This window comes from Salvelinus sp. IW2-2015, linkage group LG32, assembly GCF_002910315.2.
Source record: "Salvelinus sp. IW2-2015 linkage group LG32, ASM291031v2, whole genome shotgun sequence".
Lineage (NCBI taxonomy): Eukaryota > Metazoa > Chordata > Actinopteri > Salmoniformes > Salmonidae > Salvelinus > Salvelinus sp. IW2-2015.
Window position 1 is genome coordinate 24318486 of NC_036871.1, and position 72089 is coordinate 24390574.

Genomic DNA, 72089 nt, shown 5'->3' on the forward strand with positions numbered 1-72089 from the left:
CGAGGATAATGCGACCATCGCCATGCACGAGGGTAAGTTGTGTGATTGATGGTCTCGCTTCGTCCCTGCACTGGGTTGTGTTCAGTAGATGAAAAAGGTTTTGAAATGGCATGGTATTTTCTGAACTTGTCCAATAAGAACACACATTTTCAGTGGGTCGAGTGAGATTTGAAACAGAATTAAATGGGGAGGTACTTCGTGAACTTGTCCAATAAGTACACATATTTTCCTTTCCTGTTGCATAACATTTTACTACGGTTTGCCCTACTGAACACGACCCTGGTTTACAAACGCTATTTAATTTGTGCACAGCTGCAGAGATTAGAGAGGAGGAAGGAAGAGAAGCTTCTGGAGGTGGACAGAGTGGGAGACATCAGCCTGTCTCAGCTGGTCAGCATCTGATCATCCCTGGCCCTCCACTGAACCTCTCAACCTCAAGGTGGAGTAGAGTAGAAGCCTGGCTTTCGGCTGACTGCCCAAATGGTCTTCTTGATGATTAACACTGTATATCATGTTATATTTCATCTTACATTGTCATCAGCTTGGTTACTGACTTTGCAATTGAAGAGGTCAACCTTGTCCTTCAGGAGAGGATGCAAGATTCTGCCACAAAAACTTGTTTGGTTTTATACAAATTTAGTTTGCACATTTATCAATTGCTTACATGCAGAGTTAACTTACATGTGTCATGCATGTTAAGTGGATGTATAGACACCATGTGCTTAATTCATTCATTCACTTTTGATGTCTTACCTTTCTCAGCTCTGCAAGATGCAGCCTCCAGGCATCCACTGTAGAGACCTGCCTACAGGGGGCAGAAGCAGTGTGTCAGAAAGATGCTGAAGTTTGGAGCCAGCCCCAGCATCAAGAATGAGCAGTATGTAGCAACTGATATGTCCACCGAAGAAATTAAATACATTATTTTTTATAACTATGGTATACCTTTTTAATAAATATTAAATAGGCTTGTGACTTACATGTTTGGATGGATATTACTTTATGAAGAGCCTGGATGCAGTTTCAAATCACTTGCATTTCATAATGTATAGAACAGGCATATAGATTTTGCCTAACATTTACAAAGCAAAATCTACTTAGTCGGTGTCTATGGTTGAGTCCCAAATGACACCCTATTCCCTACATAGTGCACTGACTTTTACCAGAGCCCTATTCTCCCTGGTCAAAATAGTGCACTAGAATAAGGTTCCATTTGGGACGCATATGTGTTGTATTCACTGCCTCCCTCCCTGTCAGCTAGCAGGATGTCATTGATAAATGACTGATAAATGGCTATGTTCTGTTGCAGACCAAACCGTTTTTGACCTGGCCTGCAGTGAGGAGATTAAGCAGATTCTGGTGGGCAGTCATGACAAGGTGAGATGCGAGAGGAACATTGGAGCAAAAAGCTGCTGATTCTGTGATTCTACTGAAACAAAAAGAAAAAATTCTTCCCCTAGAGGATATGACTTGTGTTATGCCGAACGTTGAAGGCCTCCTATGTGTGTCTTTTGTATTTATTCTAAGCAAATATGAATATACACTGCTCAAAAAAATAAAGGGAACACTTAAACAACACAATCACACTTCTGTGAAATCAAACTGTCCACTTAGGAAGCAACACTGATTGACAATAAATTTCACATGCTGTTGTGCAAATGGAATAGACAAAAGGTGGAAATTATAGGCAATTAGCAAGACACCCCCAATAAAGGAGTGGTTCTACAGGTGGTGACCACAGACCACTTCTCAGTTCCTATGCTTCCTGGCTTGATGTTTTGCGTCACTTTGAATGCTGGCGGTCTTTCACCTCTATTGGTTAGCGAACGGAGTCTACAACCCAAAAGTGGCTCAGTAGTGCAGCTATCAGGATGGCACATTCATGCGAGCTGTTGGCCAAGGTTTCGCTGTGTACTCGTCAGCGTGCAGTCAGAGGGCATGGAGGGCCTACCAGGAGACAGGCCGTACATCAGAGACGTGTAGGAGGCAACAACCCAGCAGCAGACCGCTACCTCCGCCTTTGTGGCAAGGAGGAGCACTGCCAGAGCCCGCAAAAATGACTCCAGGCCAGCCACAAATGTGCATGTGTCTCTCAAACGGTTCAGAAAAACAGACTCCATGAGGTGATGAGGGCCCGACGTCACAGGTGGGTTGGTACAGACCCAACACCGTGCAGGACGTTGGCATTTTGCCAGCGAACACAAGATTGCAAATTCGCCACTGGCGCCCTGTGCTCTTCACAGATGAAGCAAGGTTCACAGCACGTGTGGCAGAGTTCTGGAGACGCCGTGGGAGAACGTTCTGTGCCTGCCAACTCCTCCAGGCATGACCGGTTGGCGGTGGTCAGTCATGTGTGGGGTGCATTGTTTTGGGGCCGCACAGCCCTCATGTGCTCGCAGAGGTAGCCTGACTGCCATTAGGTACCGATGAGATCCTCGACCCTTGTGAGACCATATGCTGTGCGGTTGGCCTGGGTTCCTCCTAATGCAAAACAATGCCAGACCTCATGGCTGGGGGTGTCAGCAGTTCCGCAAGAGGAAGCATTGTGCTATGGACTGGCCCGCCCGTTCCCAGACCTGAATCCAATTGAGCACTTGGGACATCATGTCTCGCTCCATCACACGCCACTTTGGCACCGACAGACTGTCCAGGGTTGGCGGATGCTTTAGTCAGTTTGGGAGGAGATCCCTCAGGAGACCATCCGCACCTCATTGCAGGAGCATGCCAGCGTTGTAGGGAGGTCATACAGCACTGTGGAGCAGCTACACACACTCTGAGGCCTGTTTTGACTTAGTTCAAGACATTAGCATCAAAGTTGGATCAGCCTGTAGTGTGGTTTTCCACTTTAATTTTGAATGTGACTCCAAATCCAGACCTCCATGGGTTGATAAATTTGATTTCCATTGATCATTTTTGTGTGATTTTGTTGTCAGCACATTCAACTATGTAAAGAAAAAAGTATTTAATAAGAATATTTCATTCATTCAGATCTAGGATGTGTTATTTTAGTGTTCCCTTTATTTTTTTGAGCAGTGTATTTTGAAATATACTGTACAATCTTGAACAGAATGGAATTATTTATACCTACTATAGAATTACTATATTTGGGAACTGATGTTTAGTGTTTCTGAAACTTCTGAAAACTGACATTGAAATGTAGTGATGCTGTGTTTGACCCTCACAGAGTGCCAGTTTTCTGGGATGGCATTCCTATTGGGTGGTCATTCAAAACGGAGTTCTATTCTGGTATCCAAGACAGTGAGTCTTTAAGCTACTTCCACCCTTACTCTCCTCTCCCTTCCTCCCTATTGGATACACAGCAACCTGCTCCTCTTTTCCCCTGAAGAGCCTGAGGCAGTGCAGGGATATCTTTGTGTGTTTGTTTCCAGAGATGATGCAGTGGCTGGTGTCCGGAAGCGAGGCTCCAAGGCTCTGATGAAAGCTCACTGCAGAGTAGATAGGCACCAGGGCACTGTTCTCCATGCTCTACCACACATTAAGATGTGGACAGCACAACAGACAATTAGTTAACCTTTCACGGTTATGTACAGGCCTACCCTCCTCCATTCTTGCAATGCATATCTGTCACATTATGTTGACATTAGAAAAACCTACTGTCATATCTTTAATGTCTATTGTTTTAATGTCTGTCACTCATTTAGGTCTTATGTCATTCATGTTCCTCTCCAGGTTAAAGCATGGGACTAGTGCTTCTTCAGCCTCCAGTGCTTTGATCTTTGGTCTCCATCACTTTAAGGTGTCATCCAAGATGGATCCAGAGGCTATAAGAAAAGGGGACTAGTTCTCCTAGTATAGATTATGTGGTTTGGGACAACGTACTTCATAGTTTACAACACATAGGCCTAGTTCTGTGAAGTGTTTTTATTTGTGCTTGTATGTACATGGGTACAGAGATGGTTGGATGCCCTGGAGGAGCATGTGGCCAACAGCAGCTGTCACTCTACCCAGGAGCAGACGGATGAGGGGGATGAAGATGGATCTTGGCGACCTCTGTCGTGGTAATTTCCTGTATTACTAAATGATGAGAGTTTACAAACCACACAAGTCAGAGTTATATTTTAAATTCCATCTTTAATTATATGAGCTTCACCATAGCCCTTTTGACTCTCAGATCAATTCAGTGTCTATAAATGAATTCTCTGAGTGCTTACAAAACAATTCTTAGTATCTTTTATAGCCAAGATACACCCCTCTCAACTCACATGACGAACCACAGATCTTAGGAACTTCACAAAGGGCCTTTTACTTGAAAGAAGAGTATCCCATAGCCAGATAGCATTAGCTGTACATTATCGTTCAGTTTGGTCTCTTAGACGAGGTTCTACTTCTCGTTCTTGGTACTTCATAGTACCAAAACATTACCTCATCCAATGGCATATATCAATTTTCAATTCTAGATACTCCCATCTCAAATACAACCCCTCTTCTCCCCACTCCTGGAGAAGCTCACTAAGGGGAGTGAASCTCTAGGTCATATACTATGGAAGATAAGTTCAACATCAGAGGGGTGGTATAATGGTTCCAGACACTGTCATACTCCTCCCCCCAATGGGAGAAGGAGGGTATGACTGGAGTACAGACATAGTGGAGCCCTTCACATGGTTTCACAGATATATACACCTATGAAAGACAATGTTCAAACCTGACTTCTCCCTTTCTGATATTCTGCCTATTACCAGACATGTAAAAGACAAGCCTGACCTCTTCCCTCTCTGGGCCCCAAGTGACTTTTCCCTAGAGAGAGAAAGGAAAATGCAACTGCCAACAGTATAGTCCAAAAGAAGACATTCTAATGACAAGTATAAAGTAAATAAAACATCTTATTTATCTATGTTACCTAACTAATTCTGATTCAGCTACGACACCTCACAGACTCCCTCCAGGTCAGATGAAGTCAACACCAGCGGTTCCCAAATATTTCCGTTCCGGAGCCCACCAAATCACTATCAAAAGCTCTTGATCTAAAATAAATAAACACTAAAACATTTTGCAGACCACCTGCACTGCGGACCACAGTTTGAAACCACTAGTCTACACGCACACACCCAGACCGGAACTCAAACCAACACAGATTCCGACTTTTTCAGGGCTAGCCAATCACAGAGTTCCATTGTTACCTTATTTTTAATATTCTACTCCAGAAAAGTGACAGTTGGTTTCAGTTAGCCCTGCTTGTGTGAACACAAGCTAAGCTAGCCCAGGCCCATTCAGTTGTATTGATGCTTACACAATTGTTTACAAGTGGGCTGTGTTCTTATTGGCTCATGCATTCATGGTGAATGGGAAGCCTCAAGCCCCTCCCCTGCTGTGACTGGCCAGTAGCTGTGTGTGACAAGGGAGGGGTAGTGAATTGGCAGGGGCTGATGGCTGTGTATGTATAGAAGGGAGGGTTTGTGTGTGTTTGTGTGTGCACCTGTCCTAGCGGCCGTGCCCTTGGGACATCAGTAGAACAGAGTGGTAATCACTAGCGAGCCTGTAGCAAGGACACAGCCCGAGCAAGATCCGCTTTTATGCTGAGCTCTGCACTCTGCTTGCAGATCAGTGCAGGCACACACACACGCTCTTGCTTAAGGGAAACGCTTGGCATTTGGAGTCGGAACTTGTTGCACGTGCTTATTAACACTCAGGTAAAGACACATGCTTTCACACACACACACACACGCGCGCGCGAGCGTTCACAGAGGCAGGCACACTTCTACCACCCAGCAGAGCATCCCGAGGACAGGAGAAGGAAAAGTGACAGCAGCACCCTCTATCCACTCAGGTACAGACAAACATCCTCTCTTTGTTTTTCATTGTCTTCTGAACTACTATGGGTCTACTTGCATTAGGCTGCTCTTTATAATCTGTGCTTGTTTCATTCTGAGGCTAAGTACTTGAAGGTTGTTCAGGTGAGTGTTTCTTAAATGTATTTACTTTACCTTTTATTTAAACAGGGAGTCACCATTGAGACCAGGGTAGGGTCTCTTTTGCAATGTACATAGATAATTAAAAACAGGCATTTTACATTCAGAACAAGTCATCTTGACTGCTCTGATGGTGAAGTGTGCCATTGAGTGTGCATGAAGAGGGTTTTGCATAGTGTTCAGTGAATTTACAACTTTTATCTGGTAATATGCATTTTATGACATTGGGTTTTATTGCAGTGTACTCTGTCATGTTGTTAGAGCATTATAAGAGGTACCTGACGAAGAGCTGAAAATGTTTGTTTTGGGAAAAAATTGAAAGAGTAGAGAATTAGTAGAGGATTTAGCAATACATTTTACATACAGTAAGGACAAGCTGTGCTCACAGTGCTGCTGTATTTAGTGAACTTGGACTTCAACATCTGGTGCTATGACATTTCCGGAGGGAAGGTTGTATGACAATAGAGTCCCTCTGCAATACAGAAAGAGCAAGGCTGAAGTCCTGGTTTGAATGTAGTAAGTCACTGATGATATGGCTGCAATAATCAGCCAGTATTTCAGCAACTTCATGGTAAGAAACCTACACTACATGCCACCTTTCCAACAAGTCCATTTTCCCCATTTGTGCCCTGCTAGAGCATCCCCGGTCAACTGTAAGTGCTGTTATTGTGAAGTGGAAACGTCTAGGAGCAAAAATGGCTCAACCGCGAACTGGTAGGCCATACAAGCTCACAGAATTGGACCGCCAAGTGCTGAAGCGCATAGTGCGTCTGTCCTCGGTTGCAACACTCACTACCGAGTTCCAAACTGCCTCTGGAAGCAACGTCAGCACAATACCTATTCGTCGAGAGCTTCATGAAATGGGTTTCCATAGCAGAGCAGCCACACACACGCCTAAGATCACCATGCGCAATGCCAAGTGTCGGCTGGAGTGGTGTAAAGCTCGCAGCCATTGGACTCTGGAGCAGTGGAAACGTGCTCTCTAGTGTGATGAATCACGCGTCAGCATCTGGCAGTCCGACGGACGAATCTGGGTTTGGCGGATGCCATGAGAACGCTACCTGCCCCAATGCATATTGCCAACTGTAAAGGTTGGTGGAGGAGGAATAATGTCTCGGGCTGTTTTTTTTATGGTTCGGGCTAAGTCTCTTAGTTCCAGTGAAGGGAAATCTTAGCACTGCAGCATACAATAACATTCTAGATGATTCTGTGCTTCCAAGTTTGCCGAAGGCCCTTTCCGGTTTCAGCATGTCAATGCCCCCATGCACAAAGCGAGGTCCATACAGAAATGGTTTGTCAAGATCGGTGTGGAAGACTTTGACTGGCCTGCACAGAGCCCTGACCTCAACCCCCTCGAACACCTTTGGGATGAATTGGAAATCTGGCTGCGTACAGGTCTAATTGGCCAACATCAGTCCCCGACCTCACTAATGCTCTTGTGGCTGAATGGAAGCAAGTACCCGCAGCAATGTTCCAACATCTAGTGGAAAGCCTTTCCAGAAGAGTGGAGGCGGTGGTATAGTAGCAAAGGGGCGACCAAATCCATATTAATACCCATGATTTTGGAATGAGCTGTTCGACAAGCATTTCGCCATGTAGTGTATGCTTGGAAAAGTTTGTATTTCCTTCTCACCTTTTCGGATTAAAAAAATACAGTTTTGAGCTGGCATTCAAATGACTCCACAGTGGTTGGATACATTGCCTTCTGCTTGCTGGTCCTGGGCTAGTGCTGTCTGATAGCGCTCAGAATATCTAGCAGCATTCTAGAAGATTCTATCCATAGTAAGCGATGCAAAGTGAGTGTCATAAACAAGGCTCACTGGCCAGACAGTCGAAACAGGATTGGTTGCTTGGACAACGGATCACCGGGATGTCTGAACAAGCACAACGATGTGTGTCGGCTCCATCTCTGAGTTGGATGTGTGAGATCAGACTAATGGGATTAAGACACCTAGCAGAGTGTCCAGGAGGGAGAGATGGACAGTATTAACACTAATCCATCCATCTCCATCCCTCTGTTCCTATCACGGCACAGCTCTCACTACTACTGTTTCTACTGCTGCAGCTTCTGCCTAAATAGCCATTCTTTGCCTGTTGATGATGATAATAATTTGATTGGTGCTTATATTTGTCATATTTCACACATCTACAAGTGTGTATTATATACACGTGTGAATTGGAAATGTGTTTTTTGCATATCCCAAAGTGCCCTAAGTGTTTCCTGACTGTATCTGACCAAGGAAAACTCAGGGCCACAGTCATGTAATACTGGTGGAGCCGGGAGTTTTTCCGGACTGCGTAACTGATGAGGAAAAACTCCTGACGTCATGTTGAACTGGTATGGCCAGAAGATTTTCCTGACAAAGGAAACATTATGATCAAGATCCAAAGTTAACATTGAGCTGCATGTTGTTGGGTTTGTTGTGATTTGTTGTTGTGTTATGGGCAGCTTTTAGTTATCACATATGTGTGATATGAAGATGATGTGAGTCATTTGGGGGTATAGCTGCAGTTACAGTCGTCCCCCCAGTGGGTGAATATTCCCTGACCCAGATCATTCATTATATCCAGATTTGGACTATTAGCAAAGAAGTCAAAATGATTTCTCTCAGGCAGGGGGAGAGAGCATGTGATTGGCCTTTGAATTGTGGATGTCTCATTTGTCTTTGTTTTTCCTGCTTTGTTTTCCTATGTAGGCGGTGCAGAAACTCCTTAAAGTGGAGTCTGATGCCCGCATACACATACACAAACTTCTATGCAACTGTCTCAGAAACATCTTTGACACTTACCCACACCTAAGTCACAACAAAAACACTGGCTCCATGTTATATATTTTTTAAATCTGTAGAAACAAAAACAACTGCTGTCACTTGGTTTTTGTCACCAGTATCAGTGGTTTTGTTTGAGACTTTTAAAGTCATTCACGTACAGTATGTCCACAAAACAGAATGACAGCCGCCTCCAACCCCTCAGGGAACAGCATCACAGACAGATGCCAGGCAGCCATAACCCCTCGTCTCCTCAATGAGTCACCCTGTCTTTCATCTCTCACCAGGGGAGATGGTGACCTGAGCCCAGGTCTGTGCCCTGCTCTCCGCACTGACCTCTCTCAGCGGGCCAGCTCACTGCACGGGACCTGAAGATGAACCTAAACACTTCCTGTCTCTTTTACAGTCTGAATTTTGTCGCTGGGATCACAGCATGTAGAACCAGGCTGTATTCGGAGGTCAAATGTTCAGATATGTTAAAAATACAGTTGAAGTCAGAAGTTTACATACACTTAGGTTGGAGTCATTAAATATGTTTTTTAACCACTATACAAATGTCTTGTTAACAAACTATAGTTTTGGCAAGTCGGTTAGGACATCTACTTTGTGCATGACACAAGTAATTTTTCCAACAATTGTTTACAGACAGATTATTTCACTTAATTCACTGTATCACAATTCCAGTGGGTCAGAAGTTTACATACACTAAGTTGACTGTGCCTTTAAACAGCTTGGAAAATTCAAGAAAATTATGTCATGGCTTTAGAAGCTTCTGATAGGCTAATTGACATAATTTGAGTCAATTGGAGGTGTACCTGTTGATGTATTTCAAGGCCTACCTTCAAATTCAGTGCCTCTTTGCTTGACATTATGGGAAAATCAAAAGAAATCAGCCAAGACCTCAGTTTTTTTTTTTTTACCTCCACAAGTCTGGTTCATCTTGGGAGCAATTTCCAAATGTCTTAAGGTACCACGTTAATCTGTACAAACAATAGTACGCAAGTATAAACACCGTGGGACCACGCAGCCGTCATACCGCTCAGGAAGGAGACGTGTTCTGTCACCTAGAGATGAATGTACTTTGGTGCGAAAAGTGCAAATCAATCCCAGAACAACAGCAAAGGACCTTTGAAGATGCTGGAGGAAACGGGTACAAAAATATCTTTATCCACAGTAAAACAAGTCCTATATCGACATAACCTGATAGGCCGCTCAGCAAGGAAGAAGCCACTGCTCCAAAAACGCCATAGAAAAGCCAGACTACGGTTTGCAACTGCACATGGGGACAAAGATTGTATTTTTTGGAGAAATGTCCTCTGGTCTGATGAAACGACAATAGAACTGTTTGGCCATAATGACTATCGTTGTGTTTGGAGGAAAAAGGGGGAGGCTTGCAAGCCAAAGAACACCATCCCAACCTTGAAGCACGGGGTGGCAGCATCATGTTGTGGGGGTTGCTTTGCTGCAGGATGGACTGGTGCACTTCACAAAATAGATGGCATCATGAGGCAGGAAAGTTATGTGGATATATTGAAGCAACATCTCAAGACATCAGTCAGGAAGTTAAAGCTTGGTCGCAAATGGTTCTTCCAAATGGACAATGACCCAAGCATACTTCCAAAGTTGTGGCAAAATGGCTTAAGGACAACAAAGTCAAGGTAGTGGAGTGGCCATCACAAAGCCCTGACCTCAATCCCATAGAACATTTGTGGGCAGAACTGAAAAAGTGTGTGCGAGCATGGAGGCCTACAAACCTGAATCAGTTACATCAGCTCTGTCAGGAGGAATGGGCCAAAATTCACCCAACTTATTGTGGGAAGCTTGTGGAAGGCTACCTGAAACGTTTGACCCACGTTCAACGATTTTGAAGGCAATGCTACCAAATACTAATTGAGTGTATGTAAACGTCTAACCCACTGGGAATGTGTTGAAAGAAATAAAAGCTGAAATAAATCATTCTCTCTACTATTATTCTGACATTTCACATTCTTAAAATAAAGTGGTGATCCTAACTGACCTAAAACAGGGATTTTGTACTAGGATTAAATGTCAGGAATTGTGAAACTGAGTTTAAATGTATTTGGCTAAGGTGTATGTAAACTTCCGACTTCAACTGTATAATAAATAGAGATGACTTGATTAGAATGTCCAGTAACATTGCACTCTACTAAACAGGCCCCAGGACCTTTTGTTGTTGTTTCCATGTTTAGTTAATTCTACTCCATTATGTAAATATTAAATGCACAATTGGGAGGGTAGTGAAGAGACGAAACCGCTTAGTGCAAAATAACCCCATTTAGATGTATCATGGATGTCAACACTGTACAGTAGTGTATCTAGTATTCAATAGGACCCGTTTGAATCAGAATCTCTTTCCTCTCTAGCGTGAAAACAAAGTTAAAGCTTGCAGCTTCAGGGTCCCGGGCAGCGAGACTGGGAGCTGTGATTCTCCGAGGCTTTCGAAACAGAGTACAGCACAGCCACAGAGCCTCAGCGGAGCTTAAAATAGCGCTGTGTGTGCTGAGGCGAGAGGCTGGGGGGATGGGATAGGGGGAGGAGAGGAGGGTAAGAGAGAAAGAAAGCACTGGGGCACGTTACACAACAAAGTATTCCCGGATGGTTCTACAGAGCCAAGCTACCGCTTCAGATGGTCTTGTGAGCCTTGGCTCGGGCTCCTGCTGCAACGTGAGCTCAATTAGTTTCTGTAGCTACATAGATGAGCAAGACTACCTTGTTCTGAGTAGAGTGAGTTTAGTGTTTACAAGTGCTTGTTTTATTTCACAGGCAGAGTGAGAATGAATATACTATTTGTAAGGATGTTCCATCTGGTGGATATAAAAGGCAGCATATGTTATGCTAATCAAAATGGCAGTTTCTCATCATTTATGTCCTAGAATTAAATCTAGAATGTTCTACTGTTGATATTCCTTGATCTAAGTTGAAAATGGAGAGGGGTAGATGTGGGAAAAAAAGCATCTTTCAGCATTAAACAACTGGCCTTGGTCAATAGAGAGGCTCATTTCTAATTGAAATATCTGATATTTTCCATTATTTATGCTACATCTAAGCAAATCCCCTTCCAGAGCATACGGACTGGAACTAACCCTGACCTATTTAAGACAGCATCTGGTTATGTTCTCCTTCTCGCTACAGTACCAACTCTCCCTAACCTCCATTGAGATCTCTAGAGGATGTCTTTTTAGCTGATGTGAATGTGTTGACAGGCCTACTGCACTGTAACTTGTATGGGGGGGAGAGAGAAGACTAAATGGACTGTTTCTGACACTATGGTGCCAGACAGCAGAATCAAAGGCATCTATTCAGTAGAATGTCAAAGGCATCTATTTATAGTATGGATATAATTCACCCGCATTTCTTAAAAGAAATTGATGTTCCACCCTTCAGAAAGTGAGTCCCAATTCTCCACCCCCAACGTGTGGACTTGCCCACTCCCATTTGGGAGAAGGGTGAAAAATCAGGACACAGCCATTCTACATTCAAACTAGACTTTTTGTAAGTCTGACACAAGGAATGGGTTTGACAAAAATGAATCCTGTTGTATTGAGTTCAGGATTCAATTTTGATGTGGTTTCAGGTATTGTATATAAAATGTGTTTACCTGGCCTTTTACCTTGTTTGATGTGTTGTTCCATCAAAGGATGGATGGAAAGTAAGGATCCTATCTGTTGTGATAAATTCACCTTTTTAGCATCCCACCTGCCAATCTGATCATGTATTGATCACAAATGGAGCTCTTTTTGAAGCAGCTCAGCACAACCTGTGTTAGCATATTGATTCACAGGAGTCTTCCTCATCTCTCTGACCTCAGCTGCAGCACTGGAGCAGGCTGGGGTAATTAACATTGGGCTAGACTCCAATTAGAGCCATAGAGAACAGATGGAGTGTATATTATGATAATTGTCTGATCTATCGTCTGGGTTAGAAGGGATGGAGAATGTTTTTGTATGAATCAGCACCTACTATTGTGAACTTACAATGCAATTACTTTGAGTTGTCAGTTTACCATCTACCTATGTAAGTGTCCTGACATTTTAAGAAACAATCTGAGGACTTCAACATTCTATCAGAGTCACTGCACCCTCCAGTGACTCTTCTGGTATTAAAGGGGTTTTGTTTATCGTCCTCTGTATTGAAGTATTCTGTCTTGGAATTGCTATCTGGCCTCTGGGTTTAAAGTGGTTATTTTTCCTCCTTATGTTCAAGAGCCATGATATATAATATTCACTAATCCTTTACGTCATCATATAGAATAGATAACAAGTACCCTCTCACTCTGTCCCCCTACCTCTCAAGTAGCTATGACCTAGTGGTTATTAAACACCACTGATTACAGTATGAGTTTTACATTAGTGTTTTGCTGAGGTTGTGGTATTGCTTGTCCACATGCCCTTTTGACTGTGACGACAACAAGCTCAACAATGTGTGCATTGTACCACAATAAGTCATACAGTAACACACCAAGGTGAATGTCAGACAGCCACAATAGGTTGTAATAAAGGAAACATCACCTATTATTAGAAACTGCCCCTCGGGGAGGGAGTATGTGTGTGTGTGTACATGATTGTGTGTAGGCTACGTGCGCAGTGTGATGTGAAACAGTCCTTCAGGCAGGATAATTGAAGTTTATTTTTTTTATTTTTTTCTCATAACTTTAATTGAAAATGGTGGCCGCTCTCGCTATCTAAGATTTACAGCCTGATTTACGGGCTCCAGTTTCTGATGGAGACGATCAGCTGAGGCTGTTTGCCTGTCATCCTTTCCCATGGTGACTTTGGCATCTTTTCACTCTGTGGAAACTTGGCTCACTTTGTTTTTGTCTTCAGTTACTGTGCTTTCTTTACTCATGGAATTCAATCAACTTCTCCCCTCAGTAGGGAAAGTATTTTAGACAAAGTATTTATTTATTTACCATAGTACTTATTTTCTCTGGAAACGCATCAAAGGAGAAACTGTATTAATGTAACTCGAAGTAGGTTGACTTTCTTTCCAGCGGTCTCTTGAGTGGTCAACGCCCGGGTTCTGACTTATGATGTTGCTTGGTAAGTGTTGTTTTGTCGTAGTGCTTTTTACTACTGTCCTCCTGTTAGTGGAGGATCCATACCAGCAGCATCAGACAGGGGGGAATGGCCAGCAACCGAGCTCAGGTTGCCCAGGAAAGACACTTGATCCTGGCCCACATTGCTCTCTGAGATGGGGGTGTTTGGTTCCGAGTGGAGGAAACTGGATCTGTAGGACGGGGTTTAGAACAATGGCCTGCCTACCCGTCAGGAGCAGCTTCAACTACAAACTCTACAGAGGGAGTGATTAATAACACACAAAAACATCTTTCACTGTTTATCAGATCGATTAAAACAAATTAATGTTGTGTGGGATAGTGTTTGTAATGGCATGCTGTGCCATGTCTCGTCTAAAGTGCCAACGTGTGTATGTGTGAAGTTGGAACAGGAAGTAGAGAAGAACAAGCTACTGTCAGAGGCTCTCCAGATGTTAGCTACAGAGCACCAGGAAGTAGACCAGCAGTCCCTCTGTAAAGCCACACTATACACACTCACAGAGGATGACTTCTATGATGCCCTGTCAGGTCAGTCAAATCCAACTGGTCTTCATTAAACACTTGGGATGCATCCCAAACGGCCTCCTATTCCCTATATAGTGCGCTACTTTTGACCAAAGCCTAATGGGTAGAGCACTAGAAGTACACTATATAGGGAATAGGGGCAGTATAAGTTCTCCAACATCTGATATTTTCATTCAGAGTATTCAGATTTTTAATTGCGGGCTATTCTGTTTTTCTTTGACCTCTAACTGTTGTTGACTCGGATCATTTCTGAAAGATCTCTATACAAAATGATCTATTAACGCTTCTGGAGTACACAGCCAGTTTATAGTTTCAACGTTTCTTTGCACAGGATACAGCAGGTGTAAAACAGTACAGTGAAATGCTTATTTACAAGCTCTTTCCCAACAATGCAGTTCTCAATATTCAGTATCAAGGTGAGAGGAAATAATATAAAGTAATACTATAAAGTAAGAAAACACACGAAGTACGAAAAGAAAAAGTAAATAAGTGCCAGTACCATAATTACAATGTCCAGGGGGTACTGTATATGTATACGGGTAAAATAGATACATATTAATGGTAATATTAATCAATATAGCAGCAGCGTGAGTGGGTTTGAATAAATAATGGACTGACTAACGTGGCTCTGCAGCAATTAACTATAAAGCTGAGTTGAGTCCTTCTGTCTGAATTGTTCATTGAAACTACCTGGATCCCTAACCATAGCTCGTCCCCACTCTTGTCAGAAGTGAAAACAACTTCCCCTGTGGAGTTGTTCCTGTGTTGAAGAATAGGCTGGATCCTATATAAACGCATTGTTTATTTTTATCAGCAGCACAGACACCTTTAGCCTCCAGCAACACATATTTCTCCAGCAGACAGTAGGCTCTGGGGCTGAGGAAGATTTTACTCTTTGTTTTGTCCTTTATACTGTAACTGGTTGGCAGTATTCTTTGGCAGAGAGTTAATAATTGTGTTGTATGATTTTCTGCTGACTGCCATAGCAATGGGTAGCCTATCCTTCAGATGGTCCTCGTAAACACACATTTTCACCATCTTTGATTATGCAATATCATAAAACCTCAATTGTATATGGATAGCTCATGACTATAGGCAGCTCTATCAGATGAGAACATCACACAGAGAGCAAGTTGAAGTTAAGAGCAACTTTAGAATATGTGTCTCGGGAACATAATTCACCACACATGCTAAAGCGCCCACAGCATGGTCCATTGCCCCAGAAGGTCCACAGGGCACCTCAGCCACCCCAGCCTCCCTCCACATCTTCCTGTCTAATGACCAATCCCAGTGATGCATTACACGGCTGGTTACCCAACCTGCTACACTGGCTAATTGTCTCCATGTTGGGCTCAAATAATTGCCCTTAGAACTAGTGTCACAGAGAAGTAACAACCTCAAAATGGCCTCTGCTAATGAATCCCAAGGCTGAGTCAGCTAGCTGTTGCTTCTTCTTAAGGCTGAAATATTATCCCTTATTGAAAAGATATGTAAGAATTTAACAAGATTCTTATGTTCTACATGGAACTTGTAAGTAATACATATGGCAACAAATACACATACAAGATTCATAGAGTCCTGTAATATGACTTAAATGGGTGGATGACATTTAGACAACTGAAATGTTGCACGTATTGTATATAAAAAACATACAAGAGACATGTAACCTAATCGTTCTAAGGTCTCTCATACATGGGACATATACATTTCTAGCAACTTAGATCATAGTAATAACAAGCTGTTGCAGGTGACATTTTAAGCTAAAAGCCAATTTATGCTTGTTSCAAAAATGCGATTCCGAGGCTCCATACGGAGGGTGTGACGCAATTGCGGAGCCTCCAGAGGGTTGCGGAGGTCAAATTGAGCTCCGTACCGCATCACCATGCACCTCCCAAGTGTTCTAACAATGCCGAGGGCTCCATATACTGTAGCTCTGAATTGACACGATTGGTTGACAGTAGGTGGGGGCGGGAGGTCCTGTATAAACACAAACTCACTTCCTTGACAACTTACTTCACAACAGCTCTGCTCCACGAAGCGCAAGAATTATGAATGCCCTGAGTTCTGCAGAGGCCGTATCACTGTAAATGGTGTACGGCCACTGCAGTTGTCGGATTGACCGTGCAGAACCTTTAAGCCATCTAAGGTCTCACATACATGGGTCATGCACATTTCAAAGCACTTTCATACCACTGGCTGATGTCATTGACGCATGCAATGTTACTTATTGAAGAAAGAAGCAAGTAGTGCCCAGCAAGGTAACGTGTCTAAATAACTATCGCTCGTAGCACACATCTGTAGCCATTAAATGCTTTGAAAGGCTGGCCATGTCTCACATCAACACCATCATCCCACATACCCTGGGCCCACTCCAATTCAAATACCACCCCAACAGATCCACAGATGAGGCAATCTCTAATACACTCCACACTGCCCTCTCCCACCTGGACAAGAGGAACACCTATGTGAGAATGCTGTTCATTGACTATAGCTTAACGTTCAACACCATAGTGTCCTCCAAGCTCATCACTAAGCTCGGGACCGAACACCTCCCTCTGCAACTGGATCCTGCACTTCCTGACATGACGACGATGAGACAGTCTATAGAGAGGTGGTCAGTGGCCTGGCAGTGGGGTTCCAGGACAACAACCTCTCCCTCGATGTCAGCAAGACAAAGGAGCTGATCGTGGACTACTGGGCATGCCCCCATCCACATCGACGGGGCTGTAGTGGAGCTTCAATTTCCTCAGTGTCCACATCACTAAGGAATTATCATGGTCCACACACACCAACACAGTCGTGACAAAGGCACAACAACTTCTCTTCCACTTCAGGAGGCTGAAAAGATTTGGCATGGGCCCTCAGATTCTCAAAGTTCTGCAGCTGCACCATTGAGAGCATCTTGACTGGCTGCATCACTGCTTGGTATGTCAACTGCTTGGCATCCGAACGCAAGGCGCTACAGAGGGTAATGCATATGGCCCAGTACATCACTGGGGCCGAGCTCCCTGCCATCCAGGACCAATATACCAGGCGGTGTCAGAGGAAGGCCCTAAAAATGGTCAAATACTCCAGCCACCAAAGTCATAGACTGTTCTCTACCGTACGGCAATCGTACCGATGCACTAAGTCTGGAACCAACAGGACTCTGAACAGCTTCTACCCCTAAGCCATAAGACTGCCAAATAGTTTGTCTGGGTAGGTATTGGTTAACTAATTAACTATCTGCATTGACCCCTTTTTGCACTAACCTGTTTGATTCATCACATACGCTGCTGCTACTGTTTATTATCTATCCTGTTGCCTATTCACTTTATACCTAGCTATATGTACATACTGTATCTACCTCGTACCCCTGCAAATCGACTCGGTACTGGTAGGCCGTGTATAAAGCCAATATATCGTTACTCATTGTGTATTTATTCCTTGTGTTATTTTTCTATTATTTCTCCTTTTTTTTCTCTGCATTGTTGGGAAGGGTCCGTAAGTAAGCATTTCACTGTTAGACTAGACCTGTTGTTAACGAAGAATGTGTCAAATACATTTGATTTGATTTTGATAACCAGAGGAAATGGAATTGTTATCTACAGTAATTACTCTATGCTTGGCCTTTATGTGAACTACCAATGCTTGAGTACTGAATTAGATATAGCACTCTGTAGTGGCTAGCTCCAGCACTGTGTACAGTGCATTCGGAAAGTATTAAGACCCCATCCCCTTTTTCCACATTGTGTTACGTTGCAGCCTTATTCTAAAATGTATTTAAATATTTTTTTTCCTCGGTATGTACCCCATAATGACGAAGCGAAAACTTTTTTTTGTGTGCAAAAAAACTAACAGAAATACAAAATTTACATAAGAATACAGACCATTTCCTTGAGACTAGAAATTGAGCTCCGTTGCATCCTGTTTCTCTTGATCATCCTTGAGATGTTTCTACAACTAGATTTGGAAAGGCACACACCTGTCTATGTAAGATCCAACAGTTCACAGTGCATGTCAGAGCAAAAACCAAGCCATGAGGTTGAATGAATTGTCCATAGAGCTCCGAGACAGGATTGTGTCGAGGCACAGATCTGGGGGAAGGTACCAAAAAATGTCTGAAACATTGAAGGTGCCCAAGAACACAGTGGCCTCCATCATTCTTAAATGGAAGAAGGAACCACCAAGGCTCTTCCTAGAGCTGGTTGCCAAGCCAAACTGAGCAATCGGGGGAGAAGGGCCTTGGTCAGGGAGGTGACCAAGAACCTACTGGTCACGCTGACAGAGCTCCAGAGTTCCTCTGTGGAGATGGGAGAATCTTCCAGAAGGACAACCATCTCTGCAGCACTCCACCAATCAGGCCTTTATGGTAGAGTGGCCAGACAGAAGCACTCCTCAGTAAAATGGACATCACAGCCTGCTTGGAGTTTGCAAAATGGCATCTCTAAAGGACTCTCAGACCATGAGAAACAATATTCTCTGGTCTGATGAAACCAAGATTGAACTCTTTTGTCTGAATGCCAAGCATCACGTCTGGAGGAAACCTGGCACCATGCCTACGGTGAAGCATGGTGGTGGCACCATCATGCTGTGGGGATGTTTTTAAGCGGCAGGGACTGGGAGACTAGTCAGGATTGAGGGAAAGATGAATGAAGCAAAGTACAGAGAGATCCTTGATGAAACCCTGCTCCAGAGCACTCAGGACCTCAGACTGGGGCGAAGGTTCACCTTCAAAAGGACAACAACCCTAAGCACACGGCCAAGACAACGCAGGAGTGGCTTCGGGACAAATCTCTGTATGTCCTTGAGTGGCCCAACCAGAGCACAGACTTGAACCCGATCGAACATCTCTGGAGTGACCTGAAAATAGCTGTGCAGCAACACTCCCCATCCAACCTGACAGAGTTTGAGAGGATCTGCAGAGAAGAATGAGAAACTCCCCAAATACAGGTGTGCCAAGCTTGTAGCGTCATACCTGTGACTAATTATTTTCTTGTTTTCCTTAAGACGTCGATGGGCGGAGCTGTTAGGGTCATCAGCAATCGGGTGTGTCCCGGGGATAAACACACCATTCCCCCATACATCAAGGAGACTCTCCACGCAGACACAATGTATTTTTTTTGTGGCATTTTGGGGCTTGTTTGTTTGTTTTTGGCACCACTCAACACCCCTCATTATCAGCATCTTTGCACACATCCACTCACTTACACTACTGACTACACACACTATTGTTACTTGTATATTGGTTACTTATATATTATTGTTATTTCTTTATCTCTGTGTTGTCACCCTCTTTGTTACGGGCTAAGAGCCTGTTCGTAACAAATGAGGCCTCGTCCGTGATATAAGGTTGGTTCATAGACATTTTGGCATATAGTATTTTGTTGCATTATGATGGGTTAATGCTAATTGGGATGTGCTTTGGTTGGTATTCACTAGTCTTATTTTTATTTAACTTTTATTAAAACAGGGAGCCCCATTGAGATTAAAATCTCTTTTACCAGAGCCCTGTACACATGACAATAAAAACAAAATATTAAAACAACATACACGTGTATAAAACAATACAACAACAAAATTAAAAATAATAGACATTTAATAAAAGCAATCACATTCAACTACATAGAGGCGCCAAATCAATAATTTAAACTGCCTGAGAAACACCTGCACATCTTAACTGCAGTGAACTTTGCAGATTGTTCCACAAATTAGGGGCATAAAAACTAAACTCAGATTTTCCCAAATCTGTGGAGACTAGAGGGATCTCTAGTGTTATCCATTCCTGTGAATGGGATTGGTAACTTGTGATTTTTATCTTAATTAATGACGTTACATATAGAGGGAGTTTCTGTAAGATTGCTTGATAAATAAATAAGAGAATGTTGATAAGACAAGGTTTGGATCGAGGCATCTGTATATCCCTGACACATACAATGGGACAGTGGTCACTAATATCTAAAGCAAATAGCCCACTCAAAGCATATTTCTCTGGAGTATTTTTAAATATGAGGTCAATCAAAGTTGATTTCGTAGGGTCCTTTAAGTTTGGATGAGTGGGCTTTGTAATCAGCAGGGTCAAATTTAAATTAGTACAAAAATCATTTAAACAGTCAGCATCCTGCGTTCCCCATGCAAGATTAAAATCTCAGGCAATCAACACCTCTGGGGTAATGAAAATGGCAAATAAATCAGTGAGTTTGTTTAGTAAACACTTCTTGGCGGAGGGTGGATGATACATTCCTATAACTGTTTGAGTTTGAACCCAACTGAAGACTTAAAGCTAACAATTCAATTTGTTAAGGACTGGAGGTAGCCTTTAAGGGAGACGGAAAGAATATTCCTTGTGTAAATGGCAACACCACCACCTTTGCCTTTCCTTTCAGCCCTAAACACATTGTAACCATCCATAGAAACCTCAGAGTCCAGGGTTGTATCAGTTAACCAGGTCTCAGATACAATAAAATAATCAGGGTCTGCCTGAGAGGCCCAGATCTTGGCATGATCCATTTTAGGAAATCAACTACGAATATTAAGATGTAAAAATGTCAAACCTTTTCTGCATTTAAAATCATACGGAGTTTCAATACAAGTCGGATTACTTTGAAATTTCAGAACAACAGGAGACTCAAAGATCGGATTATACCTATTAGGAAAATTAAACAAATTAGGAATAGCAATTACATTTCTCCGGTTAGCACTATTTGGAATGTCACCATTTTCAGATACAACACGTTGAACTCTCATAGAGACCAAAGAGGGGATGGTAAAAACTGACTTACAGTTGAAGTCGGAAGTTTACATACACCTTAGCCAAATATTTTTAAACTCAGTTTTTCACAATTCCTGACATTTAATCCTAGTAAAAATTCCCTGTTTTAGGTCAGTTAGGATTACCACTTTATTTTAAGAATGAGAAATGTCAGAATAATAGGATAGAGAATGATATTTATTTCAGCTTTTATTTCTTTCATGACATTTTCAGTGGGTCAGAAGTTTACATACAAATCCAAATCAAATCAAAGTTTATTTGTCACGTGCACCGAATACAACAGGTGTTGTATTCACCTTACAGTGATATACTTACTTACAGGCTCTAACCAATAGTGCAAAAAAGGTATTAGGTGAACAATAGATAAGTAAAGAAATAAAACAACAGTAAAAAGACAGGCTATATACAGTAGCGAGGCTATAAAAGTAGCAAGGCTACATACAGACACCGGTTAGTCAGGCTGATTTGAGGTAGTATATATGATGAACAGAGAGTAGCAGTAGCGTAAAAGAGGAGGTGGCGGGACACAATGCAGATAGCCCGGTTAGCCAATGTGTGGGAGCACTGGTTGGTCAGCCCAATTGAGGTAGTATGTACATGAATGTATAGTTAAAGTGACTATGCATATATGATAAACAGAGTAGCAGCAGCATAAAAAGAGGGGTTGGGGGGGCACACAATGCAAATAGTCCGGTTAGCAATTTGATTACCTGTTCAGGAGTCTTATGGCTTGGGGGTAAAAACTGTTGAGAAGCCTTTTGTCCTAGACTTGGCACTCCGGTACCGCTTGCCATGTGGTAGTAGAGAGAACAGTCTATGACTGGGGTGGCTGGGGTCTTTGACAATTTTTAGGCCCTTCCTCTAACACCGCCTGGTGTAAAGGTCCTGGATGGCAAGCAGCTTAGCCTCTGTAGTGCCTTGCGGTCAGAGGCCGAGCAATTGCCGTACCAGGCAGTGATGCAACCGGTCAGGATGCTCTCGATGTTGCAGCTGTAGAACCTTTTGAGGATCTCAGGACCCATGCCAAATCTTTTTTGCTTCCTGAGGGGGAATAGGCTTTGTCATGCCCTCTCCATGACTGTCTTGGTGTGTTTGGACCATTTCTAGTTTGTTGTTGATGTGGACACCAAGGAACTTGAAGCTCTCAACCTCCTCCACTACAGCCCTGTCGATGAGAATGGGGTCGTGCTCGGTCCTCCTTTTCCTGTAGTCCACAATCATCTCCTTTGTCTTGGTTACATTGAGGGATAGGTTGTTATTCTGGCACCACCCGGCCAGGTCTCTGACCTCCTCCCTATAGGCTGTCTCGTCGTTGTCTGTGATCAGGCCTACCACTGTTGTGTCGTCTGCAAACTTAATGATGGTGTTGGAGTCGTGCCTGGCCATGCAGTCGTGGGTGAACAGGGAGTACAGGAGGGGACTGAGCACGCACCCCTGGGGAGCTCCAGTGTTGAGGATCAGCGTGGCAGATGTGTTGCTACCTACCCTCACTACCTAGCATTCTCAAATAAGTGTCCCTTTTGTCCAGGTGGGAAAGGGCAGCGTGGAATGCAGTAGAGATTGCATCATCTGTGGATCTGTTCGGGTGGTATGCAAATTGGAGTGGGTCTCGGGTTTCTGGGATAATGGTGTTGATATGAGCCAATACCAACCTTTCAAAGCACTCCATGGCTACGGACGTGAGTGCTACGGGTCTAGTCATTTAGGAAGGTTGCCTTTGTGTTCTTGGGCACAGTGGTGTTCTGCTTGAAACATGTTGGTATTACAGACTCAATCAGGGACATGTTGAAAATGTCAGTGAACACACCTGCCAGTTGGTCAGCACATGCCCGGACACACGTCCTGGTAATCTGTCTGGCCCTGCAGCCTTGTGTATGTTGACCTGTTTAAAGGTCTTACTCACATCGGCTACGCAGAGCGTGATCACACAGTCGTTCGGAACAGCTGATGCTCTCATGCATGCCTCAGTGTTGCTTGCCTCGAAGCGAGCATAGAAGTGATTTAGCTCGTCTGGTAGGCTCGTGTCACTGGCAGCTTGCGGCTGTGCTTCCCTTTGTAGTGTGTAATAGTTTGCAAGCCCTCAATTAGTATTTGGTAGCATTGACTTTAAATTGTTTAACTTGGGTCAAATGTTTCGGGTAGCCTTCCACAAGCTTCCCACAATAAGTTGGGTGAATTTTGGCCCATTCTTCCTGACAGAGCTGGTGTAACTGAGTCAGGTTTGTAGGCCTCCTTGCTCGCACACGCTTTTTCAGTTCTGCCCACAAATTTTCTATAGGATTGAGGGCAAGGCTTTGTGATGGCCACTCCAATACCTTGACTTTGTTGTCCTTAAGCCATTTTGCCACAACTTTGGAAGTATGCTTGGGGTCATTGTCCATTTGGAAGAACCATTTGCGACCAAGCTTTAACTTCCTGACTGATGTCATGAGATGTTGCTTCAATATATCCATATAATTTTCCTGCATCATGATGCCATCTATTTTGTGAAGTGCACCAGTCCCTCCTGCAGCAAAACACCCCCTCAACATGTTGCTGCCACCCCCATGCCTCACGGTTGGGATGGTATTCTTCGGCTTGCAAGCCTCCCCTTTCTTCCTCCAAACATAACAATGGTCATTATGGCCAAACAGTTCTATTTTTGTTTCATCAGACCAGAGGACATTTCTCCAAAAAGTACGATCTTTGTCCCAACGTGCAGTTGCAAACCGTAGTCTGGCTTTTATATGGCAGTTTTGGAGCAGTGGCTTTATCCTTGCTGAGCGACCTTTCAGGTTATGTCAATAGAGGACTCGTTTTACTGTGGATATAGATACTTTTGTACCCGTTTCCTCCAGCATCTTCACAAGGTCCTTTGCTGTTGTTCTGGGATTGATTTGCACTCTTCGCACCAAAGTACATTCATCTCTAGGAGACAGAACACGTCTCCTTCCTGAGCGGTATGACGGCTGCGTGGTCCCACGGTGTTTATACTTGCGTACTATTGTTTGTACAGATTAACGTGGTACCTTAAGACATTTGGAAATTGCTCCCAAGATGAACCAGACTTGTGGAGGTAAAAAAAAAAAAAATCTGTTTCTTGATGGTGGGCATGATATCTAATAAATCAAATCCCTTAGCTCCAGGAAAACAAATTGTAGAGGTATTTTTGGACTTCCACCAATCTAACCATGGAGCTTCCCATACTAATGGTTGATGGCAGTTGTCCATATAGAGCCGTAACCCTCAGCCCAACCCTATCCCCAACTCGCCCCCCCCCCCCACACAAATGATAGGAATAGCAGAGCCCACCGTAGACCCCCTGTGAAGCAGAAACCACCTTAGTCCCCGGCGATGCCATCACAATGTAGTCCGATACAGAAGGAACCGAAGGAACCTCCGACGCTCCATGAGAAGATGCTGAGACATCAGGCTCCAGAGCAGCTAAGCTATTCAATGTCGGCAGCTCATTCATGAATCACTTCACTGCAGAGGGCTCAAAGTGGAGGACGCCGACCTCAACTTCCACTATGAGCGGTGACGTGTCTCCCTGTTTGGCCACCCAGGTTCAGTAGAGGATCATCCCGCGATTCAGCAACAAAGGTCCCGTCGACTTCATTCTCCGTTGGTGAGCGATCACTTCCAAGCAGCGGCCAGTCCACCCAAGAAAACCTGCCCGATGGCGAGACTCCCATCAGCCCAGCGCGATGCACGGCCCTCTGAGTGGAGAAAAAAGAGAAAATTGCAAGTCTTGGCTTTCTCAGTAGCCTGTGCAAATCAGTAGCGACTTCCTCTCTGTAGCCCTCCGTGAGCAGGCAATTGTTGCACTGAAAGTCAGGGCATTCGACCCCATCCCGGAACAGGGCAAAGTATATACAATTCCTGCAGCGTTGATCACCCGTGAGGTGGTTGTGTGCTGCGTTGGAGAGAGGAACATTGGTTAGTTTCCAGGCCCCTGCCCAGGCTGGAAACTACTCGCTGTTGGGACAACGGTGCGAGGAGGTRAGTGCAATCTGCTGTGTAGGGTAGTGCCATTTGCTACTCGGCGCTACAGCCTTTCTTTTCCCCTTTTAGGCATATTGTTTTACGCTAAAGCATGATCGTGTTAAGCATGAAAAGAAATTGGAATTTAAACAGGAATTGAAGCACGCTAAAATCAAGCTGCAACAAGAGCGGTTAGACGTTGGTTAGGGATGGAAAGCTTTCGGGGGAGAGTTTGTTTAGGGAAGATGACCCTGATTTACCTAGGGGTCGCTCCCCTCTCGGTCGGGCCCCAGACACATTTGATATTGTTGGAAACTTACGGCTGTTGACAAGATTTTATGAGAAAGACCCTGAGACGTTCTTTTCGTTGTTTGAGCACGTTGCTGACGCTAGGAGTTGGCCTGATTCTGATCGCACTTTAATGTTGCAGTGTGTGTTGACTGGTAAAGCGCAGGAAGCATATTCAGCTCCAACAGTGTCAGCAATGCTAAGGTTAAAATGGCTGTGTTTCAGATTTATGAATTGGATCCTGAGGCTTACCGCCAACAATTTAAAACTTTAAAAACAGCTGATAAACAGACTCATGTTGAGTTTGTGCAAGAGTTATCTTCACAGTTTAATTGCTGGTGTTCCGCCTCTCATAACCGCACTTTCCAGGGGCTGTGTGATCTGATTATGCTAGCGCAATTTAAGAACCCAATCCCTGATTGGATAGCCACGTACATTAACGATTGAAGACTGAAGACTCTGAAGCTGTGGTTTTTGACGGACAAGTATGTTTTGACTCACAAAAGTGGCTTTGCAGAGCCCTGTATTCAGACTGAGTGAGGGCGTTTGAAGAGATTTGGGCCTCGCCCAAGGAGACACTGGTGTTTCTGCATTCATCAAAACCTGTCACACCTGTCAATTAATGGGTAAACCTAATCAAGCTATTAACCTTTCACTGCTACCAAACCCGGATCCGGGAGCACCCCCCACAGTAAAAAAGCTGACTAGCATAGCCTAGCATAGCGTCACAAGTAAATACAAGCATCTAAATATCATTAAATCACAAGTCCAAGACACCAGATGAAAGATACAGATCTTGTGAATCCAGCCATCATTTCTGATTTTTWAAATGTTTTACAGGGAAGACACAATATGTAAATCTATTAGCTAACCACGTTAGCAAAAGACACCACTTTTTTTACTCCACCAGTTTTTTACTCCATCAGTAGCTATCACTAATTCGACTAAATAAAGATATATATAGCCACTAACCAAGAAACAACTTCATAAGATGACAGTCTGATAACATATTTATGGTATAGCATATGTTTTTTTAGAAACATTTGCATTTTTCAGGTATAAATCACAGTTTACCATTGCAGCCACTATCACAAAACTCACCCAAAGCGACTAGAATAACTACAGAGAGCAACGTGTATTACCTAATTACTCATCTTAAAACATTTCTGAAAAATACACAGCGTACAGCAAATGAAAGCCCAACATCTTGTGAATCCAGACAATATATTTCAGATTTTCTAAGTGTTTTACAGCGAAAACACAATATATCGTTATATTAGCATACCACATGAGCTAACATCACCCCAGCATTGATTCAAGGCAAAAAGAGCGAAAACGTTATAACGACCAAAATATATTAATTTTTTCACTAACCTTCTCAGAATTCTTCAGATGACAGTCCTGTAACATCATATTACACAATGCATATAGAGTTTGTTCGAAAATGTGCATATTTAGCATCACAAATCGTGGTTATGCTATGTAATCAGTCAAAACATGGCATGCATTCTGGCCGGCGCCATCTTGGAAGGGCACCTAAGTTTACGATTATTTATCGATTAGATTGACTAAAAAAATACAGGTTGGACAGCTAATGAAAGATGCATTGGTTATTAATGCAACCGCTGATTTAGATTTTTAAAATTAACGTTACTAGACATACAGTGTGCGTTACAGCCAGACTAGTGCCGCAATAATGGCCGACAAATGCGTTTATTTTTCCACATAAATACGGAATAAAATCATAAATAGCTCTTACTTTTGGACGAGCTTCCATCAGAATCTTGGGCAAGGTGTCCTTTTGTCCAAAAGAATCGTTGCTTTGTTGTAAAACGTCCACTTCAACTTCGGAACTAGCAGCTAACARTAGCTACGTGGCACACACATGTCCAAATCCTCAAACGCAATACTACGAAAATTCCGAAAATAGCAATATACTCGCATAAACTGATATAAATCGGTTTCAAATAACTTCGTTATGATGTTTCTAACACCTATATCGAATTAAATCACAGACGGATATATCTTGGGCCGATAACAAGAGCTATTCAACATGCCATTCTGATGTCCTCTCTTGCGCCTTGGCGAGCGTCCAAAAGAACGTACATGTCACTCCATTGCCTTTTATAAACTCTGAGAAATACGTAGAGACTCCATTGCACTTCTCATTGGTTACTGACATCCAGGGGAAGGCGGGTGCAGTTCATTTCGATCCATAGGGCACACACAGAGCTTTAAACTGATCTGAGAACAGAGACTATTTTTCTGACCTTCGCATGTCCTGTCATGATTTTCGCTGTAGAAAGAGGGTTCACCCACAGACATAATTCAAACGGTTTTAGAAACTAGAGATTGTTTTCTATCCAATAGTAATAATAATATGCATATTGTACGAGCAAGAATTGAGTACGAGGCAGTTTAATTTGGAGACGCAAAATGTCGAAGTTGAAACAGCACCCCCTGTAGTGACAAGAAGTTTAAGCTGGTACCGCTGTTTCCTATTCCCGTAGTCAGCCTCACTCTAAGAATCACTCTAAGAATGGTAGTAGTTACCTGTTCACTGTGATGTGTCAGACCACTAGGTTTCCTGCTGCCTATCCTCTCCGGTCTATCACCACTAAGTCTGTGCTAAAAGCTTTGACTCAGTTTCTCGCTGTTTCACCTCTAATCTGTTTGGTTGAGTGTCCAAGGTTCTAATTTCACCTCTAATCTGTTTGGTTCTCCAACAACTCCATTTTAAACACAATTTTGCTAGCACTTATAGTGCACAGAGTCAAGGAGCGCTGAAACGTTTCCTTCAATCACTTAGGTCTTTGTTGAGAGCTTATTGTACAGAGATAAGGATTGGGAGGAGGGGTTGCCGTGGTTACTGTTAGCCACCAGGTAGGTTTCACAGGAGACTACCTGACTACCGTAAGGTAAACCGTGTTACTAAGCCAGATTCATTTCCTCTTCCTCGGATGGAGGACTGTGTTGATCAGGTCAGAGCAGCGAAGTTTGTGAGCAGGTGTCATTGGCAGGTGTCACTGATGCGTGGGGCATGCAAAATCTCTGCCTTTATTACACCCTCCACTCTGTACCCGGTTATGAGTTTCAGCCTGCTTAACAGCACCTGACACTTTTCAGTGCCTTATGAATAGGGTTGTCTCAGGTCTGGTCGGGATGTGCTGTTTATCTGGATGACGAAGAGGTTTATACAGATACTGGTGGACACGTTTTCTCATGTTGTTCCTGAGTTTTGTGACGTATGCATGTCGTTCACGTGACCGGCCACTGTTTATTTTGTGTATTGTGTTGTCCTGTCATCTGTTCCCTGCTGTCCTCATTTTATTTATTTCCTCTTCAAGGTTGCCTCCTGTGCGCAAAGGTTTCTGAGGTCTGGGGAGGACGAGGTTGGTTGGGGCAGTGGGGCAGCTTAAATACAAACATTCTGCCGTGGTGAATATATATATACAGTACATTTTTGGGGGTTTTGGTTGGTGTGGTGTTCTGGGGTCCAACAGGACAATGACACCAAGCACACAGCCAAGACAAAGCAGGAGTGGCTTCGGGACAAGTCTCTGAATGTCCTTGAGTGGCCCAGCCAGAGCACAGACTTGAACCCGATCGAACATCTCTGGAGAGACCTGAAAATAGCTGTGCAGCAACGCTCCCCATCCAACCTGACAGAATGGGAGAAACTCAGGTGTGCCAACCCTCAGAATAAGGCTGTAACGTAACAAAATGTGGAAAAAGTCAAGGGTTTGAATAATTTCCAAATGCACTGTACCTTAGAGCAGGGTTCCCCAGCTGGTGGCCCACAGGTGATTATTTACATTTTTTTGTTGGACATAAAATACTGTAAAAACACCAGAAAATCGTCTCCAAGTGATTTTAATTTTGGGAATCTGTTCCAAAGTATTCCCTCATAATAGAGAAATGTGTGATTGTATACAAATGTAAGCAAGGTTTCAAATTGTTTTATTCAAATATGATCTGTTTGGCTGCTTTCGGTCAATTTGCAGTTTACAAATWATTTTTAATTATGTTCCGGACCCCTGAACAACCACTCAAGAAGAAAATCGTCCCAAGGCTGAATTTAGTTGATCTCTGCCCTAGTGCCTTGCAGTATAGTGGTTGATAGTGTATACAGGCTACAATAGGAGCGTGCTGCTGTGCTATACAGTTTGTGCCTTTTAGAGTGATCCCTGTTACTCTAGGATTGTTGCATTATTCATCCATCCACAGTTATCTACTGGTCAGAGCTCTCTCTCTCTCCTCTTATAAATATACCATGCTTACTGTATCTATAATGAGATGATGATAAAGATCGACCAGCATGTTATGGAGGCATTATGAGACCTGTATCTTGTTTGTTTACATAATGCGTTGATGTATCTTTATTATGTCCATTTCTTTGATTGAACTTTAGTTTTGGATTAAGCCACATGACCCACGTTTATAAATAGCATTACTCTATAACAAGAGATTTGAAGCTTTGTTGTTCCCATAACTGATCATGCCAGCTCAATTTTTGAATTTAAATGCTTTATTGGCATGCCAAAAAAATGCATTTGTATTGCCACTATCATTAAGTTCTTGAATATTTGATTAGTCATGCCAGCTCCGTAACCCCAGTATCTCAGCTCCTCCTCATTGTTTAGAGATTCTGTTTCCCCTCCCCCTTTTCCTGGGTGTTAATACCTGTGTTGTCCCTAGTAGCAGTAGAGTGAGGTCTAGGTTAGAGGCGGAGCCAGAGTACTGTACTAACCACAGCAGACACCGCACCCGGAGGAAGCAGAGCATCTATGTGGCTTCTCATTGGAACACTATCCCACAGGTGGGGTTTCGCAGGCTCCAGGGAGGGAGAGGAGGAGGAAGAGCGAGTTCAGTCAGTCACTACTGGGTGGAGGAGTGTGCAGGCAGGTTGCAGGTCTAAGAATAGAGTTTTTGGGCTAGGTTTCAGCTAAGCTTACCATGTTTTGGACTGAGCTCAAAGGTGACATGACCCCCTCTGTCTCTCTGGCCACTGGCATCCTTCTGCAGATTCCGAGACCAAGCGTTCTCTCTCTCTGAACGGCTTCCTGTTTGTGGTCAGACACTCGTTTGAAGAGGAGGAAGAGGAAGAGGGGAGAAAGCCCCCTCTGTTCAGCAGCAGCCTCCATTGCCGTACCACCCTCAGGGAACGTCCACCGCCAGCGGAATGTCCGGGGAGGGTAACCATGGTAACCAGAAGGCCCAGTGCAATGGAGTAAAGAAGCACAGGTAGGATCACGCTCTACTTAATGTGATGTAACGGCTTGTTTCCCACATGGTTTCCAGCTTAGTTTTCTTGTCTCCTTTCTTCTCCAGTGTGTGTAATAGCAAGGATTGTATCAGTGTTTGGCTCAATTACTCTAGTATATTCCATTATTTTTATTTGATCGTTATTTTTCATTTCAAAAGTGTGTTTTTATCACATGTGACATTTTGTAGGAAATTACTTTGTAGGAAAGACTCACCAGTCACAATGTTGTTACCGCTAATGTCAATAATGTCATTATAATTTATAATATTTGATCACTTAGCATAAGTCTTTGATGACTGTTGTGGTGTTCAGAATAGACTGTCAGCAGCCAGCGGCTCTGCAGTATACTGGATGTAATGGGATACCCCAGTCTGTCTGTCTTTCTGTTCCAGTGTTTTTTGTTTGAGCACCCAAGCCCCATAGACAGGTTTCTCTTGTTTTTCCATCCACAGTTATGTCATTCAGATTCAGCAGGCTAGTGGCTTATTGGCACTTCGTACACTGGGTCAGAGCAGAAATCTTTTTGAAGATTGGCCAATCTACTTTCTTTACGTGGATGAGGATGGTGGCATGCCCTTTTTCTTAATCCAACAATTGAACAGTGAATAATTTAGTTCTTGCCAGCTTAGAGAAACAAAGAGCGTGGAAAGAGGTGTGTGCGGGGGGGGGGTGCAGGTGCATCCTGTTTCCATTGATCATCCATGAGATGTTTCTACAACTTGGTTGGAAGTCACCTGTGGTAAATTCAATTGATTGGAACCTGTCTATATTAAGTCCAACAGTTGACAGTGCATGTCAGAGCAAAAACCAAGCCATGAGGTGGAGGAAATTGTCCGCAGAGCAGCGAGACAACAGGATTGTGTCGAGGCACAGATCTGGGGAAGGATACCAAAACATGTCTGCAGCATTGAAGGTCCCAAGAACACAGTGGCCTCCATCATTCTTCAACGGAAGAAGTTTGGAAACACCAAGACTCTTCCTAGAGCTAGCCACCCAGCCAAACTGAGCAATCGGGGGAGAAGGGCCTTGGTCAGGGAGGTGGCCAAGAACCTAACGGTCATGCTGACAGAGCTCCAGAGTTCGTCTGTGGAGATGGGAGAACCTTCCAGAAGGACAACCATCTCTGCAGCACTCCACCAATCAGGCCTTTATGGTAGAGTGGCCAGACAGAAGCACTCCTCAGTAAAATGGACATCACAGCCTGCTTGGAGTTTGCCAAACGGCACCTGAAAGACTCTCAAACCATGAGTAACAAGATTCTCTGGTCTGATGAAACCAAGATTGAACTCTTTGGTCTGAATGCCAAGCATCACGTCTGGAGGAAACCTGGCACCATGCCTATGGTAAAGCATGGTGGTGGCACCATCATGCTGTGGGGATGTTTTTAAGCGGCAGGGACTGGGAGACTAGTCAGGATTGAGGGAAAGATGAACGAAGCAAAGTACAGAGAGATCCTTGATGAAACCCTGCTCCAGAGCACTCAGGACCTCAGACTGGGGCGAAGGTTCACCTTCCAACAGGACAACAACCCTAAGCACACAGCCAAGACAACGCAGGAGTGGCTTCGGGACAAATCTCTGAATGTCCTTGAGTGGCCCAGCCAGAGCACAGACTTGAGCCCGATCGAACATCTCTGGAGAGACCTGAAAATAGCTGTGCAGAAACACTCCCCATCCAACCTGACAGAGCTTGAGAGGATCTTCAGAGAAGAATGGGAGAAACTCCCCAAATACAGGTGTGCCAAGCTTGTAGCGTCATACCTGTCACAACCCTCCCCCTGTGATTAATTATTTTCTTGTTTCCTTAATAAGATGTCGGTGGGCGGAGCTGTTAGGGTCATCATATACATCTTTCCCCCATACATCAAGGAGACTTTCTCCACGCAGACACACTGTTGTTTTTTTTGTTGTGGCATTTTGGGGCTTCTTTGTTTGTTTGTTTTTGGCACCACTCAACACCCCTCATTATCACCATCTATGGACACATCCACTCACTTACACTACTGACTACACACACTATTGTTACTTGTATATTGGTTACTTATATATTATTGTTATTTCTTTATCTCTGCGTTGTCACCCTCTTTGTTACGGGCTAAGAGCCTGTTCGTAACAAGTGAGGCCTCGTCCGTGATATAAGGTTGGTTCATAGACATTTTGGCATATAGTATTTTGTTGCATTATGATGGGTTAATGCTAATTGGGATGCGCTTTGGTTGGTATTCACTGCCTAGTCTTATTTTTATTTAACTTTTATTTAAACAGGGAGTCCCATTGAGATTAAAATCTCTTTTACCAGAGCCCTGTACACATGACAATAAAAACAAAATATTAAAACAACATACACGTGTATAAAACAATACAACAACAAAATTAAAAATAATAGACATTTAATAAAAGCAATCACATTCAACTACATAGAGGCGCCAAATCAATAATTTAAACTGCCTGAGAAACACCTGCACATCTTAACTGCAGTGAACTTTGCAGATTGTTCCACAAATTAGGGGCATAAAAACTAAACTCAGATTTTCCCAAATCTGTGGAGACTAGAGGGATCTCTAGTGTTATCCATTCCTGTGAATGGGATTGGTAACTTGTGATTTTTATCTTAATTAATGACGTTACATATAGAGGGAGTTTCTGTAAGATTGCTTGATAAATAAATAAGAGAATGCAGCTTTCTTCTAACAGACAGTGAGGTCCTTCCCACATTTTTGTACAGACTACAATGATGAGTCCTAAAATTGAACATCTCTGGAGAGACCTGAAAATAGCTGTGCAGCGATGCTCCCAATCCATTCTGACAGAGCTTGAGAGGATCTGCAGAGAAGAATGGGAAAAAAATCCCCAAATACAGGTGTGCCAAGTTTGTGCGTCATACCCAAGAAGACTCGAGGCTGTAAGCTCTGCAAAAGGTGCTTCAACAAAGTACTGAGTAAAGGGTCTGGATTTTTATTTCAATGGGATATTTCATTATTTTTGATTTTTTTGCTCAGATTTTAAAAGAAAATAACCGGTTTTTGCATTATCATTATAGTGTATTTTGAGTAGATTGATGAAGAAAAATGTTCTACCATACTGTAGTATGTTAAGGAGAACTAGTTTTTAATTTGATACCTCAATTTGTAATCCCTTGTGATCCTCTTTGGCCCACAAGCGTACGTTAAGTCCTTGATTATGCGAAAGGGCGAATTTAGGCTTGATTTGATTCGACAGGAAATGTAAAACATAGCTATGGGAAGTGAATGAAGCTTTAGACTGAGTGTACGTAGTTACAGGAGGAGTCAGTTCATTCAGCCTAATATGTTATGCTGTGTTGTGTAGCCGACAGAAGTACTGCTTCGCCATGCTCCACTGGCCTGCTCATTCCGCTGTTGATAAGAGGGTTAGGATTTATCCCCACAGCCCTCCTCTTTCCATCTCTCCTCAATCTCCCTCTCTCCTCCTCTCCCTCCTTCTCTCAATTGCCTGTTGCGTCTGTTTAGTTGGAGCGTCAGTATTCATTGTATGTAGCTGCTTCTCTGCTCATCTCTGAGCAAACACACTGTCTGACTCATACATACACACACACTAGTGATGCGCGGGTTGACTCATAACCTGCAGCCCCCACGGTTATATCCACGGGGCAGGTGGGTTTAGGTCATGAAATATAGTGTGGATGAAGGGCCGGTGTCTGGCGGTCGTGTTGAATAAAGAGGAAATAATACATCAAAAAATCCATAAATGTATCATTCTTGTGCATCCATAGGCAACATTGAGGTTTTTCTTTCATTATTTTGAGGCTATCTGGCATACTAATAGCCTACACGCCAATCCCCAAATAGCCTACACACCAAACGCTTTTGGGAACGGGCAGTGAAAGTTAACATTGATCGACTGAGGCAAAAAGAACAATGTCGGAATTTAATTCAATAAAATAAAAAGCTGTGAAATGGAGAGTTGAAAATAAAGAGAAGGGAGGGCCAGAAAAGTAATGTTTGGGAAAGATTTGGTGAAGTGGTAAAAGAGTCGGCACTGCCATCATCCTATGTTGTGTGTGATGATTGTGAGGTGCTATAACAATTTGACAGGCACAAGACGTGGTCTTCAAATAGGCCTATGGCACGTCAAGGAAACTGTAGCATACTGTTCAGATGGGTTAAATGGAAACTGAAATCTGGACACTCACTGTAGGTCWATAACCTCTCACATAGTCTTAATATTATTCCTGCAGAATTAAGCATTTCTTGCAGTAAAATGATATATCAAAGGTACATTTTGACTCGGAAACAGGAATGGAAAAATGGGATTTCTTTCAGCATCTTGAGGGAATGCGAATGCGCATTTAGGGACTGTCTGTAGAGGTGTTATTTTGTTTAGCATCATAAAAGCAGATAATATTTCAGCCATATTTTGCACAGAAAATATAACATTTTTGGGGGGAGAGTAATTGCATCTTCTCCCCTGTCCCTAAACGTATTTGCTCTGCGAAAGAAGCGGACATGACAGAAAACATTACTGATGTCAACTAGATTGAAGCATTCATTCTATCATTTATGACATTATTCTCATAAGCAAAGGTTTATTTAGTCTTCTATGGCAACATATAATGACATAAGAGAAGCTGCATGTATCTAATTATGGACAAGTTGACTAACAAATAGACTACCAATATGTTGGAAATTATAAGCAGAAACATATCTAAATGAGGCAAAAAATAAATCCTGCACCCCAAGGCAAAAAATCGTTATGCCGTCTCTGTAGTCTACATCACATGTTCTATATTTGCGGGTTAGGGTCGGGTGTGGGCTTCAGATGTTCACTTTATCACATATAGTCGGCCATTGCTGCAGATGGGTTATTAGCAATTGCGGGCGGGTGAACAAACCGCTGACCCGTGCACCACTAATTCATACATACACACACACACACACACACACACACACACACACAACACACACACACACACACACACACACACCACACACCACACACACACACACACAGACACAGGAACACACACACACTCTCCCATTTAATCATGGTTATTGCACGAGGCTTGACCGCAGCAGCTACAGTTAGCTCATTAGCTGTCAGGTGTCAGGTAACTCTGTTTCCTAATGGCAAGGCAAGACGAGGCAACTCAGTTTCCAAATAGTACGTCAAGCCCTCGCTGATATTCCAGATAAGGTTAATGTAATACAGCTGTTTGCATAACTAAATGGTGACTATTTATTTTAGAAACATGCCAAAATGTTAACAGTCCTGAAGACACAATGATAAAGACCGTGGTTGTATATTCTAAACATGGTTCTCCATGAACAAAGTCGAGAACATAAAACCAGGGACACAACCTTAAATACAAAATGTACATACTTAAAAAGTGGAGASACACCTCACCAACAACAGCAAGATACTGTACCACCATCTGATAAATGTGATAGCCTGGAGTGTTGCTCAAATGTAGGAGGAAGAGCGCTATGCCTTATCTATACAGTAGCTAAATCTAGGTCTCGGTGAAAGTATGCCACTGTAAGAGACTCTGGCTTAAACCCCTCATCAATTACTCTGTCACCAWAGTCCTTGTTTGTATTCTCCTGACACTGTCTCCTAGCCTGGTCCCAAATCTCTTTGTGCCGTTTTGCGTGACAATGACCATAGGAGTTGACTATAGTAGTTGGTAAGACAGCACAAACAGATCTGGGACCAGGCTAAGAGACAGGGTCAGGAGAATACAAAACAAGGACTGTGTCTGTTTCAGTGGGAGTACTACATTTAGATTTGACCTTGTTGTTTGTCCGTTTCTGTTCTATCCCACAGAACGTCTTTACCAGCGCCCATGTTCTCCAGGAATGATGTCAGCATCTGGAGCATCCTGAAGAAATGCATTGGCATGGTGAGAATTCACACTCATTATTTATTTAAAGAAAAGTACAGTACTGTGTTGGCACATCCCAAAAAGCACCAGAGCTGGATACAAATGTATCAGGCTGGGCAAAGAAAGAAAGGGATGTTCGTTCACTGTTTCCTGTTCCCCCCAAAAAAGTTTAAATCAAACATGCCTTTCTCTTGGCCAAAAATTCAAACACAAACAAACAGGATTTCCAGGACTGAGTTTGAGAAACCCTGCTGTAAAATACTCTGGCCGTCAGTAGTGGTCTGTAGGGATCCTAATACCCTCTCTCCACTTTCTGGATGAAATTTGATTGGATCTACAGTCTACACTTCCTGTAAATCCACCAATTAAAAGGGTTGATTTCCACCTAATCCTGGGCTGCGTCCCAAATGGCAACACTATTCCCTATGTAGTGCAATACTTTGACCTATGGGCCCTGGTAAAAAGTAATGCACTTCATAGGAAATAGGGTGCCATTTGGGACACAGCTCTGGTGTAGAGGAAAATGCCACCATTGGCAATGGAGAAACAACCTTGACTATGTTTGTCCTATATATGGGGCTTAATGAGTTAGATCCATGGCACTCTATTATTTTAGCCCAGGGTTCCTGCTTAAATGTGGGCCTTTAATGACACTCTAGAGACCAGTCAGTACTGGTGTCAAACARTGTTCCAGGCTGGGGTCTAGACTATAGCTTTTTGCTGATGCTATTTCACACCTCTCATCGAAACACCATTATGTGTGCTTTACAGGGAATTTCACTCTATTGCCAGTGTAACTTAGCGGTTAGAGCGTTGGGCCAGTACCTGAAGTTTGAATCCCTGAGGTAAAATGGTAAAATGTATCAATCAGCAAGGCACTTAGCCCTAATTGCTCCAGAGTCGCCATCAATAATGGCACTTTCCGAGGGTGTCGCACTCCCCCCTTTTGCCTTTAGAATAGCCTCAATTTGTTGGGGCATGGACTCTACTGTACAAGGTAGGTGTCAAAAGCATTCCACTGGGATGCTGGGCCATGTTGACTCCAAGGGATCATAGCTTTCACCTGGATTTACCTGGTCAGTCTATGTCATGGAAAGAGCAGGTGTTTCTTAAGTTTTGTACACTCAGTGTATATTTGTCTGTGGGCTGTGAATGAACTTCATTGCTTGTGTATTTTCTTACCCCTGTCTCTGACTCTTCGGCTCCTCTCTTCTGTCCCCAACCAGGAGCTGTCTAAGATAGCAATGCCAGTGATCTTAAACGAGCCCCTTAGTTTCCTGCAGCGGCTTACAGAGTACATGGAGCACACGTACCTCATCCACCAAGCGAACACCACCACAGATTCCATGGAGAGGATGAAGGTAGCGAGCACCCATTATCATCATCCTCTTAGATAGACACACGAGTTTTCACTCATAATTACAGCCATAGTACCTACTCTTTTTGCTGTGCTCATCTACAGCCATTAACGTTACAAACGTCTGTTCATCTGTGATGGTTTCAGTGTGTTGCAGCGTTTGCTGTGTCTGCTGTAGCTTCACAGTGGGAGAGGACGGGAAAACCCTTCAACCCACTACTGGGAGAAACCTATGAGCTCATCAGGTTTGACCTTAGGTTGACTTTTCTGTATTTGTTGTGAGTTGGTCTGGTACCACTAGTCGTACTAGTTTGTGACTCAAKACGTCTTCAAAATACCTCTCATCAAAATACATCTCAACATGTCAGATGTCTGAAGACATTTGAAGACAGAAGGTGATGGCTAAGTATGTACCATTAACCCCCTCCCTCCTGTCCCTTCAGAGAGGACCTAGGGTTCAGGTGGATGTCGGAGCAGGTTAGCCACCACCCCCCCGTCAGCGCCTTCCATGCTGAGGGCCTGCAGGAGGACTTCCTGTTCCACGGCTCCATTTACCCCAAACTCAAGTTCTGGGGAAAGAGTGTGGAGGCGGAGCCAAAAGGCATCATCAGCCTGGAGCTACCAAAGTGAGTCTGGAGCTGAGATTCCCTCCACAGTGTGCATGTAGCTTTCCCTCACTGAGGGTTTGGCTTGGAGTGTTCTCGAATTGGCCTTTATCTCCCAGTAAAGCTAGCAATAAATCTATTCTGGGAGTTTTTTCTGAAGGCTGAATGAAATTAATAAATTGAAGCTTAAAGGACATTTGTAATCTCCCTGAAGTAGTTTGGTATGATTTGGCATCTCTAAGTGGACATGGTTGGTGAGAGATTATCTGCTGCTATGACATGTTCTCCGTCTCTGCAGATACAACGAAGCGTACACCTGGACAAACCCTACCTGTTGTGTCCACAACATCATCGTGGGCCAGTTGTGGATCGAGCAGTACGGCAATGTGGAGGTGATCAACCACAAGTAAGGGAGACTACCTTGCCGTGTGTGTGCAGTAGTGTGGATCCACATTTGTTTCCAGTTGATTGAGCAGTGTAACAGAACTGGGACAGATACTTGCCATTACAAAGGAGATAGACTGAGCAGCTACATGGTAGTTGTTTGAAAGCATTGTGTCACAGTGGGAAATGGTGTACGAGAATATGAAAACAAAGCCTTGTCTTTCTGTGACAGGACCGGAGAGAGATGCATCCTGATATTCAAACCATGTGGCCTCTTTGGCAAAGAGCTGCACAAAGTGGAGGGCTACATTCTAGATAAAAGGTATTGTGGCTTTTCTTTTGTTACGAATTGAAGGTTTTTTGTATTGCATTGCTGGCCAGGTCTCCCTGGTAAAAAGGTATCCTGACCTCAAATGGGACTCCCTGGATAAATAAAGGTTAAAGCTGCAATATGTAGCTTTTTGGGCCACCCAACCAAATACACATAGCAATGTGAGTTATAGATCTGTCATTCTCATGGAAAGCAAATCTAAGAAGCGGTATATCTCTTCTATGTGCCTTATTTCTATACTTCCCATTCTTAAGGTTCATTTTTGCGTCTTTTACTTTCGGTTTTGTACACCAGCTTCAGCTGAATTTTAGCAACCAGGAAATGCGATTTCTGCATATTGCACCTTTTTTTAAATAAATGTTACAACCTGATTCTTTCCGGATTGTGTTCCTCACTGATGGGACATCTAATTACCAAAGAAAAGGCTACAACACATTTTAAGGCCCCGTGTGACGCTTGTGTGTGCAGCAAAAAGAAGCTCTGTGCCATCTACGGTAAATGGACCGAGTGCTTATACACTGTGGACGCTGACACTTTTGATGCTCATAAGAAATCTGACAAGAAGAACTCAGAGGAGAAGAAAAGCAACATGCAGGTACAGTATGATGTGCACTAATCAGAAACACACCATATCAAAAACAAGGAAGTGCCTCGAGCCCCATCGGGGTGATTATGTAACTATTATAATCTTTGAATTATTTTCCTTATCTGCTACGTGAAATAAGCTATATACTATACCTTATGTCAGTCCAGTGCTGTTCAGTACTATTCATAGATTCAGATGATAAATGGAAATAAATATTACTCAATAAGCCACTAAAGGTGACATTTTCATTGTCCAAACACCATGGTAGCATTCCCCTGCTCAGACATTGCATGCATCAACCAATGGTTGCATGCCACGTCATCGACTGTGCCATCGGGCACCAGATTTCAATAAAATGTGATTTAGCTGAAATCTTAAAATACCTTTCCATAAACCTCCTTGTAATCTGGCAGTGTGATTTCATTTCAAATTTTTATGGAACAATGTGTGTTATAGGGAGGTGAATATTTGATTAGAGTTTAGTAAACTGAGCAATACATAAATAGTAACTTCTTAATGGCGCACATTGTTGAAGAAACATTTCAAATTAAATCGTGCTGCTAGATTACAATGAGGTTTATGGTAAATTTGGCACTTAACACATTGCTTTCGCACCATGAAAATGTTGCCTGAAATGGATCCCTTTGCTCCATGCTCATGAATGAGTGGTATTTAAGCAACCTTTAAACTAGTTTTGGAGTGAAAACCCTTGATATGACCCAATAAGTAGCTACTGTAAGCCATACCTGTTTTAAGGTTGCGTGTGTCCCCCTGTCTGTCCCTCCAGACAAGTGTAGACGAGGAGCCAGAGGAGATGCCCCTGCCTGACGGAGACACGGTCCAGGTCATCCCAGGAAGTGAGCTGATCTGGAGGATAGCCCCCCGGCCAGACAACTCTGCAGAGGTGAGAGGGGAGGAGCGGCAGGGGGTGAGAGATAATGGGACAAGAGCAGTTCTGGGGGATAGCCCCCCGACCAGAMAACTGAAGGGCTCACAGGCATAATAGAGTACTGTATTAGGAGGATTACTAAGAAGCAGAAATCTGGGATGTACTGATGATATTTTAGCCTTCTTGAGTGATTCAACTGGTTGTCAGTTTGACTCAGTTATTGATTTATTTCGAATCCACTCTCTCTCTCTCTCTCTCGCTCTCTCGCAGTTCTATGCTTTCTCCACATTTGCCATGCAGCTGAATGAGCTGGAGGAAGGCATGAAGGGGGTCCTACCCCCCACAGACTGTCGACTCAGGCCTGACATCAGACACATGGAGAAAGGAGACATAGGTATGGTGATAAAGTTATATAGGGCATTGTGTTGTTGTGAATGATCAAAGCATTGTGTCCACATCTGGTGTTCAGAAATGTATATTTTGATATGTTAAAATATTTCTCAGACTCGGCAAGTGCAGAGAAGAAGAGGGTAGAGGAGAAACAAAGACTGTCCCGGAAAAATCGCTCCAAATCAACCGAGGAATGGAAAACAAGGTGAGTGACTGGGTCCTCTCCACCTCCTGGAACCTTTGCTTCTGCTGTGCAAAACTCTCATTGGATGTATGCTAACACTATGCTAGGCCTGCTTTGCTAATTATCCCACATTTGTGTCATAATGTGCTGTGTGTTTTGCTCTCCCCCGTGTTGTCATTGTGAAGGAACCCAGCTCTTGGCCCCAGGTTTGGCTCTGCTTGTCTGCTGTGTCTTTTGGTTGTTGTTGTGGTTCAGTGTTTGAATGCTGCACTATACTGCCTCCCTCAGGACAGCTTTAGAATGGCAGCAAATGCATTGATTGAAACACTGATCATGCATCTGCACAACCTGAATGTAGTTGACTCCTGAAAAGTACAGTGCCTTCAGAATGTATTCACACACCCCTTGACTTTTTCGACATTTTATTGTTACAGCCTGAATTTAAAATGCATTAAATAAATATTTGGTGTCACTGGCCTACACACAATACCCCATAATGTCAGTGGAATTACGTTTTTAGAATTTTTTACAAATTMATTAAAAACGAAAAGCTGAAATGTCTTGAGTCAATAAATATTCAACCCCTTTGTTATGGCAAGCCTAAATAAGTTCAGGAGTAAAGAATTGCTTAACAAGTCACATAAGTTGCATGGACTCACTTTGTGTGCAATAATAGTGTTTAACATGATTTTTGAATGACTACTTCATCCCCACACACAATTATTTTTAAGGTCCTTCAGTCGAGCAGTGAATTTCAAACACAGATTCAACCAGAAAGACCAGGGAGGTTTTCCAATGCCTTGCAAAGGGTAAAAAAATAAATAAGATATTGACTATCCCTTTGAGAATGTTGAGAAGTTATTTTGATATACAAAGTTACACTTTGGATGGTGTATCAATAAACCCAGTCACTACAAAGACTACAAAGATAACTCAGTTGCCGGAAATGAAGGAAACCACTAGGGGATTTCACCATGAGACCAATAAAATAGTTAAGAGTTTAATGGATGTGATAGGAGAAAACAGAGGATAGATCAACAACATTGTAGTTACTCCACAATACTAAGCTAAATGACAAAGTTACAAGAAGAAAACCTGTACAGAATAAAAATATTCCAAGACATGCATCCTGTTTGCATAAAGTCACTAAAGTAAAACTGCAAAAAAAGTGACAAAGTAATTAACTTTATGTCCTGAATACAAAGCGTTATGTTTCGGGAAAGTCCAACACACCACTGATTACCGTCATGTTATGGGTATGCTTGTCATCGGAAAGAACTAGGGAGTTTTTTAGGATAAAAAATAAATGGAATAGAGCTAAGCACGGGTAAAAACCTAGAGGAAAACCTGCTTCAGTCTGCTATCCAACAGACACTGGGAGATAAATTCACCTTTCAGCAGGACTATAACCTAAAAGACAAGGCCAAATATATACTGAGTATATCAAACATTAGGGAAACCTTCCTATTGAGTTGTATCTTTCACCTGGATTCACCTGGTCAGTCTATGTCATGTAAAGAGCAGGTGTTCTTAATGTTTTGTATACTCAGTGTTCACTGGAGTCGCTTACCAAGATAACATTGAATGTTCCTGAGTGGCCTAGTTACAGTTTTGAATTAAATTGGCTTAAATCTGTTGCAAGACTGGAAAATGGCTGTCTAGCAATGTTCAACAACCAACTTGACAGAACATAAAAACATTTTTAAAGAATGCAAATATTGTACAATCCAGGTGTGTAAAGCTCTTAGAGACTTACCCCGAAAGACTCACAGCTGTAATCGCTGCCAAAGGTGATTTATTGACTCAGGGCAGTGTTGTAGCACTTGACCGACCACTTATTGAATGTCTCAGTATTGGATACATTTGTACTCGGTCTTGACTTGGTCTCGGACAGTGAGGACTCATAATTTCTTCCCGAGACCAGCGGAGTAAAAAACTCATAATAATATCAGCTTCCATTAAGTCAGCGCATAAAACCGCTTCACCAGGCCAAATATATATACTACTTTCTTGAAACATTATCTTAACAGCCTTTATACTGTAACTATTACAGACATGTTTGCGCAGTGGCGAACCTATAGGCCTTCAGTGTGTGACAGGTTAGTACAGTGGCGAACCTATAGGCCTTCAGTGTGTGACAGGTCCGTAATTCTGAAAGGACAGCAACCGTAATACCAGCGCACTCCTGTAGGGGAGTGCACTTTTTGTAGAACACGAAGGGTGGTGCCTTAGTATACGTAATATCCAAACATTTTAAGAATTTATGAAAACATGACCATATCTAAGTGGTCGCTTGTCATAAAAAGTGTCATTCTTCCTGGGGGTGTATGTGAACAGATCTTAATTAGATTTCATGTTGCTAAAATGCTGTCAATTCCACTTTAAATGCAACAACGTTTCACACACAAGCTATTTTGGAAGATATGGCTAACAACAGTATATGCTATAAAAAAACAACTGTTCCACTCATCAGATGATGATCATTTGAAACTTAACTTCTTGTTGAAAGTTATTCTTGAAAAGGGAGAAGCTAACAAATTAGCAACATCCTCTTTGATAACACCTGCTACAGCCGCTGCAAACTAGCCAACAACAATAACTAGCTACAGTAGCTAGACCGTAGGAAAACTACTGCTCGTTGGCCTTCAAGAAGGCAGATGTTTCCATACATTTCTGTAAATACAATCCCATCCATTAAGTCAAAATGTGATTCCACTATCACTCCCAAATTTTGCCCTTATAAAGTTGAATGGCAGATGCCTTTATCTAGCTTTTAGTGGCCTAGCCAATGGCTGATTTAGCTAGTGTCGGGTTCACCTAGGGGTCATGATAAGGGTGTAACCAAAATGTTTGATGTATTAGAAAAATTGATTATGCTTATGTTTTATTAATAGAAAGGGAGGGGTTATAAGGGTTTTAGACTACTGATTAACAATATATATATATATATATATATATATATATATATATATATATATATTCATTGTAGAAGTTTAGTATTGTTCTACAGTTGTATTTTAGTTTTCTCTCTCTTTTTCTGCCTCATTATAAAGAGGCCCCTCTTAGAAATGTGTGACTTAGACAGAACTCTGCAGGGGAGTGAAGGAGATAAGACTAGGTAAACATTGCACAATAAATCAACTTTGGGGGAAGGGGACATTTACTGCTAAGTGTTTAGCTAACAATAAAGACCCTGTTTATACAGCTTTGTAGGCATGGTTTTGGTCCCAGGAGTAGAGTATGATGACCTAGGCAGTGACATCACCAGGACGCGATTTAGAGTTTAATAAAACCACTGGAGACCTTTTGTTGGATGCAAAGCTTACTCAGCAACATTCATGCTATGTTCCTGTTTGTCAACTTCTGTCTGCAATTGCATTAATAAAGGTTTTTGAATTATTTAATTAAAGATATTGTCATAATGCTAATTTCACCAATGAGTAACTGATTGATAAGGAAACGAGGAAACTAACCCTAACACTAGCTAGATTTATCTCCCCAGAGACAAGTAAAGAAAAATCATGATTGGATCTTTTTTCTCTTCAGTGTTAACCCTTTCCAACAAAAACCGAAGAGATTAAATCAGAACATAATAAAAAATAATATCATTATTATTATTATTATTATTATTTTATAAATCCTTAGCCCTTCTCTGAAGGCGTAGAAGGCCCATTGTTCCCCACTGTGTTTGGTTAGTAATAATTTGTAGAGAGGCTCTATTTTTCCGCAGCATGCATTTTTTTCACTATTCTTAATGTCTTGATGTGTTGTTCTGAAATATGAACACAGAAATACTGGACATTTACTGGACATCTTGATATTGAGTCGGTCTTGCTTTAGGTAGTCTTGAACACAACACCGACTCAGGGGTATGAATACTTAAGTAAATGAGATTTCATTTTCAATAMATTTGCAAACATTTCTAAAAACATGTTGTTTCACTATGTTATTATAGGGTATTGTGTGTTGATGGGTGATATTTTTTATTTTATTTAATCCATTATGAATTCAGGCTCCAACAATATAAGTCAAGGGGTATGAATACTTTCTGAAGGCACAGTACACATTGAATAAGCTAAAATAATATGTTGTATTTGCAGTGCAATTCACCTGTCCAGGATATCTGCATGTTCCAGTTTGCATGAATACACTTAAGGCCCAAGTTATATGGAGAAACACATTTTCAATTGAAGCGCTGGAAGGGATGGCTGTCATTTTACAGACTCGTAACCAACTGTGCTATTTTGTTTCTATTTTCACATTGTTTGTAACTCATTCGGTGCATTATGTTGCCGCTACCGTCTCTTAATACCGAAAAGARCTTCTGGACATCAGAACAGCGATTATTCACCCCGAACTGGACAAATATGTTTTTCTTTAATTAGACAGACGCAAAGGATATATTGCTTTATCGAGACAAGGCCCAAATCCCTGTCATCCGTGTGAAGAAAAGACAGAGAAAAAGGGGGAGGAGGACGGGGTGCCTTGTAAAAATTTGCAGACGAGTAGGTAAACCATCACTATCCTCCGTATTATTGGCCAACGTGCAATCATTGGAAAACAAACTGGACGATCTACGATTAAGACTATSCTACCAACAGGACATTAAAAACTGTAATATCTTATGTTTCACCAAGATGTGGCTAAATGACAACACGGATTATATAGAGCTGGCTGGCTTCTCTGTGCATCGGCAGGACAGAGCAGCTATATCTGGTAAGACGAGGGGCGGGGGTGTGTGTCTATTTGTCAATAACTGCGGGTGCGCGATGGCTAATATTAAAGAAGTCTCGAGGTATTGTTCGCCTGAGGTAGAATGCCTCATGATAAGCTGTAGACCACACTATCTACCAAGAGAGTTCTCATCTATAGTCTTCGCAGCTGTCTATTTACCACCACAAACCGATGCTGGCACTAAGACTTCTTTCAACGGCTGTATAAGGCCATGAGCAAACAAGAAAATGCTAATCCATAAGCGGCGCTCCTAGTGACCGGGGACTTTAATGCAGGCAAACTTAAATCCATTTTACCTCACTACCAGCATGTCACATGTGCAACCAGAGGGAAAAAAAACTCTAGACCACCTTTATTCCACACACAGCGACGCATACAAAGCTCTCCCTCGCCCTCCATTTGGCAAATCTGACCATACTTCTATCCTCCTGATTCCTGCTTACAAGCAAAAACTAAAGCAGGAAGTACCAGTGACTCGCTCAATACGGAAGTGGTCAGACGACGTAGATGCTATGCTACAAGACTGTTTTGCTTGCACTGACTGGAATATGTTCCGGGATTCATCCAATGGCATTGAGGAGTATACCACCTGTCACCGGCTTCTTCAATAAGTGCATCGACGACGTCATCCCCACAGTGACCGTACATACATATCCCAACCAGAAGCCATGGATTACAGGCAACATCCCCACCGAGCCAAAGGCTAGATCTACCGCTTTCAAGGAGCGGGACACTAATTCGGACGCTTACAAGAAATCCCGCTATGCCCTCCGATTAACCATCAAACAGGCAAAGCGTCAATACAGGACTAAGATTGAATCCTACTACACCGGCTCTGACGCTCGTCGGTTGTGGCAGGGSTTGAAAACTATTACGGACTACAAAGGGAAACCCAGCCGCGAGCTGCCCAGTGACGCGATCCTACCAGACCAGCTAAAGCTCATCACTAAGCTAAGGACCCTGGGACTAAACACCTGCCTCTGCAGCTGGATCCTGGACTTCCTGACGGGCCGCCCCCAAGTGGTAAGGGTAGGCAACAACACATCTACCACACTGATCCTCAACACTAGGACCCCTCAGGTGTGCATGCTTAGTCCCCTCCTGTACTCCCTGTTCATCCACGACTGCGTGGCCAAGCACGACTCCAACACCATCATTAAGTTTGCTGACAACACAACAATGGTAGGCCTGATCACAGACAATGATGAGACAGCCTATAGGGAGGAGGTCAGACACCTGGCAGTGTGGTGCCAGGACAACAACGTCTCATTCAATATTGAGGAAGACAACGGAGCTGATCGTGGACTATAGGAAAAGGCCCCCATTTAACATCGACAGGGCTGAAGTGGAGCGGGTTGAGAGTTTCAAGTTCCTTGGTGTCCATATCACCAACGAACTATCATGGTCCAAACACACCAAGACAGTTGTGAAAAGGGCACGACAACACCTTTTCCCCCTCAGGAGACTGATGAAAAGATGAGGCAATGGTACCCAGATCCTCAAACAGTTCTACAGCTGCACCATCGAGAGCATCCTGACCGGTTGCATCACCACCTGGTATAACAACTGCTCGGCATCTTACCGTAAGGCGCAACAGATGGTAGTGTGTACAGCCCAGTACATCACTGGGGCAAAGCTTCCTGACATCCAGGACCTATATACTAGGCGGTATCAGAGGAAGGCCCCAAAAAAATTCTAAGACTACAGTCACCCCAGTCATAGACTGTTCTCTCTCTGCTACCGCACTGCAAGCGTTACCGGAGTGCTAAGTCTAGGAACAAAAGGCTCCTTCACAGCTTTTACCCCCAAGCCATAGGACGGCTGAACAATTAATCAAATGGCCACCCGGACAATTTACATTGACCCCCAATTATTATCTATGCATAGTCACTTTACAAATTACCTCGGCTAACCTGTATCCCCGCACATTGACACGGTACCGGTACCCCCTGTATATAGCCTCATTATTGTTATGTAATTTTCTTGTTACAATTTTCTTTTACTTTAGTTTATTTAGGAAATATTTTCTTAACTCTATTTTTTGAACTGCATTGTTGGTTAAGGACTTGTAAGTAAGCGTTTCACGGTAAGGTCTACACCTGTTGTATTCGGCGCATGTGACAAATACGATTTGGTTTAAATCCCACCATCAGGAGTTGACTACTGTATATTACGAAGTTTGTTGGTGTGGGTTTGTATTTATCACAATCATCATGTAAAACACTCATGCATGTGCCTGGACACTCATGCCTGTGCCTGGACACTCATGCCTGTGCCTGGACACTCATGCCTGTGCCTGGACACTCATGCCTGACTTGGTTCCTCTTGTTGCTCCCATATAGGTGGTTCAACCAGGGCACCAACCCCCACAACAAAGCTCAGGACTGGCTCTACTCCAACAGCTACTGGGACCGGAACTACTCCCTGCTGCCTGATATATACTGACCTACAGGACACACACCACACACACATCTCTATCTGTACACACCTCGTCTTAACTCTCTCTGCAATTTTTTATATTCTGACACTGGAGCTTTGACATTTTTCTCAGAGGGTTCATCGAAGGGGGAGAAAGTTCATCCTAGTCAAGTCATGCGGTCAGGAAAAATGTGTTATGATGTAGATGATGTCAACATAGGCAAGGTCAAGGGAGAGTTCTGGCTTTAATAATTTCAAAGCCTGCTCTGGACCTGCTATAGTCCTTTGCATGGGTAAGGATGATGCTGGGAATTGAATGACCGTAAAGGCAACAACCCTTCAGCAGTCCCTAAACATATCTCCTGTCTCACTCATAGCACAATTGTGAAGCCCTCAAGAGTCTATAAGCGATGGTCATCGACCAGTGTGTATAGAATTATAATAAAACTATAGGGTGTAACCTGCCAGTCATTTTAACAATGGGAGTGTTTTGAATGGAGTGGATTGAATGGGACACACCTCTTGATGTGTCTCTAGTATCTCTCACCAAAACACTTGTGAGAATTATGTCCATTTGAATGTGTTGTGCTCAGTTCTGTTACTTACAAATGTGTGCAGTGACAGTATCAATTTAAGGAAAATAGAGCTTTCAAATAGTGTGTGAAATAGACTTGTTCCAAGTTCCTGCAGTCCCTGCTATATGCTAACAAACTAAACTGTCATTATAACACACTGTATCACAGCTGCTTGGACCTCAGCAACTATGGCTGAGGACATAAATGTCTGTACATATTATTGGATAGCGCTCTTCTATTCTTCTGAGCTGTAATACAACGTAGTACTTGAGGAATTTAGGATACTATGTATAGAGGAGAATAGCTGTACTGTACTTAGAATTATGGCTCTTGCTTCCATAACACTTGAACTTAAAGTTTGACCACTTGGCTCAATATGAATATATTTTTATGTGTGCAAAAGTTTCCTCTAAAGTAAAAATGTAAATCTGAGAGGTACATGTAACTGTTTTAACTACCCCTAACACACTGAATGCAAATACAGTACAAGCACAACGTTGACTATGCAAGCATTAGCTGCACTACACCCACAGACACACAGTAAGYCTATGTCCCAAATGGCACCCTATTTCCTACATAGCGCACTACTTTTGACCTGAGCCCTATTGGGGAAAAGGGTGCAATTTGGGACACACAGGCCACTGTTCAACTCACTCATCCACTGCATAACATTCCTCTCCTTGGTTGTGAATAGCTGCTGTTGTAACCTTGGTAAAGCGGTAGTTTAGGTTGGATTATCAGTACAGTAGACTGGCCCTGCAGTTTTAGCTAGAGGCTACTCTCACTTTGTGTTTAGCACATTACAGAATCAAGATTGTTCCTATTGTTGMTAAATAAAAGCTTCATGTTACCTTAGTTTGTGTCCTGCTTCTTATTTCCACCACCCTATCTGCATTTCCCTGTAGCATTATGTAAATTGTGGATTGAATTCCTTGCAAAATACTAACATTCCTCGGGGCACACACTGGTTGAATCAACGTTGTTTCCACGTCAGTTCATTGACCAACATGGAATAGATGTTGAATTGATGTCTGTGCCCAAGAGGATGGTTGAAGTTTGGCCTTGTTGAGCTCGTGAATTTCCTTACTTTTTCAGCTTCAGACTAGCCTAAAGTCTCACTTAAAACATGTGTTTATTTAATGAAGAGGGAGAACGTTTTAAATTATATACACACATGTTTATTGATACTAGACAACAGTCCCCTACCAATTAAATGGGGCACTAGTTGGCCACCTCCCGGATCCTTCCTGGTCCTCTTTCTCTGTGGGTTCAGAGGTGACAATGCGTATGAGAGCGGGGGAGTAAACAGTGTTTCCTTCATCACTGATGACCTGCAGGGACTGGGCCTGACCGTCCCGACCGGAACCTCCGCTAACCATCTCCATTGGAACGGAGAAGGACAGGTACCCCGGGGGGTCGTCCGCCCTGACCACAGCAGATCTCGACCTGGAAAACACTGCGGTCGGAACACTACGAGCGCTCTGGCTCAGGGACACCTGGTTGCCATCGAGGAACAGGAAGTAGTTGGGGATGCTGATCTCCAGGTTGAGCATAGTTGGATGCTGGGGTGGAGGGCGGAGGGTTGATCTCTGTGACCTGGGTGTGAAGGCCCTTCTTGGGTACATTGGGAAAGGTGGTGGCTGGGGCTGTTGTCTGGGTCGGCCACACCAGGACTGGGGGTCAGACTGCTGAGGGGAAGGGGACCTCTCTGCCAGTAACACATGTCCAGACCCAAAGTTGCGAATGAAAGCACTTCCATTGAACGGAGACTGGGAGATAGTGTTAGTGGACAGTGTGCCCTCCTCCGTCTCATTGGCCAAGTGGTACAGTGTCCAGACCTGATTGGTAAAATTCTCGAAGGCAGGCTGAACATCAGGAGTGACACGTCCTGCTCCAATAGGAACGCTATGTGAGGGCGGGCCATGATAATCTAAAATGACAATAGAATGCAACAAAGTTCAAAATGTCAAAATCCACACATACAAAGAATTCAGAAAGTATTAATACCCCTTGATTTATTCCATTTTTTTTGTGTTACAGCCTAAATTCAAAATTGATTAAATATGATTTTTTTTCTCACCCATCTACACACAATATCCCATAATAACAAAGTGAAAACATGTTTTCAGACATTTTTGCAAATGTATTGAAAAMCAAATACAGAAATATCTGTATTCACAACTCTGAGTCAATACATGTTACAATCACGTTTGGCAGCAATTACATTTGTGAGTCTTTCTGGTTAAGTCTCTAAGAGCTTTGCACACCCGGATTGTACAATATTTGCACATTTAAAAAAAATATTCTTCAAGCTCTGTGTCAAGTTGGTTGTTGATCATTGCTAGACAGTCATTTTCAAGTCTTGCCATAGATTTTCAAGATGATTTAAGTCAAAACTGTAACTAGGAACTCAGGAACTTTCAATGTCATATTGGTAAGTAACTCCAGTGTATAGTTGGCCTTGTCTTTTAGGTTACTGTCCTACTGAAAAGTGGCTTTGTCTCCCAGTGTCTGTTGGAAAGAAGAACCAAGTTTTCCTCTAGGTTAGCTCTATTCCATTTCTTATTATCCTAAAAAAACACCCTAGTCCTTGCCGATGACAAGCATACCCATAACATGATGCAGCCACCACCATGCTTGACATAAAGTTAATTTCTTAGACAATTTTTTGCAGTTTTACTTTAGTGCCTTATTGCAAACAGGATGCATGTTTTGGAATATTTGTATTCTGTACACGCTTGATTCTTTTCACTGTCATTTAGGTTAGTAATGTGGAGTAACTACAATGTTGTTGATTAATCCTCAGTTTTCTCCTATCACAGCCATTAAACTCAGTAACTGTTTCCTTCCTCTCCGGCAACGGAGTAGGGAGAACGCCTGTATGTATTGATACTCCATCCAAAGTGTAATTAATAACCACACCATGCTCAAAGTGATATTCAATGTCTGCTTTGTTTTTTTTTACCCCTCTACCTCCTTGGTCTTTGTGCTTGAATCTGTGTTTGAAATTCACTGCTCGACTGAGGGTCTTACAGATAATTGTATGTGTGGGGTACAGGGATGAGTTAGTCATTCAAAAATCATGTTAAACACTATTATTGCACACACAGTCCATGCAACTTATTATATGACTTGTTAAGCACATTTTTACCCCTGAACTTATTTAGGATTGACATAACAAAGGGGATGAATACTTATTGACTTAAGACATTTTAGCTTTTCATTTTTAATTAATTTGTTMAAATGTGTAAAAACATAATTCCACTTTGACATTATGGGGTATTGTGTGTAGGCCAGTGACAAACAATCAGAATTTAATATATTTTATAGTCAAGCTGTAACACAACAAAATGTGGAAAAAGTTGAGGGGTGTGAATACTTTGGCATTGGAGGGGAAATCCCCAAATGTCTTCAAAACAATGATTAGAAGTTTAGAATCAGAAGTTGAATTCTGAGGGGAAATATACCTGGTCCAGTCTGCACACTCTGTGACTGTGTGTTTTGAGGCCCAACCATATTGGGTAGAGAAACTCCTAGAGAAATTCCAAGTTGCAGGGTCTGCACTTCTGTAGGGTGGGCAGTCACCTCTTCATGAAGGCGGACTGAAGTTCCTGAAACTTGTGTACTGTTGTCCAATAATCCTATGAGTTTGGGAAGTGAAATCTTTAGGAACTAATTTGGTTTTCGTTGCTAATATTTCAGTAATGTATTAATCTTGATACTTGCCTGATTCAAAATATGTTTGTGTTTCTGCTGCTCTCCTTGCACTCTCCTTTCTACTGGGTATCCTGACTGTATCCTGAGCTGTTTCCATTGCTGCAGTGTGAGAGGGAGCTTGTGCAGTGATGTCACTCATTGGTGTTTTCACCTGGTCAGACTCCATGTCCAAGACCTCAAGACAAAGGCCTTCAGCAATGGATGGTCTGTACAAAACTGCCACATCAGAAAGGACTCTTGTCTTAGATGTTGCCAAAGGAGCTGTGAAAGACACTTGTTGAGTTGTGTGACTCTCTGTTGTTTCTGCTGTTCTCTCCACACTCTCTTCTCTGTATACTGCTTTAACTGTTGCTTTTTCAGAGGAAGCACTTTCTAACAAACTACTTCTTGAAGATCTTGAAACTGCAGGTGAAATTCTTTCAACAGAAGCAGATAAACACATCAGTAGCTCCTCTATTGATGCTGCAGATGGAATCCCGGGCAGACTGGTATGTGGTGCAATGTTTGTACAAGACAGAGATTCACCAACTTGAGCTGTGGATGAAGATACAAATAATAAAATGTCATTTAGCAGACGCTTTTATCTAAAGAGACTTACAGTCATGCGTGCATACATTTGTCACATACTGTAAACATTTCAGCCAAACTATTTGTAGAGAATTCTACAAATTGTACCTGATAGAAGAGATGTTTGTGGAGAAAATCTTGGAGAAACTCTTGCAGAAGTTATAGGAGAAACTCTGAGAGATGTCTGTCTCTCTGGTGTCTCTGCTGTTCTCCCCACACTCTCCTGTCTACTGGGTATCCTGACTGAGGACACTCTCTGTGCTGCATCAACTAGTTCTGTTTCAGAGTAAGCTCTTCCTAATAAATCACTTTCAAAATATCGTATGACTGTTTCAGAAGGAGCTGTTTCTGAAGATGTTCTTGAAACTGCTGGTGAAATTATACCAACAGAAGCAGATGGAGACAACAGTAGCTCCTCCATTGATGGTGCAGAGGGAATCCTGGCCGGACTGGATTGTGAAGAAACTCTTTGAGAAACTTTGGGAAATGTGTGTCTGTCTATTGATGGTTCAGGGGGAATCCTAGGCAGACTGGATTGTGAAGAAATGTCTGTACCAGACAGAGATTCACCAACGTGAGCTGTGGATGCAGATACAAAATTAGGCACATACTGTAAACATTTTGCCTTACAAGTTTTGCAATTTTTTCCTCAAAATGTCTTATTAGTAGCTTATTAGTAGAGCATTCCTCAGAAATATGGATGACAATTGTACCCGATGTACGAGAGGTTTGTGGAAAAACTCTTGGAGAAGCTCTTGGTGATACTCTGGGAGATGTGTGTCTCTCTGGTGTCTCTGCTGTTCTCCCCACACTCTCCTCTCTACTGGGTATGCTGACGGAGGAGGCCGAACCCTGATTCTCTAAAATGACAATATAATGCAACATCAAAGTTGAAACTTTCAATTTCAAACATATATTGAAAAAAATGAATATATAGAAATGGATTTAACACAATAAAACAAGAAATTGGCACAACGTAACATGTATTCAATTATTAAAGCTGAATTCCTGTATTCTAATGGAATATTTACCTGGTATTTTAGTCGGCATAATATGTGACACATCTTTGAAACACACTGGCCCAACCACATTGGCTGCAGAAATTCCTAGAGACATTACTAGAGAAACTCCACTCCTGGCTGGAGATACTCTGCCAACAGCAGCAGATGGAGACACCAGTAGCTCTTCCATTGATGGTGCTGATTGAATCCTGGCCAGACTGGATTGTGGAGAAACTCTGGGAGAAATTCTGGGAGACATTCTAGGAGAAACTCTGGGAGATGTGCATCTCTCTGGTGTTCTCCCCACACTCTCCTCTCTACTGAGTATCCTGACTGAGGACACTCTCTGTGCTGCATCAACTAGTTCTGTTTTAGAGAGAGCTCTTCCTGATAAAACGCTTTCAGTATACCTTATTACTGTTTCAGAAGGAGCTCTTTCTGACAAACTACTTCTTAAAGATCGTCTTGAAACTGCTGTAGAAATTCTATCAACAGAAGCAGATGGAGACAACAGTAGCTCCTCCATTGATGGTGCAGAGGGAATCCTGGCCAGACTGGATTGTGGAGAAACTCGTTGAGAAACTCTGGGAGATGTGTATCTGTCCATTGATGGTTCAGACGGGATCCTAGGCAGACTGGATTGTTGAGAAATGTCTGTACCAGACAGAGATTTAACAACATGAGCTGTGGATGCAGACACAAAATCAGGCATGTAATGTATACATTTTATCTTACAAGTTTTGCTCCTTTTACCTAAAAAATGCTGTATTAGTAGCTTATTATTAGAGCATTCTTTAGTGTATGGATGACAATTGTACCTGATACAAGAGAGGTTTGTGGAGAAACTCTTGGAGAAGCTCGAGGGGATGTGTGTCTCTCTGGTGTCTCTGCTGTTCTCCCCACACTCTCCTCTCTACTGGGTATCCTGACTGAGGACACTCTTTCAGAACCGGCTGGTGACATTGCCCACTGAGAATACAATGGAGACGCCAGTAGCTCCTCCATTGACAGTGTTTTGTCTATCTGAGCTGGTTCTTTTGCACCACTACTGAGAGACACAGAGGGAACCCTGGCCAAGCTGGACTTAGATGCCAAGCCTGTAGCTGTTGGAGTAACATCAACATGGGTTGTGAAAAGACAGACCAGATTACATTATATGAGTATGCTGTGGTATTTTAAAATTAATTTCACCCAGACTACTAACATGACAACTAACCTTATATTTCATTCAAGATATTTGAAAACTGTACCTGAGCTCCAGGATGTTTGTGGAGGAACTTTAGGAGGTACTCTGGAAGATGTGTGTCTGCCTAATGCTGTTTCTGAGGGAGCTTTTTCTGCCATTTCACTTTGTGAACATCTATCAGACACTGCTGGTGAAATGCCTCCAACAGCAGCTGGAGACCCTGGTAGGTCTACCATTGATGGTGGTTTATATGTCTCATCCATATACAACAGTTCTCTAGAAGCTGATTCTGCTGCTCTTTCACCAGTAGAGGCAGAAATGCCATCCCCAGAAGGAGTTGGAGGAACAATCTCCCCCATAGATAGTGTTGTATAAGTCTCCTCCATATTAAAGATGACTTCCAAAGAGCCTGACTCTGTTAGACAATCACTCAGAGGGGGCTCTGGCTTAGATGGCAAGCCTGTAGCTGTTGGAGTAACGTCAGCATGAGTTGAGGAAATCCGTTTTTTTTTTTGTCTGTTGTGATGCTATCCTGACATTTTCTTAAACATTTTACCCAAATTAGTGACATGGACCTTATTAGTAGTATATCACAGAGTTGGATGAATATTGTACCTGACTCTGAAAATGTCTGTGGAGATACTCTGGGAGATGTGTGTCTCTCTGGTGTCTCTGCTGTTCTCCCCACACTCTCCTCTCTACTGGGTATCCTGACTGAGGACACGCTCTGTGCTGCATCAACTAGTTCTGTTTCAGAGAAAGCGCTCCCTGATAAACCACTTTCAGAATATCTTACCCCCTCCACTGCTGTTTCTGAGGGAGCTCTTTTTGACAAAGTACCTCTTGAAGATCTTGCAGACACTGCTGGTGAAAATGCATCAACAGAAGTTGGTAAAACCAGTAGCTCATCCATTGATGGTGCAGAGTGCATCACTCTGGGCGCTGAGTCCATTACTGCTGTTTCAGAGGAAGCTCTTTCTGGTAAGTCACTAGCAGGACATATTGCAGACACTGCTGGTGAAGCCTCACCCACAAAGACAAGTGCAGTTGGTGACTCTGATAGCACTGCTGCTCCCAAAACTACTGTTTCAAAGGGAATTCTTTCTGATACATTACTGGCAGAACACCTTGCAGACACTGCTGGTGTAATCTCCCTAACAGAGATTGCTTCTCCCTCTACTGCTGTTTCAGAGGGAGCTCTTTCAGTGATGTCACCTTCTGAGCGTCTTGCTGAGGCAGTAGAGAATTCCTCTACAGCTGAAAGCGAGTGAGAGAGATCCTTATAAGAGAGAGTGTTAAGAGACTGAGACACAACCACAGGGTTGGATGAGGCCAATTCAGATATTTCCATCCCTGAGCATTGTAATTTTTGGTTCACAATGTCTAAAGCCTTGAGGGCTACTTTATCCACGAAGGATGCTGATGTCTGCAGAAGCTCCTCCCAGGCCAGGTCTATGCTGGGTGAAGTAATAGGAGAGATATTTTCTGAGTGGGCCAATTGGACTGCTTTCTTCACTGAAGCAGAGTGAGKGGTGATTACACACCAGTCCTCTTCTTCAAACATCACTGGAGAGTCTATAAAACACAGACATTACTTTTCAAATCAACAGAGAATACAGAACATCTATAATGCATTTTCTTTCATTTTTCAGAACTGTGAAATGTTCGTTACCTGACACAAAAGATGCTTGTGGAGATACTCTGGGAGATGTGCATCTCTCTGGTGTATCTGGTGTTCTCCCCACACTCTCCTGTCTACTGGATATCCTGACTAAGGACACTCTGTGTGCTGCACCAACTATTTCTGGTTCAGAGAAAGCTCTTCCTGATAAAACACTTTTGGAATATATTGCAGACACCTCTGGTGAAATTCTACCAACTGAAGCAGTTGAAGACACCAGTAGGTCCTCTGTTGATGGTAATGTGTAAGTCTCCTCCACATTAGAAAATACTTCTTTGCAGGCTGGTTCTGCTGCTCTCTCACCAGTAGAGACAGAGGAAACACTGGCCAGACTGGATTTAGGTGAAATTGTTGCTGCTGCCTCTCTCTCACCACAAGGTGCAGAGGAAACCCTGGCAAGGCTGGAGGTGGATGGCTTGTATGTAGCCTTCAGATATTCAGGGGAATGAGCTGTGAGGACAGAGAGGATGCAATTGCAAAGGATTTAAACATTACTATACATCTTGTAATACATTGTCCCTAAACAGTTTGTACCAAACTGGCAATACATTTTTGAGTATAGATTAATATTATACCTGACAGAAGAGATATTTGTGGAGATGTGTATCTCTTTAGTGTCTCTGCTGTTCTCCCCACACTCTCCTCTCTACTGGGTATCCTGACTGAGGACACTGTCCGTGCTGCGCCGACTCCCACTATCTCTGAGGAGGATACTTTCTCTGTGTTTGCCTGCTGCAAAGCTGCAGCTGAAGCCACCATCTTAATGGACGGCGAGCCAGACACCACATTCTCCAGTAAGAATTCTCTGCTTCTCATCAACTGATCCACTGTTTCCTCAGCAGCTAAAGAGATATTACTCAAGGCAGACGGCGTGCAGGGCAGGTTCTCCACTGAGGGCACTTGGTGGAACACCACCACATCAGACATCACCTCTGTTGTGTCATTCACCCCAATCTTAACAACCTCACCAACCGAAGGAATCCTAGTCAAACTACCTCGGGGAGATACACCTGAATATGGACGACTGTCGCTTCGGAAGACAATGGTCTCCTGAAGGTTTGCAGAGTGGACGATGATGACGTCATCGGTTGGAGCGCTGATCAAGACTTGAGAGTGGTTGGCCTCCAGTAGACTGTCCAATGATGGAGCTCTCTGGAACACGACTGACTGCACAGCAGAGCCTGGCCGGGCCTGGGCCTCCTCTTCCACAGCTGGGCTGGGTTGACCTCCAAGGTCGGTTGGGCTGGACTGAGGTCCATCTCCAGGGTGGGCTCTATGGTGGGTTTCTCCAGGGAGACTGCTCAGAGTCTGAACCTGCTTATCTGGCCCACCCATGGGCTCGCTGGAGGGGACCTTGAACCCCTGGGCCGACCTTGGATTGGTCCTCTGGCTGACTGACAGGGTCTCCTCAGCCAGGCAGCAGTCTATGGCAGCTTGTGGCACTGGGCATACTATCCAGTCTTTGACGTAATTTGCCTCTATTGAAAGAATAATAATTCCATAAATTGTGAGCCATGTGTGTGAAACATTCAACTGTATATATTTGAAAGCATTTTATGTGCGGGTTGATTTTAAACATTGGGCTTTAATGAAATTGTTAAATGCAATGAATGTGCAATGATAATGCTAAAGATAACATTGTGCACTATGACTGGCTGAATATTCCTTACCCCGTATCTCCTGGTACAGATGTGTAACATCCTTGGTATCCATCAAAGGATTACCTGAAGCAAAAGAAAATAGAGTTAATTGCCTGTTCCACTTTAAAGAGATAGCCTTTAACATGTTAGAATGAGCTTGGAGACTATAGGCCTAGCCTACATGAATTCAAAATGTAGCTAGAATCCGCAGTTGAAACAATAACAAAGTGGTTGCCCCGCCTCTGTTTTGGTAAAAGGCTGAAGGATGGACTTGGAAAAATATAACCACTCTCAAAAATTCAGACAGAGCTATGGATGCAAGGTCTGACCATCCATGATATTACAATGATAGTTTTAAGCATGTTTTGAGGCTATCCAGTGTTTGTTCACATCTACACTGTGTACAAACATTGGAGTAAAACACGCTTATATTTGGGGTTCTGATGGGGTATGACAGTTTAACTAAGCTCATGAGGCAGTTATGGTCTTCAAAAATCAATGGGTAGACCTATATATCATGAATTTATAAATCCAATAACAATAACAATCTTTAAATGTTATTAGGGTCTACTAAAAAAACGGTTCGGCTACTTCAAATAACTTGTGTGTTGCTAAACATCAACTACTTTTAGGTTTTTTGCAAACACTGTATATGACTGCATCTACATCAGTCCACACCACTCACGTTCTCTAAATTCCAGCAGCTCAACGCAATAGGCGGCAATAAATTCCGGTATCTGCCTTGGTCCCTCAATTAATATGGCTCTGCAAAGACATTCTAGCCAACTCTTCAGCCCGTATGGGATGATGATGGTCAACGGGGGCTTGAAGTGTGGCGTACTCCTGGAAGCCATCTGGGAAAATGTCGTTGATGGTTTAGCTGCAGTGGTTGTTTACCTGATAATCAGACAGGCTACCCTGCTCAGCCTAGTGTACACTGTCTGTACAATCAAATGGATGCAGCCAATTTAATTGGTTAAGACTTTTATCAAGTCAGATTATTCGAAATTGATTCATATTTTTTAGATTAGTGAAAACATACCTTTGCAGATAGGCGTAACTCCTCTTGAGCCACATCGAGGACTACAATATTGGATTGATTCAAATCCATGATATAAAATTCCGCGGCTGCGTGACGTCACAATGATACTAACCTCATAAAAATGTATTGGACAAATTRAAAAGGAATGTAACATTTGCGTATTTTGTGCAGCCTAGATTTCAACAATATTATAATCCATTTCAGCAAAATTAAATATTCAACATGCCACGACATATCAGCAGTAGAAAATGCTTACGTAATTACGCATAATAAAGCACAGTCGTTCTCACTGGCACTCTTTTAAGCATACAACACTTATTTTCAGTTCTACAATAATGATAATTAAAAACTAATCTGCAAAATACTTTATTGATCATAAAAATCGATGATAAAGTTGTAGGACTTTGCGTTCAGTCTGTCTGGGCATTCTGTAAAGAGAAAAATAACAGCAGTTTAGCCACCGGAGAAATCTTTATTCTGATTAACAATATTCTGTGTCTACAAATTCATATATCCATGACGAAGACTTTCCACTAGTTTAATTATACTACCAATTAACAAAAGCTTCAAGGCAAAATTGTATCAAACTGAAGACTTAATAAGATTAAATTCAATCAAAAAATGTGCAGCTATCCATTCACAGAATAACTAGTTCCAAACCTGTCCCTTATGCAGATGGGAACGGGCTATTCTGGTTCTGCGTGGTCAATGGAACAACCCTCCTAGTCGGGGCGCTGCATGGGCGCTGAGCCGGGGCATCCCTTCTCTGCAGTCCAAAGGGGCACGGCACAGGGGCATACAGGGACCTTAGTGCACCGGCAGGGACTGGTCCATGGATGGCGTCACCCCCACACTGTCCTCGATGTCCACCATGATAGGAGGCCTGGGCGGCGGGCTCTGGCCCATAGCTAGAGCTGTCACTCACGTTGCAGGAAGTGCAGTTGAGACGTCTGGATGTGGGTAGGCACTCGCTCCTGCAGCCAGGCACACCTGTGGCCATCCTGGGTCTCTGCTTGGGCCTGTAGTAAAGGGAGCCAAAGTGGTTGGCGAGGACAGGCACAGGGATGCACCGTGAGAAAGGGCTCTGCACTCCATAGGGGCAGGAGGGCCCCATGGTTGGAGCCACTTGAATGCAGCTTGCAGAAGGGCTGAGGTGCTGGTCAGTGCACTGCGGCACTGGCAGTGGAGCGGCATGGTGGCACTGGAGCAGCACTGGCTGACCAGGGGGACGATATACCCCTCTGCCATATCGCTGGCATCTGCAGGACGGCTGCACATATTGGCCAGACATGAGGTCCAAATAATAAGGATGAAAGCCTGGGAGGTAGGGTGGTGGTGGAGGGTATGTCGGGTAATTCTGGGGAAATCTGGGGTAGCAGGGTATCACTGTGGGCATGGGGGCACAGGCATACCCCCCCTCCTGGCTGGTGGGTGTGTAATGCTGGGGAACACAGGCCTGTCCAGAAATACTGGCCTCGCAGCTGCTGCTGGCCAATATCTCTGCTGAGCCAGGTTTGACTTGTGAAGCAACTGTGGGGAAAACAGTGGGAGGGAGAGGTACACATTAGATCCCTAGTGCAAAGCAGATTTGATTTTACCATACATAGTTGGGCCTAAGAATCTTAGAGCACACATACCTTCACCAGTCTTGTTCTCAGTGKATGCCAGACCTGCTACTGCCTTGGAGGATGACAGTGCCACATGTTGGGTGTTGGCGTTATTGTTGGTTGGTTGAAAAGGGCTTGATGATGTTGTGGGGACAATGTTGCCAACCAGTGCCCCTAGCTCCATAGCTGCAGCCCCCAGGGTTTGGTTCACCTGCTGGTCCATGGCAGATGGAGCTGTAATATTGTTCACTTGTTCTCCACATGGGCTAGTGGTAGTTGAGTACCGTCTGTTGATCTGTCTCTCACTACTGCCTAGTATTTGCAGGTCCTGAGAGGTGATCTCCAGGGCATTAAAAGTCACATCCTCCTTAGAGGTCACTTTGTATCCATACTTCAACAGTTCCTCTTCATAGGCATTGTCACAGAGTCTCTCGGCTGGGGGGGGGAGAAATGTTTGAGAATGTGACTGCAAAAGTATGTGTTTTGTTTGCATCAACGACTATAGGAATACAGGGTGCATCATCTGTGGACTTACCTCTATGTTTATGAAATTCTTTCACCAGCTTGTTTGGTGAATAGGTCGGTATTTCTGCATTACAAAACAAAATGAAATCTTGTTCAGATGTATTTCTACAGAACGCTTAACACATAATAAAATGCACTGTACACTACGTAATCAGTCATATTTTTGTCTCTGTGGGACCATGGTGAGCTAATATACCATCTCTGTATTTCCGCAGTTCCATACAGTAGTACATGGCAAATAGCCCTAGGTCAGTTGGCCTCTTCCTTAGGTATGCTCGACTGAAGCCTGACAGAATGGTTATCAGGCCGTTTGGGATGAGAGGTTTGACGTGTTTAGACATGACCGTGTGGCGGACTGTAACAAGAAGAAACGCAAAGTAAATGCAACATCGCATTAAAGTAGCAACGGATTAGCCTGGGTACAAATCTGTGTAGCTAACATTCCACTCCTTGTTCTCCGTATCATGACAGTTTAGCATATGAGTGGAATGATAGCTAGCTAAACAGACTTGTACTGTGACTACCCAGACTAGCAATTGATCGCCCATGAGGCAGATTCATTCAACTGATCATGGCTCTGTAGCAAAATATAACAATCGAGACATATGAAAACTTACCTTGAATTTTCTAATTGTAAATTTGTCTGTCGATCTATGAGAGTAGGATCAGTTTACAGGTTATTGGTCATAGCGGCTCATTTTGAGTTGTCTGAGTTGTCGACTTTCGTTGCTATCGCGGACCTACCAATGTTCTGAAGTAACTAAGTCATAATGGTTGGAATGGAATGGCCTTTCGCTACATTAGAATTCATATTACAAGAAGCTCTGAAGTTCTCAAAAGTTATAACTTATGGATAAACAAATATATAAAAAATGAAGAAAAAAAACATAAATCCATAAAATAATTAATCAAATAGCCAGGCAATCAATTACCTTTATAAAATCAGTTATGAACCTTTGAGACATTTTGTTTCAGTGGCGGATGAAGAAAAACAAAAAGCACTGGCAGAAATCTGCACTAGACAGCAGCCAAAAAATCGTCCTAGCACATCACTCCACTAGCTAAATAGGCGCTGTCCCTGGTGCTGATTTCTCCGCAAGTAATATAACACCACCGCTTTTTCCCAAGGTTGTCAATTATTAATACTTTGTTTTTTGCCAAATGATCTAAACTTTGATTGGTAACTTAGGCTTATAACAAAATTATTTTGTATTTTACAGTCAAACTTGCAAATGTAAAGCATAAAAAAAGCCTACTTGAGAAAAGTGTTATTTTCACAACTGAATAGAGGGGAAACAAATCTGGAAATGTTTAATTTATGCAAATTTAAGTTGTCATGTTACTGTTTACAAATAAATACACCAAATTAATTGAAAAACAAACAGAAAAGTTAAGTCTTCAGATGAATTGCATTTATTACAAGAGTTCAATGCGGATGGAAAAACTGAAATTTGATCCATCACTTATCTTGGTTAACTTCATCATCCCCCACACTCTGTCCTGTTTTGGAAGAAAATGTATAAATAAAGTTACCATGACGACAAAATAACATACTACAATACTGTAATCAATGCACTCAACAAAATAGTATTCACGTAGATCTTATTTTGGACGAGGACAGCATAGCATTACATTTCTTTACCTTTTATGCTGATTCTAAAAGACCATTCCATGTGGGCGGGTGAAGTTGTCGGGCGTGTGTCTGTCCTCTCCGCGACCTCATCTGCACCAGGTCTGCATGGGTTGATAGCCTGTATGAACGAAGGGGAATAGACTACGTCTCCATCGTCGGTTGTGATCTGCAGGAACTGCGGTCGACAGCTCCACTCTGCTCTGCAGAAACTGTCAATTGGCACAGAGAAGGACAGGAAACCAGTACAGCGTCCCTTGCTGACCACACAACTCTCTTGATCTGCTGGCTTTCTCTCTTGGGAAGAAGCTATGTCCGAGATTCCAGATGAACGTTCCACAAGGAGATAGTTGGGGATTTTGATTTGCTGAGTGTCGGGAGTGTCTAATTTACGGACAGTCTGCGCAGTCTGGCCTGAATGTTCCTGTGTCGGTCCACCCGTGAGTTGACCTGAGTCTAGACCTGAGTCTAGACCTGAATAGTTGGAGGTCCTCTTTGACAACACGACATGCTCTGGACCAACACTTTCGATGTCTGCACGACCAATGAACGACGCCTTGTACAACACAGGCAAAGACAAGTTTCCTGTCTCCTGAGCGAGGTGATAAAGGGTCCAGACTTTGCTGATAGAGCTTTCCCGATCAGGGAACATATCTGGAGTTATGCATCCTTCTCCAACRGGGACACCCTGGAAGTTCTGCTGCTCCTCCGTTGCTGAAATAGGAAGATGGTAATAGATCACATGAATCATGGTGCTCCCAAAACAAACCCCACCACAGCAAGGTTATGTTATGCTAAGAGTGTATGATAGAACAATCAAAAGGACTATTAATGGCCCAGTGCACTACTTTTGTGAGATGTATATATACACAGTACCAGTCAAGTTTGAACACACCTACTCATTCAAGGGTTTTTCTTTATTTTTACTATGTTCTACATTGTAGAATAATAGTGAAGAYATCAAAACTATGAAATAATACATCTGGAATTGTGTAGTAACCAAAAAGGTGATGAACAAATCTAAATATATTGCATATTTTTCTATTCTTCAAATGACAACTTTGCACACTCTTGGCATTCTCTCTAGCTCCATAAGGAATGCTTTTCCAACCGTCTTGAAGGAGTTCCCACATATGCTGAGCACTTGTTGGCCTCCCACTCCTCTTTCTATTCTGGTTAGAGCCAGTTTGTGCTGTTCTGTGAAGGGAGTTGCACATGGCGTTGTACGAGATCTTCAGTTTCTTGGCAATTTCTCGCATGGAATAGCCTTCATTTCTCAGAACAAGAATAGCCTGACGAGTTTCAGAAATAAGTTATTTGTCTCTGGCCATTTTGAGCCTGTAATCAAACCCACAAATGCTGATGCCCCAGATACTCAACTAGTCTAAAGGCGGCCAGTTTTATTGCTTCTTTAATCAGAACAACAGTTTTCAGCTGTGCTAACATACTTGCAAAATGGTTTTCTAATGATCAATTAGCCTTTTAAAATTATAAACTTGGATCAGTTAACACATGACATTGGAACACAGGAGTGATGGTTGCTGATAATGGGCCTCTGTGCGCCTATGTAGATATTCCATCAAAATCTGCTGTTTCCAGCTACAATTGTCATTTAGAACAGAAACAATGTCTACACTTTATTTCTGATCAATTTGATGTTATTTTAAATGGACAAAAAAAAGGACATCTAAGTGACCCCAAACCTTTGAATGGTTGTGTACATATATACTGTATATATATATTAGCATGGGTATTTAAAGATACCAGAGGGTGGATAACAAAAAAAAAGCACTAATATAAGAAGTGGACGGTACATGTTTTGTTTTTGGGCTGAATGTATACATTATGATTTGCCTCTGAACTCCTCTGCAATCTACTGGCACTAACCATTAAAACTAGGACTTCAACCAGGCTGTCCCTGTGCTATTTGCTCTCTTAAACTGCTAGCACAAAGCCGAAGTGAACATTTGTTTTTTAACAAAAGATCATGAAGAAAAAATAAAATAACTGGCCCAAATCAGCTCTACATAATTCAGCAGGGAGGTGTGCAACTATCACACATTATACTAGTGGATAAACTACATCACCTACATAGGTATTATCATATCTCTTTCAATTCACATTCCTTGCAGAAATAAGTATTTACAAAACTTTTAAAACATATGTTTTAAAAGGGGTATTTATACTTTCAAATACATGTTTTATGTGAATGGATGTGGATGCAAGAATTCTGCCAGTGTTTTAATGTCCTAGTTTAATCTTTTTTTCTTTACCTCCAACTCTATACATCCAAGTGAGCCTATGAGGACCTTGGGGTTCAGATTTACCATTATACCCATTGATCAAACGTATTGTAACGATTCTCTAGCTCTTCCTCCTCCTCGGACGAGGAGAGGAGAAAGGGATCTGAAGACCAATGTGCAGCGAGGTATGATGCCATAATGAATTTATTAAATTAAAGACGAAACACGAAGAACACTTGAATAACTTACAAAATAACAAAACGAAGTCAACAGACCTGAACAAACGAACTTACATATACACGAAGAACTCACGAACAGGAACGGACTACATCAAACGAACAAACAAACCGAAACAGTCCCGTGTGGTGCAACATACACAGACACAGAAGACAATCACCCACAAACAAACAGTGTGAACAGCCAACCTATATATGGTTCTCAATCAGAGGAAACGTCAAACACCTGTCCCTGATTGAGAACCATATAAGGCTAATTACAAGTGACCTAAACATAGAAACACAAAACATAGAATGCCCACCCCAACTCACGCCCTGACCAACTAAACACATACAAAAATAACATAAAACAGGTCAGGAACGTGACACGTATAACAGACAGACACTGCACAAAATGAGTTGTTTGTGATATCTACACTCAGTTGCCACTTTATTAGGTTCACCACCCTATTCACGAAAATACATTGCTTCTACATACACCAAGTCCAGTGGTCTTGGCTTGCTAGACACTACAGCATGAAGAGAAGTATTCAGGTATTCTGTTACTGTTTGTTTGAACTTTAGAATGTGCAAAATGACAGCACAGTCTGTGATGGTCTTTTGTAACTCAGAAAAGTTACAAAACTTGTATTGACTGTAATAAACTCCAACTGGACTTAAACAGTCTATCTCCTTTTCCAGTTTCATCAACAGTTTTGAATTCACGCTGTTCCAGATGCAAAGGTGTTGTACCTAATAAAGTGACCACTGAATCTGTAGACTTTCCAGAATGTGTTCTGAGAATACCCGGGGTATTAAACATTTGGCTGTAAGTGTTGAACAGTTGAATCTATTACCTCAGGAGATGGTACCATTCAGCTTGTCTGGGGATGACAAAGAAGGACTTCAACAAAGCCAAAAAAGAAAATGATTGGAAGAGACCTCTTTGCTGTTAAATTAGAGGTGTATAAATAAATGACTGTTGTGCCTTGTAACTACTTTAAAATGTGGATCTGTTGCACTAAAAATGCAAACATTGATTTGGCATACAATTTAAGATTGTAAACATTGTACAACTTTATGTGAACATTGTCTAACTTCATATAGAACAAATTGCACTTGAAATTAAAATTTCTTTAAAGTTGTTGCAAATAAAGCATATTTTCACTTTTTTCTGCGACAATCACTAAATTAGTTATTGATTTTGTCACGCCCTGACCATCGAGAGCCTTTTTATTCTCTATTTTGGTTAGGTCGGGGTGTGACTAGGGTGGGTAATCTAGGTTGTTTCATTTCTATGTTGGCCTGGTATGGTTCCCAATCAGAGGTAGCTGTTTAGCGTTGTCTCTGATTGGGGATCATATTTAGGCACCTGTGCACCTGTGTAATGATCATGCTGTTTAATCAGATTCTTGATATGCCACACCTGTCAGGTGGATGGATAATCTTGGCAAAGAAGAAATGTTCACTAACAAGGATGTAAAAAATTTGTGCACAAAACTTGAGATAAATACGCTTTTTGTGCAATGGAACATTTCGGAGATCTTTTTTTTCAGCTCATGAAACATGGGACCAACATTTTACATTTGTGCTWATATTTTTGTTCAGTGTATTTCAATTGACCGATTTCCTTATATGAACTAACTCAGTAAATTATTTTAAATTGTTGCATGTTGCATATACAGTGGGGAGAACAAGTATTTGATACACTGCCGATTTTGCAGGTTTTCCTACTTACAAAGCATGTAGAGGTCTGTAATTTTTATCATAGGTACACTTCAACTATGAGAGACGGAATCTAAAACATAAATCCAGAAAATCACATTGTATGATTTTTAAGTAATTAATTTGCATTTTATTGCATGACATAAGTATTTGATACATCAGAAAAGCAGAACTTAATATTTGGTAGGAGAAACCTTTTGTTTGCAATTACAAGAAGATCATACGTTTCCTTGTAGTTCTTGACTAGGTTTGCACACACTGCAGCAGGGATTTTGGCCCACTCCTCCCTACAATTCTTCTCCAGATCCTTCAGGTTTCGGGGCTGTCGCTGGGCAATACGACTTTCAGCTCCCTCCAAAGATTTTCTATTGGGTTCAGGTCTGGAGACTGGCTAAAGCACCTTGGGAGATGCTTCTTACGGAGCCACTCCTTAGTGCCATGGCTGTGTGTTTCGTGTCGTTGTCATGCTGGAAGACCCAGCCACGACCCATCTTCAATCTCTTACTGAGGGAAGAGGTTGTTGGCCAAGATCTTCGCGATACATGGCCCCATCCATCCTCCCCTCAATACGGTGCAGTCGTCCTGTCCCCTTTGCAGAAAAGCATCCCAAAGAATGATGTTTCCACCTCCATGCTTCACGGTTGGGATGGTGTTCTTGGGTTGTACTCATACTTCTTCTTCCTCCAAACACGGCGAGTGGAGTTAGACCAAAAAAGCCTATTTTTGTCTCATCAGACCACATGACCTTCTCCCATTCCTCCTCTGGATCATCCAGATGGTCATTGGCAAACTTCAGACAGGCCTGGACATGCACTGGCTTAAGCAGGGGGACCTTGCGGCGCTGCAGGATTTTAATCCATACGGCGTAGTGTGTTACTAATGGTTTTCTTTGAGACTGTGGTCCCAGCTCTCTTCAGGTCATTGACCCAGGTCCTGCCGTGTAGTTCTGGGCTGTCCCTCACCTTCCTCATGATCATTGATGCCCCACGAGGTGAAATCTTGCATGGACCCCAGACCGAGGGTGATTGATCGTCATCTTGAACTTCTTCCATTTCTAAAATTGGCAACAGTTGTTTCCTTCTCACCAAGCTGCTTGCCTATTGTCCTGTAGCCCATCCCAGTCTTGTTCAGTCTACAATTGTATCCTGATGTCCTTACACAACTCTCTGGTCTTGGCCATTTGTGGAGAGTTGGAATCTGTTTGATTGAGTGCTGTGGACAGTGTCTTTTATACAGGTAACGAGTTCAAACAGCTGCAGTTAATACAGGTAATGAGTGAGAAACAGAGGGCTTCTTAAAGAAAAACTAACAGGTCTGTGAGAGCCGGAATTCTTACTGGTTGGTAGGTGATCAAATACTTATGTCATGCAATAAAATGCAAATTAATTATTAAAAAATCATACAATGTGATTTTCTGGATTTTTGTTTTAGATTCCGTCTCTCACAGTTGAAGTGTACCTATGATAAAAATTACAGACCTCTACATGCTTTGTAAGTAGGAAAACCTGCAAAATCAGCAGTGTATCAAATACTTGTTCTCCCCACTGTATATTTTTGTTCAGTGTAGTTATTGTTATATTTATTGGCTTACCTCTGACACAACACAACTAACGTTATTATCACAACAGAGCTAGCTAACATTAGTGAACTTGAATTACATAAATATAAATTATACTTATACTCAAATAATTCAAATAATTTACTCTCGCAAGCTTGCGACCAGCACGCTGCAGTAGGGAAGTAAAGCAGAAGTCAAATCCATCACTTCTGTTGTTTGGCTGTGCCCATAGCAACATTCGAAAATGAGGTGGATAGAAAATACATGTTTCAGAGGTGTCAATAATAAAATATCAATGATACTAGGAAATATCATACGGTACGTTTTTAGGGCCAGTAATCTTTTATCTTATCAGATATATAATAACCTGTTAGGCTCAACATTCGTTTGATGTTGGGCTGTGGGGCTGTCTGGGACCTTTGCTTCATCAACTTGGTGGCGTAGGACACTTCTCTCACTCCGGTAGCAGACTTAGACCCATCTGAAATAGACAACATGCAGAGGCCATTAATGTATCACCTCAACATAGTTTACCATGCCCTCACCAAACACAAAGTACTGTCCCTTGCAATGTGAACTGCGGGCCTTACCCAATCTGTTCTTCAGTGGGTCTGACTTGGCAAGTCTCTTGATCAGGTGGTTCCTCTCAGCGACAGCCAACTTGATCAGGTTAGCAGGTTTGGTTCGGTTCTGCTGACGGCCCTCTGCAGTATGAACTGGCAAGAGGAACTGAGGTGTGGGGACTCTTGGAAAAGACTCCTCTGGTGTCTTGGTGGTTAGTTCCTCCTGGACAGACTCCTCCTCTGGTGTCTGGGTGGCTGATTCTTCCTGGATCATCTGTGGTGTCTCTGGCCCAGGACAGGGTGGAGCATTGGTAGTGTCTTCAGGCTGGGGTTTGGAAGTTACCTCCACATTTGATGTTTCGACATTCTCTTCTGTTTCAACACTCTCTTGAGGATTTTCAAATGTTAATGCCGCTTCATGTGGTGGACAAGCCAATCTTGATATTGGTGCATTCTCTACATGTTGAGGACTGACCAATTCTGGTATTGGTGCATTCTCTACATGTTGAGGACCGACCAATTCTGCTATTGCTGCATTCTCTACATGTTGAGTACTGACCAATTCTGTTATTGCTGCATTCTCTACATGTTGAGGACTGACCAAGTCGGATGATTTGCTGGTTTCTATGTTGTCTAATTTGACCCACTCTGCTACTTCAGTAACATCCTCAGCAGGATTCTGATGTTCAATGGCAGCACCGTCTGTAGTGAGAAAACATAACACGTTTTAGGATTCTGATGCTCCATGGCAGCATCGCCTGGTAATGAGAAAAACATAACACGTTTTAGGATTCTGATGCTCCATGGCAGCACCGCCTTGTAGTGAGAAAACATAATACATTTTAGGAATCATACATAGAAAGACTCATGTATATGTACTACATAAGCTATGAAAATAAAGTTGCACACTCCATATATAAACTCACAGTAATTTATTGGGTAAATCGCCAACGTTTCGGCATCAAAGTGCCTTCTTCAGTAATGCTGAAACGTTGGTGATTTACCCAATAATTTACTGGGAGTTTATATATGGAATGTGCAACTCTTTTTTTAATATCTTATGTGGTACATATACATGAGTCTAGTTTTTCTGTGTATAATTCCTAAAATGTATTATGTTTTCCCACTACAAGGCGGTGCTGCCATGGAACATCAGAATCCTAAAACATGTTATGTTCGCCGTTAGTCAGCACCTCCACATAAAATAATTTTCTCTGGGTGTGCGCCAGCTCATGTTTTTTATATGTATATGTACCCCAACAGATAAATGTAATTTGATAATATCAGATTATAATACAAAGAATAGAATAGATAACGAGCTGAGTAATTTTTCCATATCCAAAATTACCAGGCAGAGGAGAGGCTGAGGGTAACGTTCGGGAGGACGCTGGTCCCTCTTCAGTTTGTGTAGTTCCATGCAATGCTAGTCTTTCATCAGTTTGTGCAGTTCCATGGAATGCTGAAACTTCAGTTTGTGTAGTTCTGTGGGTTGCTGGTCTCTTCTCAGTTTGTGTAGTTCTATGCAATGCTGAAAGTTCAGTTTGTGTAGTTCCATGTGACGCTTGTCTCTCCTCAGTTTGTGTGATTCCATGGGTCAAGTTGTGAAAGGAAATGCATGCTTATAACAATAATATCAATTGTAAGGCTTAAGCCATGGTTCATTCCAATATCTATAAACACACTATAATATCAACATAGACCCCCATCAAATCAATCAATGTAAGAGTTGATTAAAGTACATCATCTCACCAAACTTTAAATCTTCTGAATGCAGAGTTGAGGTTGTCAGTAATCTTTCAGATGTCTCCGGATTAGTCACCTGATCATCAATCATCGCAGAAGATGCTTGTGGAGATACTCTGGGAGATGTGTGTTTTTTTGGTGTCTCTGCTGTTCTCCCTACTACTGTTTCAGAAGAAGCTCTTTCTGACAAACTACTTCTTGAAGATCTTGAAACTGCTGGTGAAATTCTACCAACAGAAGCAGATGGACACACCAGTAGTTCATCCATTGATGGCGCAGGGGGAATCCTGGACTGACTAGGTTGTGGAGAAACTCTTTGAGAAACTGGGTGTCTGTCCATTGATGGTGCAGGGGGAATCCTAGGCAGACTGGATTCACCAACATGAGCTGTGGATGCAGATACAAAATTTGGCGCATTTCACCTTAGAAGTTTTGCCAATTTTACCTAAAACATTTCTTATTAGTAGCTTATTAGTCACTCATTCTTCAGTGTATGGATGACAGTTGTACCTGATACAAGAGAAGTTTGTGGAGAAGCTCTTGGTGATACTCTGGGAGATGTGTGTCTCTCTGGT

The 72089-nt window shown here is 42.6% G+C and overlaps 1 pseudogene; it reads left to right on the forward strand.

The window, feature by feature from the left end:
• Window positions 1–5463: 5463 nt before the first annotated feature.
• LOC111956290 (oxysterol-binding protein-related protein 1-like) lies at window positions 5464–49726 on the forward strand (annotated as a pseudogene).
• Window positions 49727–72089: the final 22363 nt, after the last annotated feature.